At 36.8% G+C, this 72,089-nt stretch overlaps 3 pseudogenes; 1 reads left to right on the plus strand and 2 right to left on the minus strand.

Moving 5' to 3' along the window:
* The first annotated feature begins 3,546 nt into the window (after nucleotides 1-3,546).
* Nucleotides 3,547-24,514, plus strand: LOC149250136 (serine carboxypeptidase-like; annotated as a pseudogene).
* A 23,535-nt stretch (nucleotides 24,515-48,049) lies between these two features.
* LOC149250137 (UDP-glycosyltransferase 85A5-like) lies at nucleotides 48,050-49,675 on the minus strand (annotated as a pseudogene).
* Nucleotides 49,676-70,751: 21,076 nt separating this feature from the next.
* Nucleotides 70,752-72,089, minus strand: part of LOC149250138 (UDP-glycosyltransferase 85A4-like) — a 13,489-nt pseudogene continuing 12,151 nt past the window's right edge.

Below are 72,089 nucleotides of genomic sequence, written 5' to 3' on the forward strand. Positions count from 1 at the left end.
AGTGTAAACCAACTATATTAATGATGCTACTCCCGCAACAGTCATTTCTCGCTGAAACTACACAACTATGTCTCTCAGGGGCCATGAAGAATGATGACATGATAGATGACTCTCAAGGAGCTAAGGCTAAAAATAAGACCGAGAAACCGAAGGTATGAGAGAATATCAGTACCGCATGAAGAATCCATCTAATGCATAACCCTTTGGAGGCTATGTATGGAAAACAAAGAACATCTTTTGAAATACACCTCTTAGTGTAGCTTAAAATGTTTCTTATCATTGTCGAATCATTCTATCTTCAATGACATGCATGGTTGAAAGAATTGAAAGTCATTCCATGTGTTTCCTCTTAATGTCTTGCTCCCTTTCACTTGTTTATTACATAACTTAGAAGATGAAGAGTATTATTTTTTGGTCATGCACATCCTCACTAACTATCTTGGGAGGTCTGTAATAGTTCCTTGCATGCACATCCTCACTAAATATGTTTTGGGATGTCTGTACTAGTTCCTTGAAAATTCTTGTTTGTCAAGGCTTAACTACTTATGATCTTAGGTGCTCAGAACAGTTCGACAGTTTATGGCACTCTCCAAATCACCATTCTTGGAAGGATCCAACAAAATGACTTGAGAGGAAGATGAGAAGGGCACAGTCTTATTGGAACTAACCTAGAACTAGTGGAATTGGTTGGTCCCAATGGTTTTAGAGTTGTACTGGTCTAATTTGGTGGTTCAGATTGGCTAAGGTTGGTCTTGTATCGAACTGACCTTAAAACACCAAAGTGACTAGTTCTCTACTAAACTAACCGATTCTAAAGAATGTAGTGCAACATAAATTGTAGTTGTGCATATTAATCCAAAGTTCTTATGAACTTTACCATGTTCATAAAATGATTGTTGTTCTCAACCTATCAATTTATCAATTTAACTTTGAGGACCAATAAGATAATTGATGGTCTTATTTTGCCTCTTCCCAAGGTAGACAAACCATATCATTGATATTATTCATACAATATCTTTTTTCCATTCATTTATTTGATTCATATTTCCAAGATTTGAAACTAATGCTAGCATTAGTTTATAAACATTAAATGCTACCTATAACCATGAAAACACTGACCATAACCATGGAAACACTGAAGAGGGCCAGATGGTTGTGTGCATGTTGGTGTGGTGTATAAGGAACAAGACACTTGTTAGTCTTCTTATTCTTCTCCTGAGAAAACAGCGACTACCTTTAGATTTAGTTGCAACTTCAGACTTCTTTGCAGGGTGCACAACCTCTCGTCTACTTTAGCTTGACAACCCAACTTCAACCAAGTATGCTGAGAAAATGTCATATTTTGATTCTTGTAACACTTATCCATTAAGTAGAGCACTTACTGGAACAAAATACCATTATGGGGATATTCCATTCTAGTCCAACAAGTTATATGATGTGGAATTGTCCAAATAGAGAAAACAAAAGCTTTTTCACACTTATCAACTCTCCAGTTTTATTAACCCTTCAATCTTGTCTTCATGCAATCAAGCTTTAAAACAAATCTAGGCCTAATCCACTCCCATAAGCAATCATAACCTATATGTTAATCTCTAAACCCACCCCATTGAAGGTGTCAATCCTGATTTCATGCATCTATTGGACTCAAGACTAGCTCGCATATTGATTAGTCCACAGATATATCGAACTTATCCTCATGGAAGTGAATTGGAATAGACTAGAGCTCATGAAAATGTTGAAATGAAGGTGTCTTGGATGGTGGATTCCACACACCAATCCTATTTCATGTTGTTGTTTTTGGTACTTGCAGTATCATTTTAATGAAATGAAACACTAACCTTCAAATAATCAAAATAACCATTTTCGATGTCAACCTTGTCAATATTATAACTTCATTTGTACTCTTATCACATGCTTATGTCTTTTCTTCATTGTTGTAATGCAATCAATTTAATGTTTAGTTACAAGTCATCACCATAACAAAAACCATAGCAACTTTTAACCTTTAAGCCTAATTATTTCCAACACTAGGATAATGTTGTAATTTGCTCTAATATCGTCTATAACAAACCCAACACCTTGAGTGTTATCCAAGCGATGGGGTCAACTTCTTTGGAAACACACAAAGGGAGAGAGAGATATTATCACTTTGAAAGTTAACTTCCTTATGATAATGGCTATGGGTATCACTTGAGACGAACCCAACACCTTGAGTGTTATAGAAGCGATATGATCAACTTATCTCAAAACACACAAAGAGAGAGAGATATTATCACTTTAAAAGTTAACTTCCCTGCAATAATGGCTACAGGTATCACTTGAAGTGTCATTTATGTAGTGATGTAGGGTATAGTGTCACATAGACTAAGTGATGTAGGATAGGGTTGAAAGGCTAGGTTAACTCAAGGGTTGGGCGCCGAGACTAGTGGATTGGTTCCTGGGGGTCTTGTAGCACCTGAGGGAGGTCTATAAAGAGTTGGTTAGTCGGTTCCACTTCCTTAACTGCACTTAGGGAGTTTAATCATATCATAGTAACTCTTCATCACATGTTTACCCCGGTGGACCGATTATCTCGGCTAAATGTGGGAGGAGGGCGTTACATAATATAAATCGTTTATTCAAGTAGAAGCTTGTGTATTTATTTGTCTTATATTTGCATGCTTATAATTTCCTCTAACTAATAAGAACTTATCTCCACTTCGTCATGTAAGAAAATTGTGTCCTGATTTGTGTAATGACCCACTCAATCATGCTAGACATTGGGTTATGACTTGTCTTACGGATGCTTGTTTACAAAGGGAGACCCCTCTCGACTCCTTTAATGCAATTTCTACTCACAAGTCTATGAAATATATTGGATGACTATATGGATTAGTATCAAATTATCAGAATAGATTAACTTGATTGTGTGGATATTTGTCTTTACTGGACATATTATTTATATGCAAGATGGATATTTTATTTCCCCATGGTATGTTGGTTTCTCTTGGATATACTTTCAATGGTAGTTTTGGTGCCATTGACAAAAAGTGTGGTCCTTGGTGCTCCTCCAATTGACCAATGTATTTCACTGGTTCCTTCTTTCAGACTTCAGCCAAAAGCCCCAATTACCAAGTTGTCGAACGATGTTGGTATTGGTACTATATTGTTCGCTAAAATAACCTTTATTGCTACTATATCGTCATAATTTTTTTACTCTTGGCTAATTCAATTTCTTTATTTCCTCTTGCCCCAACTTAGATACATATGTGTCGCATTTTCTTGTGATATTTCAATTATGAGATGAAGTAATAAACATACATATTTGTGAACACTAGGAAATCTATTGCATCCTCACTTATTCAGAGTGTGATAACACAGCTCTCCTCTTCGATCTTTACCCCGACTGTCCCATGGGAATAATCCTCTTTGTGAAGTTGTTTAATGGACAATGCAGACGTGTCTGTCTTCCTCAGGATCCTCTCACTCATCGATGATGAGGAACCATGCCCTTCCATCGAACGGCTGGAGGCGCTCCTGGCGGGTTATCAATCTCCTAGGCAATGAATGAGGGCTCATTTGTCACCCCTTGACGTTGGAGCTCGGTTTGGGGTTCTTGTTCTGGATGTGGGTTACTCGGGTCGAAGCTTGGAGACCTACTGTTGTCTGCAAATACTGAGGAAGTCAGGTGCTGCCTCAACCTTGGATTTTGGTCTACTTTGCTCGCTTTCAGCTGGATAAACTTTACCCTGTCTATTTTCTGGCACTTCTTCTTTGAAGTTCGTTTTCCATTCTTGCTATCGAATTGGCCGCATAACTTCGGTAAATGGTTCACGCAGGTTTTGGAAGTGGTGAGACCGGAAAGCGCTATCGATTGTATAGGTGGGGCAGCATTCTAGTCGCATATGGAGCGAGCAGTCTCTCTGCGTTTGTTGTCCCCTGTATAGATTGAGCTGTGGAGAGATATTCGGGTTTGCTTATTAACAGTGCTTTTGCCTTGCCCTGCCTTTTAAGAGGGTTTCTTCAGTTTTGGACCTGGAGGGTTTCGTTTTTATTTATTTTTTTCTTCTTCCTGGTTAGCTTCTCCAAGCTTGCTCACTACCGGTGGGGGTTAACTTTAATTTTTGTAATACAGTTGTAAAAGAACATCAATTAGTTCTGTTTTACCTCTTGGGTTCTCTTGGCTCACTCATTTATATGGGCAGGCTCCTTGAACTACTAGATCCACCATCCTGTCCTTCGTTTTTATTGCCAAGAATTTATATATCAACAAAATACTCTTCATTCATATATTCATTAGCATCATCGTTCAAATGAGGTATATATGGAATATCTTTAACATTATAAGTCTTTGATGTTTTAAAATATACATAAAAAAAAATTAGTTGATTGACCCTTCCTTTTTGGAGGCATTTCTATTTAAATAATTTACCTACATGCAAAACAATTACAATAAATCGCAATAATCAAATAAAGAGTGAAGGATTGATAGTCATTACATAAGTAAAGATGTCAAGAAAATAAGGTGTAATTACTAAAGAATAGCACATTCGACCTTGAAGTGTTTATGAATGTGGAATGAATTTTTTTATCTATTTGTGATAGTAAAATTTTATTAGTCACGCAAATTACATTTTGGTAATTTATGATGATAAAATCCCTTCAATAAATATGATATTTATTATGGTTCATTAGATTTCTTTGTTTTGATGAATGCTCCTTAAAAAATTACTAGACACTACCTATAGTACAATGATTACTTACTATAAAATAGATACACTACCTATAGTATAACAATTAGTAGATCAATAATAAGTCAATTCAAAAAAGCAACTTCAAATGGAACCTTAACCTATGTAAAATAACATAACATTTTAAAATTCTTATGGAATTTAACATTCTTAAACCTATAAGAAATCAAATTAAGTTAAATATATGTTTGTTATTAATAAATTTAACATAAAAGATTTAAATTAAAATATATTAAGTATTAAGAGCCCTGACCGGTTATGCATGGTTCGACTACCAAGGAGCCTCCACTTGGTACCCTAGTTGTCGTGGTATGCCTAGGTTTATGCCTGGTTCGACTGCCTGCAAGGAGCCTCCAGTTGGAACCATTCGGTGGGAATATGGATCAGTTCTATGGTGCAGATGCCTCTTTCAATTGCAACGGTCGTGGCCGTGTTAGATCTTGGTACATTGTGTGTCTTGAGGTGATCTCCTAGGGTTGTCGAGACGGGAGGGTTAGTCTATCGAGTCCTCAAATGGTTCACTTCTGTCTTTCTCTATTATGGTTCTCTACCTGCTGCTTTACCTCACCATAGTTTGCATTTGATCAAGTTGCCCACTTCTGGCTGCCTTCGAAATTGGTTCCTTTCAATGGTACAACACGATGTGTGTTGAGACAAAGTCTCTGTTTTTAGAAAGGGTTTCCAGCTTGGATAGTCTCTTCAGGTAAGCGCATATTCGTTTTAGGTGTTAAACATAAATAGTTTCTGAGTTTTATAGCTTTTATATTGTTTTTTCATCACATACTCATCTTGTTTTCTACTTGAATGCGCAACCCTAGTTGGCTATGCTGTGGGTCTTCGGAGTCATGCCGAATTGCGGTTGGGTCTACCAGTTTCTTGGCGCCCACTACCAAGTATGTGTAATTTGTTTGTCGAACTAGGCTAGGGATATTAGTTAACATCCTTCATCTATGAACTGGACGGAACACTATCCCTGTAATGTATTTTTAAAAGGTTTCTCTGGCCTAAGGCTGAGGGTTTTGTTATAATAACTCAGAGGGACTGGGCCGAACTCAGAGGAATAATTCCTCGTTTTCAGACTTTTGGTTTTGGTTATGAAATTGTAGTCTTTTTGCCAAGAATGCACTTGTGTTAAGTTATTGATCTATTAAAGCCACGAGACTAGGGTTTCTGTGATGGGCATTAAGGGCACGAGGCCCAACGGCCACAGAGTACATACTCATTTATTCGTTCGTGGGAGGCGGGAGATAGATATTAAGACCCTCATTCTTATGAAAAGTGGGAGACATACGCAGGAAATAGCAGGAAATAGCGAGCAAGGCCATCTTAAAATGGAAACAAGACTGCTGAAACCACCGAAACTTGTTTGGTGTAGAGGCTGAAAATCTTTTTGGCGCTAAATTGTTTCAGTTTTTATATGCTGGGGCTTTCACTGTTATTTTGCAAAGGAACTCGAAGCTCATGAGCTAGAAGTTTCAAGGAAGACAACAAAGGGTTTATTTTCCATAGGTATTTTCCGTTCAATTTGATGTATTTCCCTTACAAAGATGTTGGCCTTAAGAAGTATTCTCTGCCACGAATTTAAAGAGTTTTTAGCTGCACTATCTCTAACTTCAAATAAAAAGCAGGATCTGTGATAATCTGATTTCTTCATATTGAAGAAATGTTCTGCAAAAGTTCTCTTTCCTACGCCACCTAACCCCACTATCCCCAATATCTGAGATTTCCCCCTTTGTTGTTGCTGCAACAAGACTGTCTCTTCAAAATCTTGAGGCTTAAAATTCAAGCCTGTTGGATAGTCAGCCACGGGCAACTCTGGCTTTTTCACTATTTCCGACAGACATTTAACCCTTTCGTCTTGAATTTGAGTGTAAATTTAGGGCAATAATGTTTATTAGGGCATAATGTTGTTTCTCTTTGTAAATTTATTAAATAACCTGGTGTTATATGGAATCTCATTACGTATAACATAGTTTTGAGCACTCATTGTTAGGTTGGACATGGAAGCCTGGTTCGATATGCTGAAAACCATCTACGAGGTTGAGATGACACTGAGTACATTGACTTTTAATCATTTAATGATGGCCCATTTTACGCTCAATAGGTATAAAGAGATCATGAGGATTTTCAGGTAAATGTTAGAGAAATTCCACGGCTTTGATCCACCTAATAAGTATGAGGAGGTCATGAAACGTTCAGGGAAATGTTAGAAAAATGTCACGAGGCTGATCCTCCTACATATGCTACTATAGACCAGTAGCACCCCCCAGAATCCCGTGTGTCCTCTCGAAATGATTCTATGGAGTTGGTTGTTTTTGGATGTGTTTTGTTCATCTTACCTTATTGTTGAGTCAACAAGTTCTTTCTCGTGTTTCCAATAGTACTCGATTTATTTCCATGGAAAAAACTTATAATTTGCTACAGTTGAATCGTGGATTATGAAACAAATTTGCGATAATCCAATTTACTATCTCAATCTAAATTTTTGGTGGCTTTTCTACATTATTATTGGCCCCTCGAAGGGTATTGAGGTTTCGTTTTGTTTATCAATGGGAACCTTGTATTCTGGGGACCTTTATACTTACATAACTACTCATTCTCAATCTGTTGTGGGTTTTTCTATAGTTTGCTCATAAACCCATTTTAAAAATCTAGGTTGCACCAATTTTGTGGCCTCTCAGTCTTCCATGAGTTCAACACAAAATGGGCAAAATTGAAGTTGGTAGTACATGGAAGGTCTATTCGCATCTTTATTGTCGTCTCTTAGGATGGTTATGTATAGATGGAAAAAATGGTTTATGAAGTTTTCTGGACAATGGAAAGGAGGAGAGCTTCAAAGATGCAACAATCTTCACGCAGTGGTTTCTGAGAAAAGAATTGTTTTAAATGATGCCATATTTCCCTCTTTCAAACCTCTTCCCACACTTCTCATGCAAGATATGCTTGTAAGTTCCTTTATATGTTCAAACTAAACAACATAGCATTTTATATTTAGGTATTGTAACCATGAGTTGGGTTTTCAATTTTATGTCATCAGCCCCTCTCTAGGCACTTGGGTTTTCTTTGAAGTACATTTCTATAAATTAACACATACATTAGCCAAATCTATTTAAATTTAGGTTGGATATTTAGAGTTACAATAATGCATACATCGCCCATTTGTGTGAACTCAAGATAGATATTCATCCCCGAGTTTCCTATGTCTAGGTGCATTCTAGATCTTGATTTACATGAGATTGTGTTGGTTTCCTTATTTAATGTGCCATGAAAGAGATGATGGTCATCTCATTTCCTTGAATGTTGTAGAAGGAACCTAGGCTCTTTTGGTGCAAACATCATACTGGTTAGATGTATCTGAGTTTACAAATTTTCTAACATGGATATGAAATTTCACTTGGGAATTGGAAAAATGTAAATTTATTTCAACCTGAAGATAGTGTTAATCCCCAAATACAAAGAAGGAATTGGAATGTCTTTTTTATTCTTAGGACTATTGGATTTTGTCTCTTGAAATTGATTTCTGAAACTAGTTCTGATCTCAAAACGTTTTATTAAATTGCTTGGAGTATTATGGAGGATATTTATAAAAACATTTGAGTACAATCGGAGCTAAATTTATTACTGACATTCATACTGGAAGATTACCAACACTAATTCTACTACAAGTTTCCTTATCTCATTTTTCTAACATATGGTTTCACAATGTTCTCCATACTTTTACCCATGTTATCATCTAGTTTTTTCTTAAAACATTTGGCCTCAAAGTACCTATTTCTCTATCTATCACTGGGTAGTGAATTTATGTCATCTAGTCTAGATTTGGGGGACATATATTTCAATAGTATGGAAATATTGATTTAGTTAGGTGCTTGTCTTTTCATTGTATCTATTTTCAATGTTTAGAACTTAGTGACATCAACATTATCATTTTGGTACTAGTTGTTTTGTATGTAATAGTCTTCATATATACTCTTTTCCATTCCTAGTAAAGTAGTGCAAAGGTTTCAACATGTTTACACCAAATATATTTTTCAATTTTAAAAGGTATGGGGCCACATGAACAACAGGGTTAAAATCTCATATTTTTTCAATGTTTTGCAAAAGTTGTCTTTCCTACGCCACCTAACCCCACTATTCCCAATATCTGAGATTTCCCCCTTTGTTGTTGCTGCAATAGGACTGTCTGTTCAAAATCTTGAAGATTAAAATTCAAGCCTGTTGGATAGTCGGCCACGGGCAACTCTGGCTTTTTCAGTATTTCTGACAGACATTTAACCACCTTATCTAGCAGCTCCATCTCCAGCTCCTTGCTAGTTATTCAGAAGAAAATAAATAGCCTCTCTGCCACCAGTGCTCTACATTATTTTATGTCTTTTCATTGTCCAAGCATATTTCAGGGTTCTTTATTGCATATTGGTGCTCTTCTAAGGCAACACACCATATCACTTCATCTACCATAATAATTCTTTGGATTCCGATTAGTAGTTTCCATGCATGCTTAATATGCTTCATATGCATTGCTTTTCAAATGTTGATTTCACAGATTGTTTGTGGCAACGAATCACCCCTAAGGTTTTTATGTGGCAGCAAATCATCTCGAGGTATGGTCTGGGGTTTTGAGGCAAGCAAGGTTTGGTTTGGAGTTGATTGTGGCTGCAATGAGATAGTGAAGTAATGTTTATAGGTAGCAAGGAGATATTCTACAGAGATTACTTTGCATTATGCGACAACAATTTAAGACAATGCATTACCCTTTGTAATATAATCCAGAGAACTCCTCAATGAAATTAGTATTACATGCATAGAAGTTTAAACCAACATATTTTAGAATAATTTCATGGTTTTACACGTTGTCATATATTTCAACATTTATTTATGTAATGATCCTAACGAGTGTCCACAAAATTTTCTTCGTAGATTTCTATTACATTATTCTATACAAAATGGCAGACCAGGTATTTATGTTGCTTATGTTGCTTTTGGTATTTGTATTATTTATGTTGTTGATTTAGTTAGAGGTTGGATTTGTTTTTAGAAATTAACTTTAAAATGATACGTCAAAAGTTTGTTTGTGACTAGTTAAATGCTTGTCAAAACACTCTGATAAGCTTGCCTCAAAGTGTTGGACAGATCTTCAATGCTCACTCAACACATATTGGTGTTACCAATTCTATTTTCTTATCGGTTTTTTGATCAAGTTTTTCTTATTTTTATGTTATTATGTGTTTTTTTAATAATGTACCCATGGGTGTTACTGATGCTACCATGGGGGGTTCAATGATATTCACTACTTTCATGGAAATGTTAACAAATGCACAGGGCAAGACACCGCTATGATGATGCATGAGGTAAGCTTGAATATTGTCTTTTATATTTTCAGTTATCTTATATTCCTTATTATATTATCCTAATTTATGTTTGTGGAATGTATGAAATTGATAAAGTGATTTGTAAAGTTATGGTATGTTCTATGCTTATAACAGTTTACTTCTTTTTCTTATTATATTCCACCGATTAGCAATCACATGTACATAAAGTAAAGTGCAGATAGAACATTAAACGATCGACAGAAAAAAAAGCCAAGACAAGAGACACAAGATGTGGCGGCTAGCCAGGGACAAACCCCACAATGTGTGGGGAAACCCTTTGATTAAATCTTCTTTTATGTTCAATAATTCAGCAGAGAGAAATAGTACAATAAATTTGATTCATATCAGCAGTAGCAAACCCTAGATCAGTAGCATCAGGATTAGCGGCTTCATTATCAAACTAGGGCAGACCGTATCTCACAAACCGTTCGTCGAATTGACTTCATTCCACCACCAAAAGTTGCGGCTTTCAAAGGAGGTTCAGATGAACATATAGCGCAGTTCAGATGAGGAGATATTCTAGGCCACACAAGTCAATCTTTACTTCTGCAGTTGCAACTTCAAATTCAACAGCTTCCGGCTTCACATGTGTGAGAGAGAGAGACCCATTTCAGCGCAGTAGAGAAGAGACTCATATCTGCGTAGTAGAAAGAGAGAGATGTGATGAGATGAGTGAGTCCAAATGAGGAAAAGTCCTATTATATTTATACACAATGTTGGTGGGTGAATAGATGCGACTGTTGGGCTTCTGAGCCTACATGAGTTGTAGGTCGGCTTGATAATAATTCCATAATCAAAATAAATTCATATCTTCATGAATACTTATCGGAATTGGATTATCTTTATATCAATCCTACACCTCTCGATGAGAGGAATCTAATAAAAATATTATTAGCCATGAATAATATGACCCACATGAATTTTTGCCCTGGTTTCCAATTTTAACAGTCCCTCTCAACCATGGAGAACTTCATCTGCAATCTGTCTATCAGTCGTTACTATTCATCCATCAAATGCACTTCCTTGTACAACCTAACCCTTGCCCTGCTCTACTCTATTTTTCCTCTTCTGCTTTGTCTTGTTCTGCCCTGCACTCATCTGTACTGTTTTGTTCTGTTCTGCTCTGCTCTTCCATTGTTCTATTCTACTCTGCTTTTGTCCGAATTATGAAGAAGAAGAAATGATCGAGGATGTATCATACTGACTCAAAGTCAGTCTCAGAGTATGTACCACTGGTCCCAGACCAGTCTCGACCAACCCAAAGTCAGCGTCATAGTGAGTACAACTCCAATGGTCTCAGACCAATATCATCCTCCACTGACTCAAAGTCAGTCTCAGAGTATGTACCACTGATCCCAGACCAGTCTCAACTGACCCGAAGTCAGCGTCATAGTATGGTACAACTCCTACCACTGGTCCCAGACCAATATCATTGATCCCAGATCAATGGAGGTCTTCCTACCGTAGGGAGTACGGTAGTTACAACGATGCGTCCATCGGTACTACTATGGTCCCTAACTTAATTTCCTTGCTCATTGATCAGATGAGAGGTACTTCCCATGAGTCCCAGACTGCATGGGTAGGATGCCTCGACAGGAGAACTAATCAATCCTGTCCTCACAGGAGAACAAATCAATCCTGCTACAATTGCCATGGAGAACACATCAATCCAGGCCTCATAGGAGAACACATCAATCCTGCTACAATTGCCATGGAGAACACATCAATCCAGGTTGCCATGGAGAACACATCAATCCAGGCCTCACAGGAGAACTAATCATCCTGCTACACAGGAGAGCGAATCATCCTGTTCCACAAGAGAGCGAATCATCTTGTCCCACAAGAGAGCGAATTATCTTGTTCCAGTGTGCACCACCGGGGGAGGGTGAGTCACCCTGTGGTCATATGTTACTCCAGTAGGAACCGCAAGCCCTCAGAGCTCCCAGAGCTTAATGTATGCAACATGCAGGACCCTTGTACAAGGGTTTCTTGCCGACTCCAAGTCGTTTGGGAAAATCACAGATTAGACCTTTCCTCGGGGCTTTGACAAGGTGTATCAACCTGTACATCATCTTAATGTGATGGAGCTTCCTTGCTCATCGACTTACCATATCCCAGATGATGTCTATCTACTGGAGCAATTGACGAATACGAGATTCCTCAATAACCGAATCCCACCTCTGGTCGTTACAGAGAATCATAGTGGTATCCAATGTAAATCCAAATAGCTCACTGAAGAGCTTTCGCAACTAGACTGCCTCACACGAGGTTATTCTAGCAACAATATATCCTGCTTCGGTGGTGCTCAAAGCCACCGACTTCTGCTTCCTGCTCATCAAGGATATCCAAGCAGATCCCAAGGTGACACAGTATTTGGAAGTGCTCTTACGGTCCACCACACTGCCTGCCCAATCAACATCAGTATATCCAAGTAGTCTCACATCTCCGGCAGTGTATCTTAATCCATGAGAGATTGTGTCCTGAAGACATCTCAGAAGATTCTTGGCATCAATCCAGTGAGGCTCAACCAAATATGAGCTCACAATGCTAACTGCAAAACATATGTTCGGACGGAGGTTCACCAAGAACATCAATGCGAATGAGTTTTTGAAACTCAGAGGCATTTTCCAAGTCTGGTCCGACATCACTACCATATAACTTCTAAAAGTTAAGATCCTCGAGGTAGTCATAGGCTTGCAGTCCATCATATCGAATCTTTCCAATATATTTATCACATATTTTCCTTGAGATAGGAAAATTTCCCTTGGCTTCTGCCACACTTCAAGTCCTTGGTCCTTCATTTCAAATTCAGAAGCCATCTCCCTCTTACATTTGTGAATGAGAGGGTTTGCACCTGTTAGAAAGAGGTCATCCACATACAACACCAGTATGAGAGGCTTGTCATCTTCAACCTTAAAGTGAAGGTTAGGATCAGCTTCACTCCTAGTGAATCCCAGCTTCATCAAGTAGCCATCGATCCTCTCATACAATGCTCGGGGTGCTTGCTTCAGCCCATAGATAGCCTTCTTCAACCTACATACATGAGATTTTCAATCATAAATCTCAAATCCTTCAGGTTGCTCCACATAGACCTCTTCTTTGATATAACCATGCAAGAACGCGGTCTTAACATCCATTTGATGTAGGTTCCATCCTTGTGAAGCCACAAGGGCTATGATCAGGCGGATGGTCATATATCTGGCAACAGGTGCAAATATCATAGTCTATACCTTCCTTCTGGGAGAAACCATGAGCAACAAAACGAGCCTTCTGCTTTTCTGTACTTCCATATGCTGCATGCTTTATCTTGTAAAGTCGTTTTGAAGTAACAATTGTCATGTCCTGGGGTCTGGGAACTACTTCCCAAACATCATTCTTTATGATAGAATCATATTCTTCGGTCATAGCATCCTTCCATACTTGATGCTTGACGGCATCTGAGAATGACGAAGGCTCATTTTGTATGATCGTGCTCATGATGGTCAGGTATCCTTGGTACCTCTTAGGTTTCTTACTTTCACGAAAGGTTCCTCGGGGTGCAGCATGTCCTTCAGCATCATCAAGTAACCCCTTAAGCTATGAAGGCCTCTTCCTAGAAGAGGAAGGCTCATATGGAGGGCGATCAATCAGATCCATGGGTTCTTCTACATCAGGCATTGATTCATCATCCTTTTCTTTCGGTTCCCTGGTGTCGGCTTCTTGAGAGCTCCTCAAATTCGGAAGATTGATCACCTTGCTGAGAGCCATATCTTCGTCAAAGGTGACATCATGACTGATTATGACTTCCCTTTGACCGGCTACATAGATTCTATAGCCTTTAGTATTTTCACCATAGCCCACGAAAATTCCCTTCTTTCCAGATGCTCCCAATTTATTTCTTTTCTCTTTCGGCACATGAAAGTATACAGGGCTTCCAAAATTTTTAAAATGAGAAACATCAGGTTTCTTACCAGTGAATTTTTCTTCAGGAGTCTTGGAACCCAATGCTTTATGAGGGCATCGATTTTGTACATATACGACAGTTTTTGCAGCTTCAGCCCATAGAAACTTAGGAAGACTTTGATCATGTAGCATGGCCCAGACAGCTTCCATAATTGTGCGGTTCTTCCTTTCTGCCACACCATTTTGTTCAGGAGTATATGGTGTAGTAGTCTCCCTCTTGATGCCAGCCTCTTTACAAAATTCATGGAACTCATTAGATTCATATTCAGTCCCATTGTCAGTTCTTAAGATCTTGATCTTCTTTTCGGTTTGATTCTCGATTAGGGCTTTGAAGTGTCGGAACCAAGGGAACACTTCATCCTTCTTTTTCAAGAAGTATATCCAGGTCTTTCGAGAATGGTCATTGTAAAAGTAAGATAATATGAGTATCCTCCCAAGGAGTTCATAGGCATCATACCTGATATGTCTGAGTGAACTAGTTGTAATATATCGGAGGTCTTGCTTTGACTTGAAGGGAATGGTCCCCTTTTGAGCTTTCCTTCGGCACATCCCGGACATACACCTTCTTTCTCTACTTTGAATTCAGGCATCCCTGTTACCATCTGTCTTACATCGGGTAGAGTTTTGTAATGAAGGTGGGCAAACCTCCGATGCCAAAGTTCGGACTGAAGAATTGTGTCACAAGACATGACACCTAGTGGACTTCCACCGACTTGATATAAAGAATCAACTTGAAACCCAAGAGTGAAAGCATCTTTAACATTATTTTTCCATATGCGTACCTTACCATCGCTAGAGGTTACCTTATAGCCTTTGTCTTCCATTACCGAGATGGATACCAGGTTCTTTTTGAGATCAGGTACATATAATACATCTTGTAAGTGAATCGTATTACCTTGATTCAGTTTAAGAGAAACATTGCCTACACCTTTCACTGGGTATTTCATGTCATCTCCAAGGACAATTTCCAGGTTAGTTTCTTTCTCTACCAGATTATAGAGTACTTCTTTGTAACCAGTGAAGTGTCTTGAGGCACCACTATCAATGAGCCAAATTTCCATTGAGTCCGAAGGAGCGGAGGTAGATAGAGCAGCTGGTAGATAATATTCAGCCTGCTTATCGTCAACAATGTTAGATTAATACCTGGAATTTCTAGCCTTCTTGAATGGTTGCCCTCTTCCTTCATTTCCCGCATTCCTTTTTCCTTTGTTGTTGAATTTTCCATTCCTTCAATTACCATGAGAGGGATTTTGATTATCGTCACAGTGAGAGTCCTTTCTATCAGGGCATTCCCTTGTATAGTGACCTGCTTTATTGCAAATGAAACATCGTCCTTTTCTTCCACCCTTAAATCCAGCCTTTCTTTTCGAGTTTAGATCCAGAATTATTTCTTTTCTTAGCATGAGAAGAAAAAGCAGTAGGAGGACCTTTAGGCAAGGGCATTTCCTGCTCTTCTACCCTTGTTTTTTCTTGAATGCATCTAGCCATTAATTCCTCGAAACTAGGAATTACATTATTGTTCAGAAGAGTAGTCCTGAACACATACCATTCAGATGGTAATCCTCCGAGAGTTGTGAGTGCCATTTCTCTGTCAGTAATGGTTTCCCCAATAGATAGGAGATCGTTCTTGACCTCGGTGATTCTTAAGAAGTATGCTTGCATACTTTCATCTTTACCCTTCTTGATTTCCCTCAACTTATTTCTAAGAAACAAAACTTGATTTGCATCATTAACTTTAAATAAACTCACCAGTCTGTCGTAGATTTCCTTGGAGGTGTCTAGATCAGAGATGTAGGCCACCAAGCGCTTGTCGATAGAGTCCCGGATGATCTTCTTTGTTTTGACTTCTCCATTTTTCCATTTGTTCCAGGCAGCAGCAGATGCATTTGATGAAGGCTCAACAATATTGCCTCTTACATGGTCCAACACTCCTTGATCTTCAAGGGTTAGATCGATAGACATCTTCCATCCGTGATAGTCAACTTTCTCACGGAGCTTGTCTTTGGCAGGAAAGAGTGTTGAGGACCCCATATTTCTTTTAGGATAGCCTTACCAATCTTCTCTTCAATGATTTCTCTTGCTCTTGCTCGGGATTTGTCTTCACCTAGGCTCCGATACCATGTTAAGTTATGGTATGTTCTATGCTTATAACAGTTTACTTCTTTTTCTTATTATATTCGACCGATTAGCAATCACATGTACATAAAGTAAAGTGCAGATAGAACATTAAACGATCAACAGAAAACAAGCCAAGACAAGAGAGACAAGATGTGGCAGCTAGCCAGGGACAAACCCCACAATGTGTGGGGAAACCCTTTGATCAAATCTTCTTTTATCTTCAATAATTCAGCAGAGAGAAATATTACAATAAATCTGGTTCATATCAGCAGTAGCAAACCCTAGATCAGTAGCATCAGCATTAGCGGCTTCATTATCAAACTAGGGCAGACCATATCTCACAAACCGTTCGTCGGATTGACTTCATTCCACCACAAAAAGCTGTGGCTTTCAAAGGAGGTTCAGATGAACCTATAGCGCAGTTCAGATGAGGAGATCTTCTAGGCCATGAAATTCAATCTTTACTTCTGCAGTTGCAGCTTCAAATTCAACAGCTTCCGGCTTCACATGTGTGAGAGAGAGAGACCCATTTCAGCGCAGTAGAGAAGAGACTCATATCTACGCAGTAGAGAGAGAGAGATATGATGAGATGAGTGAGTCGAAATGAGGAAAATTCCTCTTATATTTATACACAACGATGGTGGGTGAATAGATGTGACTGTTGGGCTTCTGAGCCTACATGAGTTGTAGGTCGGCTTGATAATAATTCCATAATCAAAATAAATTCATATCTCCATGAATACTTATCGGAATTGGATGATCTTTATATCAATCCTACACCTCTCAACGAGAGGAATCTAATAAAAATATTATTAGCCATGAATATGATTACCCACATGAATTTTTGCCCTGGTTGCCAATTTTAACATGATTCCAACCCCTATAACACCTTATAAAACATCTAAGGTAATGATAGTGGTAAAACTAATTCAATATTTTTGTGCATTTAGTTAACTTATTTTACTATATATATTTATTAATATTTGTGTTTTTACTAAGCGTGCATTTTGTTGGCATGCAAGATCCATTTATGCCCCTCAATACAACCAATGTTGGCATGCAGGGATCGTTAATGCCCCCATATACATCTAATGTTATGCAATATGTAAGATTCAACCATTTATCTATGTGAGTTTGATTATGTTATTTGTTGAGAAATCTAGGGCATATATTTAATGAAGTTTTTGCACAATGACTCCATGATTTATGAGGTGTTACGAAGAGCTACATCTTGCCTTCAAATGGATCACCCCATCTGTTTTTTTCTTCTTGTACATACAATACTATTTTAACAAGTAACCCAAGAAATATGTTATTCCAAAACATGATGCCAAGTTACTTTTTTAGGGTTTTTATGTAATCAAGATGCCTTTTTAGGGTTTCTTAAATTCAAACATTAGATCATACACTTTTCCCTTTATGTCATTCTAGAGTTTATCCCATGCCCTAGAAATCAAATCATAGGGAACAAATACCTTAAGATTAAGGTTTCTAAATACTAGGGTATTTCTTAAAATATAAACCCATAAATTCAACCATACTACATCTTATGATGGACCCTTTAAAAGAAAATTATTATACATACCTCATGGACACCTATCTGTACTGATTAGTATTTTGGTTGCCATGATTATTTGCAACTTTACACTACATTTCATTGATCATTTTCCACCTTCATGACCTTCTTTTAATGAGTCTTCCGAGATATTTCCATTCTATAATGGGACTTGCTTCTTCATGTGTTCATGAAACCCATGCCTCAGTCATAACAAAAATAATCTTCTTTTTCCTTTTTTTACATAAATTACATAGAATTGTGATTAGATATGTCATTATGAAGACTGAACCTAGTTACATATTTCAACATTATTCATCCGTTATCCCATCTTATTATTTATATTTGTGCCTTGCAGGATGTTTCTAGGGTGACTCCAACAAGTATACAATCTGTTGGTATAGAGGGTCATGTAATGCCATCTACACCTAGACCAGAACCCCATAACATGCCCTTTACACAATCTGTTGGTATAGAGGGTCATGTTATGCCATCTACACCTAGACCAGAACCCCATAACATGCCCTTTACACAATCTGTTGGTATAGAGGGTCATGTTATGCCATCTGCACCTAGACCAGAACCCCATAACATGCCCTTTACACAATCTGTTGGTATAGAGGGTCATGTTATGCCATCTACACCTAGATAAGAACCCGATAACATTCCCTCTACATCAAATGTGGGTCTAGTCAGCATTCCCCCACAAGGACCAGAACAAGTTTCTTTGAGGAGTCTTATAGACTCACAAACAAGAATGTTAAGGTTCCTACCAGATATTCCTGCAAATGTTGAAATCAGACAAGAAATAATTGAACAAATTCAGTTATGGGAAATGTCATTGTTGGAGAGTGTAGCTCCTGCAACAGATCAATAGGTAAAATTATTTTATTTTTTTTATAATTTCATTTGTTATGTTTAGGATCATTATTTTAGATATGAAAAATAGTTTCATATTTTGGTTGGGTTCTTAATAGTTCCACAATTTCACTACAAATGCAGGAAGTAAGTGACACAGTGACTAATGTATCTATAAGGGAACCTTCCTCAATCCCAAAGACTACAACAATATCATCGGTGAAAACAAAAGGAATGCAAGAAGTTACAATCTTGGTCACTTCAGAAGGAAATGTCTTGAAGGATGAAAAAGGGCTGAAATTTTATCACTTTATTTTTCGTCGTGCAGAAGAACTATTTGGAAATACCATCCAAATGGATTGGAGGAAACAAGCTAATGCCAAAAAGGAGGAACTATTTAAAGATGTAGTAATAGCATTTGGTAATCCTGGATTTGATAAGGAACTTATTTTACAGATTGCAAGTAAATACATGCACTCAAAGAGGTCCAATTTAAGGACAAAGTTGACAAAAAACTTGATGTATCCACGTCCAGCTTGGATCAGAGACCAAGTGACATGGGATGAACTTATGAAATATGCCATGTTTAAGAGGAAAGTCCTCAGAAATCAAAACTATACGCCATCTGCACCAGGAGGAGCTAAGAGACGCCTACGAGATAGAAGAGAAGCAACCCAAGCTAGGGTGTCAAAAATTGGATCTCACAAATTAGGCTCTGGTGGATATAATAGTATTCGTGGTGGTATGGAAAGTGATATTTCCATCTATTATATTTTCTATTTTAGGCAAAGTAACCATGGTCACGTTGAGTTAATTGTATCTTATTAGTTATTTTACCTTATAGATATGATTATCTTTGTTAATGTAGGTTCACCAGTTTCAAAAGGAAGCTTCAGAGGAAGACCTAAAATATGTTGTATTACATGGATCCCAAGGTCTTCGACAACACATGATAAATCGAGGGGAAAAAATAATTACTGGTTATGGATCCAAGGTTAGTTGTTTATAATATTATATGAATAATGCAATAAATCAATTGGAGGTTTTAATGATATTATAGCAAGTTAAAGTGTGTTGTGTATAGGAATCAGGTGAAACATCTGGGAGTGAGCATGGGGAGGAGATACAAGCACACGATGATTTGCTTGTTGCACAAAATCATCCAATAGTCATTCCTGAACCTTGGCAGATTTTTGAATTTCAACAAATGGGAGACAGAAATAATGAGGAGGGTGTTCAATGTGATGAGCATTCCAAACCCACAATTAATGTAGTGCCTCCCAAAAAGAGGACAAAAAGGATTGATATGTGTTAAATTTTAAGAGCATTCCACACCCACAATTAATGTAGCGCCTCCCAAAAAGAGGACAAGAAGGATTGCTATGTGTTAAATTTTAATAACTTGAATGTGCATTGCTCTAGCTTCTAAGGAGCGCACTAGGTTGTGAGGGTCCAAACATAAACTAATTTTGTGTGAAACAAAACAAATTTTGAAGATACTTTGTTTTTTGATGAGTACTTACATATTAAGGGCATCACTAAGACTGTTTCAGGTCCTAACTTGTAGTATTTGTTTGATTATGATCAATTTGATATGCTTATATTTGTGTTGTATGTAGATGACCTGGTCCTAAAAGTTAGTTAAAAAAATTATATCCCATGGTGCAAGAAGAAACTGGCAAGTGAAGTTGACATGAAGGATATACACCTCATGTGTTATTTCTTGGTCTTGGAGGTTTGGCTGAGTTGAGGTGAGGTGGTCCTCGAATAGGGGTAAGTAAGCAATTAAGATTCTGAAGAAGCTTTGGATAATGGACAATAAACCATAGGCTACTTTTATGATACATATTTTGAATTTATCAATAGATTAAGATTCAAATTTGGTTGATTCGTCAGCGTACAAAAAGTGTATAGGTTCCCTAACATATTTGGCAGAATTTAGCAGTCAAATTGCTGTGTGCATGAGATCCCTTGTCTCACAAACAAGGGGGGCGCAGACACCAATTTATTGTCTAGCTTGGCTGCTAATATATGGTTGAGCTGAGGTTGCTTCAAATATGCTCCATGGTCTGAGGTATGCGAGGTACTTAAAGGGCACACTGGCATAGTGCTTTGAGCTGCTGCATGCTTTAGTGGATTTTGACAGGGGTAGAGATGCAAGTGGCAGGAAGAGTGATTCATGGTTTTGTTTCAGCTTGGATTCAAATTTAATATCTTTGTTAGGATGGGATACCCATGTGTGCAAGTTGAAGAAGTCCCTTTCTGGGCTAAAGTAGCGTCTTGTGCTTGGTACTCATGGATTTATGAGTACTTACAGATTATGGGCATCACTAAGACCATTGCAGGTCCTAAATTTTATTATTTGTTTGATTATGATAAATTTGATATGCTTATATTTGTGTTGTATGTAGATTACCTAGTCCTAACAGTTAGTTTAAAAAACTCTATTCCATGGTGGAATACGAAACTGGCAAGTGAAGTTGACATGTATTATTTCTTTGTCTTGGAGGTTTGGTTGAGTTGAGGTGAGCTGGTCCTCGAACATAGGTAAGTAAGCAATTGAGATTCTGAAGAAGTTTCAGATAATGGACAATAAACCCTAGGCTACTTATATGATACATATTTTGAAGTTTTGAGTAGATTCAGATTCAGATTTGGTTGATTCGTTAATCTACAAAAAGTAGATAGGTTCCCTAACATGTATGGTAGACTTTAGCAGTCAAATTGCTATGTGGATGAGATCCCAATACACTGTCCTAGTCATCCCAGCTGTATAATGCACAGTTGTACCCTTGTAACACTAACGTAGGCACCAGAAGCTATGCTACTAGAAAGGATTAAAAGTAAAGTAGGATGCTAAGACCTTAATGTCTTTGCATGTCAAACACTATGCTGATACTTATTTCATTATTTACTTTTTAACCATCATATGCTGACCATTTTCGATGATGCTAAATTGAATGCTCTTTTTCCTGTTTCCTAGGGCATATTACCAGAGATCCTAGAAGAGTTACTGGCTGCCAGGAAAAGAGCCAAGGCAGACCTAAAGGTGGTGAAGTAAGTTCTTCCTATGTTCATGTTACATGCTTGTATTTTTTCCACTTAGCATCTCAGTTTTTAACTTCCTGTAATCTTGTTTAGGAGGCTAAATATTGGTTTGTTGGTGGAGGTACAACTTTGTTCCTATGCTAGTTCCAACTTCCATTTGCTGTCAAACATAGATCTAAAAGAGATTTATATGGTCTATCTCTTAGGCCTGACATCAAAATCTTAAAATTTTCAGGTGCATTTGGAATTGGAATTAATGCCAGAGACGTTGTATCTCACTGTGAACATCATTGACAGATACCTTTCTATTCATTGTATTGCAAGGAAGAATTTGCCATTACTTGCTATCGCTGCAATGTTTGTAGCTAGCAAATATGAAGAAGTCTGTCCTCCACAGGTAGGATGACTTGCTGATATCTGTAAGAAAGGATGTGTATATATCTAATTAAAAGAACACTTTGTTGGCTGTATAAAAGTACATACACCAGCAATATCTACTCCTAGAGAAGATTATGCTTTATGCTAGAATCAGCACAAAAATTATATTATAATAGGTAACACAATATTGATAAGAGCTGGTTTATACTTGGCTACAGGTCACTGACTTCATCCGTATCTTCCCAAATGAATGCACGTTAGAACAGATAGTGGCCATGGTAATTAGCTCTAACTGATAATTTTTTGTCATTGATTGCAACATAGTCTCCAAACATTTAGATTGACTGATCAATTGATAATAACTCTTCGCAGGAGTTTAAAGCAATTGAACTTCAAGCTTACAATTCCCACTCGGCCATATGTATTCCTCCTCAGGTTTCTAAAGGCAGCTGATTCCAACAAAGTGGTAAAGTTTTGAATGACACCACATTTTATATTGTTGAAAGTAGCCTGTGTGGCATTGACCAAATCTACTTTCGAAAATGCCTCATAAAATCTAGCATTCATGTTTTAAATTACTTTTCTTTATTGTATTCCTAATAATACCTTGTTGTACTGACAAGTCGTACTATCTATTATTCAGATGGAAAATCTAGCATTCTTCTTGGTTGAATTGTGTTTGCTTCAGTACATAATGAGCAAGTACAATCCATAAAATTTGTGTTAAGGGTTTTGAACACTTATTCGCTATGGAAGGCTTGTTTGTTGATGTTGTTTTTGAAATATTCAATGTATTTTTTAAGTTGTTTGTGCAAGCGTTTTCCATAACAATAGTGAAGGCTTATCTGGATCTCAAAATATTGTGCATAGGTGATTCTTTTCCCTCCTCTAGTTAGTTCATTCTTGTTTATTGTGTGTTTTTACAAGCATTTTTCAGTATGGTCCACTTTTTATCGTTTTTGATAATATATCTCATGTATTTGATACTTGTAGACGTTTAATCCATAAAAAAACATCCCAAAAATCTTAGAAATAGACACCTATAAATATAAAATAGTCGTCAAATTTCAAGGAATATTTTTTCATGGGGCTGAAATCCTATTAAAATTTGGAACAAAATGCATATTTTCATATTTATGAGATGTATACTTTGTTTGCTGAACTAGATTTGTATGTGTTCATATTGAAATCTTGTTACTATGTTTTAAATTGCGAGAAGCTTGATGGCTAAATGTTGTTTGCTTTATGATCCTTAGTTACCATTTGTGAAGTGTTTTAAGTAACTGGTTACGGCTGATGTTATGTTGGATCCTTTATCGAAGGTTATTAATGTAGGTTCTGATTATAGCCGGTGTGATAACTTGCCAGGTACTGAAGGGACTGTCACATGCTTTGCATCATACTTGGTGTGCACCTCAATTTTAAATTCCATTATGGCATTAGCTGGGAATATCAATGTAAGACTTAAATTCTAAATACTGGACAACCAGACATTATGTTTATTTTATCAGAATTTTGTATCTTAAAATGTAGTTTGTCATTGTTGTTTTATATATCTTACGTATTAGTTTTCATTATTTTGTTTTATATTTTGCAGTACTATGATGTTCAGAAGGAGTGCAATGGTGGCCTGTGCTATGATTTTTCAAATATGGAGAATTACTTAAACCAGGGTTCCGTTAGGGATGCCCTGGGGGTTGGCAGCTGAAAATTTGTCTCCTGTAGCCCGCTGGTTTATGAAGCTATGCTTACTGATTGGATGCGGAATATGGAAGTTGGCATTCCAACACTCTTGGAGGATGGTGTTAAGTTGCTAGTTTACGCAGGAGGATATGATCTCATTTGCAATTGGTTAGGTAATTATACTGTATACATATAACATATTGTTTTTGTTTTGGAGAATGACTTTATGATTTAGGTTTCAAGTCTGTTATTAACTTATTTGCAGTTGTGTTTTTCAGGCTTGTCAGTCTAATCTTCAAAATTGAAAAGTTAATTGTTCAAATTATGTGTCTTTCAGGCAATTCAAGATGGGTGAATTCCATGGATTGGTCTGGAAGTGAGAATTTCAAGAAGGCACCTACAAAATCCTTCCTTGTAGATGATAAGGAAGCAGGTTTAATAACGAGTTATGGACCACTCAGTTTTCTCAAGTAAAAGGCACTCGATGATCATCTTTGATTTCGTTGTACAAGTAGATAATTTCTTCCTTACGGAATCTTCTATTTTGTTGCACCAGGTTCATGATGTAGGTCATATGGTCCCAATGGATCAGCGAAAAGCAGCCTTGGAGATGTTAAAACGTTGGACACAAGGAAGTATTACTGACGACAATTCTCAAATTTTAAAGACAGTGACAGAGATGCCAGAGAAGAATTTCGAGAGTTAGTTATCTACTTAACTAGGAGAATTGCTCTCTTCACCTAGATTAATGTAAATATTTCTAGATTTGCAGTAGTGTGCATCCCCAAAGATGTGTATTTTTTGATTTGGCAAAATAATTGTGCATTGGGACCATCAGTCTTGCTAACTTGTGTCAAATCTTTTGATGGCCACTTTTTAACTGTATAGAAATAGTGCTTCTTATTGCTTACCAAGCCTTCTAGAATTATGATTATACATGGTGTTAAAGTTATATTCAAGAACATGAATAGTATGTCCTGTGTTCTTATTCCAGCATGTTCTGATGTCCTAATGGATGAAAGAAATTGTAGATTGGATGAATGAAATTGTAAATTCAACAAAATATTTGGTTAGAGTCTCGGGGAATTCAAAGCATGATGCTCTTAGCCTACATTCAATTTTATTGACAATGACATGAAAACATTTATGTTGTTTGCAATCATACAACGGATGCCATTATTGTCTACTTATATTTGAATTGGAGGCTATGTGGTTTGGCTGTGTTTCACTTCTCGTTCGTTCTATTATTTTATTGTTGAATATGCATGTTTCCTCTTTTTTCCTCTTATCCCTTTATAAGCCTCTTGGACATTAAGTGCTTGGCATGGCAAGATATGTCCATAAAGCGCATGGACTATCTACAGTCCATCAATACTTACTACTACTGCTCTCTACACTACTTGATGCACTTTGAGGAAGGATCCATGTTTGAACAAAACACTTACCCTTCATACAGGGTACTTTGAAGCAGACCTGAAGTAAGCCTTAAAATTTTTAAAGCATCATGCTTTTACTAATTTTACCCTTCTAATGAAATCCTACTCCTAGACATTTTAGATTTCTTCACCAATTACAGGCAGGCATTGTTGATCAGCTATAGCGAGAACATTGTGTCTTGATCAACTATATGTTGGAACTCAGCTACTAACACCCTGTCTGAATTGAATCTTTATCTAATACTAATGCGCATACTAAGCGTCTGGAGGCATACGCACATTTTGTTAACTCTATACATTGAGGTAATAACATTTATGTGCATTGTTCCAGGGAATGTGCATATTTCATGGTTGATTTTCACCTAAATACGGGAGGAAATAAGCTGAGAGTTGTTCATAAGAAGTATTCAAATCGTTGATTTTCACCTAAATATGGGAGGAAATAAGCTTAGAGTTGTTCATAAGAAGTATTCAGATCGTTGTAGCAAGTCTATCTGTTAGCAACTCTCAGAATTTCAGAATGAGATTGCATCACATGACATCGACTGACATAATACATTTTAAATGGTCTTTTTTGGATTATAGAACTGATGCTTATGGGATTCATCTCGTTTCTACTGACCATTGGAGAGAAGCCCATTTCTAATATTTGTATACCGAAAGGAATGGCTTATAGTATGCTTCCATGTCAAAAGGAATAATCAATGGCTCCTGCTATCGATCATTGTTCTGAGGTGGACACCAAACTCTATGTTGCGTATTCGAATTTCCCAATGCTATTAGATGTTACTTAGATCGTGTTAGTCCATTTGATATGATTCAAGATACTTATGATAGTTTGATAATTATTCATTGATTCAAGGGTAAGTATCCTGTAGTCTCCCTCACTGGCATGAACCAACTCCATGCGTTATATATTGTCCTAACAATCGTCCTAGCAAGGGCAAAAGTAAGTGCCATGGGAAATAACTGATCTTATCCCATGTCATTCAATTTAAATTTTTTTCTCGGTTTGAATTTGCTTTCATATCTTCATGCGTTCGAAACATCTTTAACTCAATAGTTTGAATTATGGACATTTATTTTTTTTTTAAATAATTTTTTATATTGTCTCTAGAGAGACAATAGTTTGAATTATGGACATTTATTTTTTTTTAAATAATTTTTTATATTGTCTCTAGAGAGACAATAGTTTGAATTATGGACATTTATTTTTTTTAAATAATTTTTTATATTGTCTCTAGAGAGACAATAGTTTGAATTATGGAATTGTCTCTAAAGAAACAAAAATGTAATTGTCTCTAAAGAGACACAAATGAAATTGTCTCTAGAGAGACAAATCAAATTGTCTTTATAGAGACAATAATAATATGTGTCCTATATTGTCTTTATAGAGAAATTTTTGAGACATTATATTTTGAGACACCCGCTTAGAGACAATATTTAAGACAATATTTGAGTTTCTTTTTGTCTTAAGTTAAGACAATTGACTCAAATATTGTCTTAAATATTGTCTTAAAACCCCCCTACATGTAGTAGTGACATAGCTTGGCAATGTCAGTGCAAGTATCATTGGAAGGAAAGCCATCGAGGACGACGGATCATCGTGTGGTTACTCAAATTGGTTTTGTTAGCCTCTGCTATGCGATAATGGTTGTAGTCTGTATTCACAAAACTGATAAAGAATCCCTTGTCCACAAGCTGCAAAGCCACCTGCATCATGGGATTTATGTGGCCTTGCGTAGGAAAAGGAACGCGAACCGCATGGTGTCGCTGCTTGCTGCAACTGATATCCATTATTGGTTCCTTTCTCAATGCCACGATGTTGCCTATGTCTTTAACACAACACTTTCTTTACCCTGAATTTTCACAAAACACTTTCTTTGCCCTGAATTTTCACAAAGTTTGAAGATGTGAAACCGTAGTCGTCCAGCTTTCTATTGTTAGAAAGAATAATAGAAATCATTTACCCGATTTGCCATAGTCATACTTCCTGTCTCTTACACATATATCCTCTCGAAACACGTTAGCAAACTATTTTCATTATTGGAATGAATGCCGCTGTTGTGATTAAGAAATTATTATACAGTTTACGGGATTCATGACTTTATTTTTTTAAGTTAATTATGCTACCCTTTGAAAACTTATACTTCTCTTTGAAAACTCATTTCAAAGCCGAAGGTCCCTGCCTCAGTATCTACCATTCCTCACTGCTCTTTGAATTTTCATTTCAAAGTAGAAGGGATCTGTCTAAGTATCTACCATCATCGTCACAAGCAGGGGAAATACCAAAAAATAATATAATGAGGGTTATATAATAGTTAATTTTTGCTTCTTAGTTGAAATATAGTTAAATTAATGTAAAAATCAATAAAAAAAAATTAAATGTTATAATTAAATTAATTTTAAATTGTAAATGTATTATTAAAATTCTGTAAATTAACAATATTTATATTGCAATATAGAAATAACTATTAATAGTTTTCTATTGGCTTTTCATAGTTTGCAAACATGGTCTTTTGAAAATCTTATTATTAGACATTGGTATAGAGGTCCTATCATAAATTTATATTATAACTTGGTTTGTGAATATGAAATTTTTTATATTTATTCTTATTACAGACATCTTATTATTTTGAGCATCACTCATTCAGTAATAGTCTAAGATCTACCGTATTTGGTTAAGTTTGCAAAGAAGCATAATTGATGCAATATAATATAAAATAAAAATTTATTTGTCACATACCATTAATAAATTGTTTTAAATTACATGTGTGATTTTAAATAATATATTTTTTATTTGATTATATTAATCATTAACTATTTTTATAGATAAAAATATACAATGATTATACTCATTATCTGAAATATTATTATTTTCCCTAAACAAATTGTAAAAAGAAAAAAATATAAAATTACTTATAACTTTTTCAAAAAATCATAAAAAATACATAATATAAAATTTTAGTGTTGCTAGATTATTTTGTAATAAAAATATAACATAAAATTTCAATAATATTATCACCTTTCTAAAAAAATTAAAACAAACATAATATACATTTTCAATACTACTAAATTATTTCAACCCACCATAATCCGCAAATTTGACAACTATTTTTCCACCTTCAACACCAATTGTATAGCATAAATATAATTTAAGATTCCACAGTACTAAATTATTTTGATACATAAAAATAAAAGTTCAACTCATAATTACACTCAAACCAATTGAAATTATAGAAAATTATTATTTGTTCGTTAATATAATGACCACATAAGCATTTCTTAACTCAGAACGTATAATCGGTCACATCGTATGGGGTCCATACACACACCATTAATTTTAGAGATAGCATGAGTATAACGAAAAAACTCCCGAGCGAATGAACATCAAAAGCCTAGTGTCTGTGATTTCAAGAAATTTTCACTGAAGTTGATGTGACTTTAAACGTTGTGATGGTGAGGAGGCATTATGCATTATAAATGCTCAACCTGAATGCTCAGTCTGTACATTGATGTGATTTCTGTATTTTTTGGTTAATTAATAGTGGTAATGGACACATTAATAGAGGCAATGCACAATAACATGTTTAATTTGATAGCCAATCAAACTCAGTATAAATAGATTAAATTATTTTGAAAAAATCATATATTTCAATGTGTAATGTTATACTATAGAATTTTTTGCAATCTTTTTGGTCAAACTCAAACTAATATGGTCTTGACCAATAACTGAATGCAATATCTGTTGCCTTGCGGCATGGATAATAATATCACGAACTTTTAATCCAAGAGACCTTGATTAGTGGTGTTACAAAACGTATGGTGATTATCCAAATTCATTGTATAAAGTATATCTAAGTGTTGTTGAGTGGTAGTCGTGTTATGCAATCATTTTTCAAGTCCAGTGGCACTGTTATTTTTTTTAAAGATTTGAACACTTGACTCAAAGCTTGCTAATTGCATTTAAGTCATTGAAATTTATACATCAATTTAGTCAAAGAATCTTGTCGACTCCCGCTGACTATAAATTCCTCGTTGTCTCACATCGACGACACCTTGTCATGTGAACATGGACGGATGAATTCTTGATTTTATAAGACCTCCCCTTAATCACGACCTATACCATAACCTGCTTGTTGGTCTCTGTCTTAGTTAGGCTTACAACAATACATAAAAAATTGATAACAAAGCTTTCATTTTTTCCTTCTTGCTAAAGGGTCCATGCTTGTTCATTTGTCGGTGTAGTTTCATCTTCACCTTTCTTTCTTTTCTTATGAGCTCCTTCAAATGATCTTTTCTTATATACTTAACTGTTATAAGATAACTAAAATAAAAACACGTTATTTATTCATGAAATTTGTAAAGAAGAATAATTATTAATCATAAATTTGATATTGACATTATCTTAATATAATGCATCCATATCATTTTTTATATATTAGTTAACAACTTGTAAAATGTAAAATGTGTATGAGACTTTCTTGTTTGTGGGACAAAGGATCCACCTCCATGCAACAGTTTTATTGATAAGTCTACAAAGGCATACATACTCAACCCTCCTCTAGTTTTGAACAAATGACCTCTTAGAAGGAAATACATTCTCTTAACCATTAGGCTCACTCAAGTTGTATTTATCCAATTTTAGGGTCACAACCAAGCCATACACCAAATTGGTGTATGAAACCCCCTTATCTGTGCGACAAGGGACCCACCTCCACACATCGATTTGACTGCTAAGTCTACTGAGGCATACATATTCTACACCCTTCGGTTTTGAACCATTAAACTCTTAACTATGCAATGTTAAAAAAACCTTCACATGATTAAGAATTTCAAGTAAAAACACAATGGAAAGAGATTTAGCGATAATTTTTTTGGTTTGTTCTTTTTGGGTTTTCTATTTAATTTTTTTGTTTTTTTGTTTTAAATTGATTTTTTTAATTCAAATTTTCCAATACTTTCCACCAATAAAATAATAAAAAATAACTTTAATTATTTTTCTAATGTTTTTAGATAATATATATATATATATATATATATATATATATATATATATATACAAAATCTACTCGAATAATATTTACATTTTCTAAAAACTAATAATATAAAGAAATCATTATCAAACAAAACCGTCACAAATATAAATTATAAAATCTATATATGGCAATTTTAAACAATACTACATCCATATTTAAAAAAAAAAAACATGCCAATTTTTAGTACATTGGTGTTCGTTTCAACTATATATTTTAAAGAAAAAGAAACATACTAATTGCTAGTACATTTGTGATGGTTTCAAATAGACATTATTTCTATTTTTTGTTGGGTACATTAGTACAGAGCGGGTAACATTGATGGCAAGAGCTAACGAGCCTGCCATAGGGCATTAAATTCTCGCTTAGCTGCAAGCTCGATAGCTATATCACTTTCGGTGGGGACGGAGTCTTCGGAAAGTCACCGCATGCGTGTGTTTTATATGGCTATCAAGCTTGCAGCTAAGCAGGTATTTAATGCCCTATGGCAGGCTCGTTAGCCCTTGCCAACATTGATGTATATTTTCTTCACGAGTTTGGACTCTGTTTAATACACTCCCAGCTATAGTGACAAAAAGCTCAGTAACTCTAAAAATTGGTGGAGTCTTATGAAGATAAAATTTACAACAGTTGGGCTACTATACATGTTGCATAAGAAATAAGTTAATTAATGGTCTATCCAATGCATTTTATAGACATCATACATCAAACATTCACTGGATGATGTGGATGATGTTTAACGAATCCGTTAAACAATGATCTACATCTTGCATTTATTCATTAATAATCAACAAATTTGGGTAAAATAAAAATAAAATTCTGCATTTAAAAAATACCAAGTACATTCTGGAATGATGAATATTCCTTAATAATGTTGAACAATTTCAAGCCTCATTTAATAAGTTGCTTAGAGTCATACATGTTAGGATATTCCGACACATAGGATATAGTTAAGTTCAACTTGGTCTAGTGTAGAGTTAGGTATAGAGTTAGGTAAATTGTGTTTCTTTACCGTTGTACATTTTGTAACTTACAATCCGAAGGTCACGATATGTAGTGATCCGACGGTTCACTCTCTCCTCGGTATTATCGACACTTGATCCGTGGCTTGACACCCGATTGGTCCATGAGTTCTATTTAAAGCGCATGGAGGTTCATTGTTCGTGTAATCCGTGCATGAGAGAAGCTTATGTAAATTTTTCATTCTTTGATTAATAAATTGCTTGTAGTAGCCATGTTGGCGCAGGCCGTGGACTGTTTCCCTCTTTGAGGGTTTTAACCACGTCAAAAATACTAGTGTATTGATCTGTGATCTGGTTGTGAGCGGTGTCCTTTTGGTGTTCTTTCTGAGGAACTTACCCTGTAAATTCCTACATGGTATCAGAGCTATTTGAGGGCCGCGTCCATTGGTGATCCAAATCTGAAGCCGGTAGAACTCTATGCGGCTGTCGTTTCCTAGATATGTTGTTTCTGACTGCTTTCGGGCCGAGAGGACTGCTCTGTTTCGTTTGGAGCATCTGTTCCAGTGAGGAACCCCTTTCGTTTCACGCGAAAAGGTTTCTGGTAGCCCTAGCTGCGTCATTTTTCAGATCGGGAGGTATACAGTGTTTTTGCAGTTTACTGTTATTTTCTCTCTGCTTATTTCGGTTTCGGTTTATTTAGCCCTTTTTTTTAACCGGATCTATATCTTTCATCTCTGCATATGCTCTTTGCCCTGCGACTCTGTGTGATCTGGGCAAATCAGAAACAGAAAGGAAGGATTTTTCTCATGCGTATGCTCTTTTCCCTGCACCTTAGTGTGATCTCGGAAAATCAGAAACATTGAGAAAAATATTTAGTTTTTCGGCTAAAGCTAACTTTGAGATTTTTTTTAAAAATATCTAGTTTTTTGGCTAAAGCTAACTTCGAGCCGCAAGGTTCGTTTTTCTTTGCATATTCGTGTTGGGTTTTGTGTTTTGTGTTTTGTAGGGAAAAATAGCTTTCTCAAGGCAAGCACGCAAACCAAGGCCCCCCCCCCTCTCTCTATCTCTCTCTCTCTCTCAAATTTTTTGTAAAGATCAATTGGTTCAAAGCTATTTTAAGAGAGTAGAGGTCTTGGGTTCAAGTCTCTATTTTGTGGGGGCAGATTTTTTCATTCCCGCACATTCGCGCATTTTGCCGGCAACTTCAACAAATGTTTTTTCAAAAAGCCATAACTTCTTCATCCGGAAGCCTTTTTCAGAGCCGTTTTTTTTAAAACAGCCTAATTTTTCGATATCTATCCATTGGAACACTTACTTTCAGCATCTTCAGCTTCAGGTTTTTTTTAAAAAGAATGGAAAGTCCATGCCAAGTCATTCTTGACAGCACTAACTACTTCCAATGGATAGCCTACATGGAAGATTTACTTAGAAGTAAAGGTCTCTACAGAATAGCCACAGACCAAGAGAAGAAACCAAAAGATGAAGACAAGGCTGCAAAATGGGAAAATAGACAAGATCAAGCACGTGGTTTGATAGGGATGTCTATTTCTCCTGATCTTAGATTCCATATTGCAGAACTTGAGACTCCTCATGAAGCATTGGAAAAACTCACTAAAGTTTTCAGGATTAAAAATGAAATTAGAGCCCATCAACTTGAAAATGAGTTGCTTACATTGGATCCTAATAATTTTTCTTGCATTGAAGATTTCTTGTCCAAATTCAAGACCCTTAGATATCTTTTGGAAGGTGTTAAGGTTAAGAAAGAATATAGTAACCTTATTTATTCCATTCTTACTAAGTTGGGACCAGCCTACTCTGTATTTGTTTCCACCTTCCATTCTACAAGGGAAGCTTTCATTTGTCAAGGAAAAGACTACAAGGTCCCTTCCTTTGACTCTTTTTGTGATTCTTTAATAAGAGAACAAGAAAAACTCTTACACCTTGGTCTTCTTAATCTTGGAAACTCTTCCACGAAAGCGTTAGCCGCCCAGCAGCAACCAAATTCAAAGAATCCTAAGAAGTCATATCCTCAAAAGAATGGTCCTAAACCAACTCAGCCTCAAAATGAAAGATCATTTCAGCAAAATGATAAGACCAATAAAAACAAATGGAAGAAGACTGATAGACATTGTAACTTTTGTAATCGAGATGGCCACTTAGAATCTAAATGCTTTAAGAAGATGGAAGCCTTGGAAGCCGCAATGAAGAAACATAACATCCATGTGGAGCATACTTCAACTTCAACTTCTGAAATGGCACTTTCTGCATGTCGTTGTCAATCATCTCAGTCTGGTTATGCATTAAATGTATCTTCTTCCTCTCCTTCTCATGAGTGGCTCATTGATTCTGGAGCCTCTTATCACATGGCCAAAAACCAAGCCATGTTTTCTTCTTTAAATGATTGTAACACCAAAAATATATATGTTGGTGATGATAGATCTCTTAATGTTGTCGGGACTGGAACTGTTCATCTAGACAATGGTCAGTTTAATGATGTATTATGTGTTCCAACCTTATCCTGCAACCTTCTATCTGTATATCAGATAACTCATTCAGGTGAAGGTAAAATTGTTGAATTTTCACCTCATGATGTTGTAATCAAGGATCTAAGAGATCCTAAACAGATTCTAGCTACTGGTATTGCTGATGATTCCACAAGGTTGTATAAGTTTCACAACTTTGGGTCATCAAATCTTCCCTCAGTATTTGTTGCTCATAATGATGAAGTGAGAAAACTTTGGCATGAGCGATTTGGTCACTTAAACTATCGCTCCCTTCAGCATCTATGTAAAGAAAAGATGGTGACAGGTCTTCCTATGGTATCTTGCAGAGATGGTGTTTGTTCCGGATGTGTACTCGGAAAACATCATTGGGACAGTTTTGACAAATGTGCCTCTTGGCACGCCTCAGCCCCTTTACAGCTTGTGCACAGTGATTTATGTGGTCCACTTCCTGTTGCTTCATTCTCTGGCTGCAAGTATTTCTTAACTTTCATTGATGATTTCTCCAGATGCACTTGGGTATACTTCTTAAAACTCAAGAGCGAAGTATTTAACACTTTTTTGGCCTTCAAAGCCTTTGTTGAAAAACAATTTGGACATCAAATTCTTAAGCTAAGAACTGATAATGGTGGAGAATATGTTAAAAACACATTCCTCAACTTTTGCACCGAAAATGGAATTCAAATGCAACATATTGTTCCATACACTCCACAACAAAATGGTGTAGCTGAAAGAAAAAATCGCACCTTAAAGGAAATGGCTAATTGTATGCTGCAATCTAAAGGACTCAGTCTTAGTTTTTGGGCCAAAGCAATTAATTGTGCAAATTATATAATCAATCGCACTCCTACTAAGGTTCTAGAGAATATCACTCCAGAAGAAGCTTGGAGTTCCATTAAACCAGATGTAAGTCACTTTCGTGTTTTTGAAAGTGAAGCATGGGCCCATATTCCAGATGAAAAGCATAAAGCTTTAGAACCTAAGAGTGAGAAATGTACTTTTGTTGGATATTTTGAAGATGTAAAAGGTTATAGACTTATTCCATTTAAGTCCAAAAATGTTATCATTAGAAGAGATGTAAAATTTGATGAAAATAAATCGGCCTGCGAGCCTAGTCCGGCGGATGTGCCACCTCTTCCTATCTCTTCTACTTTTGAAAACATTTCTTCTTCAGATGATGAAAGTGAGGATGATAATCCTCCCCCACCTTCTCAGGATCCTCAACTTCCAAGATGGGTCTGTGCTACTCGGGATGCAGCAGGTGATCTTGCCGGTGATCCTACAGATCAGCGACGTACACGTTCTCAGTTTGAAATAGCCTCTTCTTTACTGGCTCAAGCTCCAGTAAACCATGATCCTGACACTTTTGTAGAAGCTTCAGGCCATCCACATTGGGAAGCAGCTATGAATGAAGAATAACATTCATTGTTGGCAAATGATACATGGGATCTTGTTCCTCTACCAAAGGGACGCAAACTTGTTAGATGTAAATGGGTTTACAGAACCAAGTATGGTCCAGATGGGAAAGTTGATAAACATAAAGCTCGTCTTGTTGCTAAGGGCTTTTCGCAGGTTGAAGGCATTGACTACACTGAAACCTTCTCCCCTGTTGCCAAAATGAACTCTATCCGCCGTGTTCTTTCCCTTGCTGCCTCTTTAAAATGGGAAGTCCATCAGATGGATGTTAAATCTGCCTTCTTGCATGGGGACTTGCAGGAAGAAATCTATATGGAACAACCCATTGGCTTCATACAAATAGACTCCAGGCTTGTTTGTCGACTTAAGAAATCCCTTTATGGTCTCAAGCAAGCTCCTCGGGCTTGGTATGCCAAAATGGATAGCTTTCTTTTAGAATCTGGCTTTTTTAGGTGTTATTCTGACAATACTGTCTACACCAAGAAAGTGGGCAACTCTCTTATCATCCTTGTTCTTTATGTTGATGATCTTATTCTTACTGGTAGTGATCCCAACCTTATAAACCATGTGAAGTCCAGCCTTAAAAAGAAATTTGAAATGACAGACTTAGGACACTTACACTATTTTCTCGGTCTTCAAGTCTTGCAATCCAAGGAGGGTATTTTCCTTTCCCAGTCCAAGTATGCTTGTGATATTCTTCGTCATTTTCACATGGAAGACTATAAGCCAGCCCCTTCTCCCTTTCAGTCTGGAGTCAAACTTTCAGTCTCTTGTACTTCTCCTGAAGTTGATGCTACCTTATACCGTCAACTTGTAGGAAAACTCTTGTATTTAACCCATACTCGTCCTGACCTTTCCTTTGTTGTTGGCCTTGTTGCTCGTTTTATGCAAAACCCCCGTGAAAGTCATTGGAAAGCAGCCAAAAGAATACTTCGTTATGTTCGAGGTACAGTACAGTTTGGGATTCATTACAGTGCCAAAGCAGCTCCTCTATTAGTTGGTTTCACTGATTCTGATTGGGCTGGTGACCCTGATGATCGGAAGTCTACTGCCGGTTATGTATTCACTCTTGGTTCAGGACCTATTACATGGGCTTGTAAGAAACAGGCTGCCATTTCTCTTTCGTCAGCAGAAGCAGAGTATCGTGGTGTCGTGGAAGCTAGTAAGGAAGCTTTGTGGCTTCGTCAGATCCTATCAGAGTTTGGCTTTGAGCAGCAGCATCCGACTACACTTTGGTGTGATAATCAAAGTGTCATTCAGCTATCCAAAGATCCAGTCCAGCATCAGCGCAGCAAACACATTGAACTACACATGCACTTCATCAAGAAAGCTCATTCATGACCATGTTCTTGAAGTGCAATATTGTCCAACAGATGATCAGGTTGCAGACATCTTCACAAAGGCTCTCACAGAGGCGAAGTTCACTAAACTTCGATATATGCTTGGAGTTCAGGAAGTTGTCACTAAGGGGGGATAGGTTCTAGTGCCTCCTTCCTTCTCCTATTGTGTCATATTTGTAAATCCTTCAATCCTATCCCAAGTTGTTCTTAAGGGGGGATGTTAGGATATTCCGACACATAGGATATAGTTAAGTTCAACTTGGTCTAGTGTAGAGTTAGGTATAGAGTTAGGTAAGGTGTGTTTCTTTACCGTTGTACATTTTTTAACTTACAATCCGACGGTCACGATATGTAGTGATTCGACGGTTCACTCTCTCCTCGGTATTACCGACACTTGATCCATGGCTTGACACCCGATTGGTCCATGAGTTCTATTTAAAGCGCATGGAGGGTCATTGTTCGTGTAATCCATGCATGAGAGAAGCTTATGTAAATTTTTCATTCTTTGATTAATAAATTGCCTGTAGTAGCCACGTTGGCGCAGGCCGTGGACTGTTTCCCTCTTTGAGGGTTTTAACCACGTCAAAAATACTGGTGTATTGATCTGTGATCTGGTTGTGAGCGGTGTCCTTTTGGTGTTCTTTCTGAGGAGCTTACCCTGTAAATTCCTACAATACAATCATACCAGAATGTTATTATTTATCTGTTAAAATGGGGGCTGAATGTCTAGGTAGATTACAATTAATACCTATCAAATCACTTTTTCTTGAAAACATATATATATACATACACATTCGTTGACAAGTGAATATAATGCTATTTATTTATCCTAATTATATGACGTTATTTATACTTTATTTGTTTACGTTATTTTCTCTCTTCAGTGTACCTTACATATAATTGACTACCCTACTCGAAGGAGACCTCCTCTCACAATGAACTATTAGAAAAATTAGGGAGATGAGCAGAGAGAATAATTAGACGCACAAATCACACACATTGTTTTATTGATCACATGAGATATAAATATAAAGGTCATATCGCAATCATTTCAACACATCTAGATTATAAGTCCAACTCATCTCTAATTCATAACATGGAAATCAACAACTTCAAGACTGATGCTTGGGAACTCACAATGACAACTCACAACAACACATGGAATCATTACTTCCAACACCCTCCCTTAATGCTTACATGAAAAACACATATTACAACAACAAAGATAATTTGTCTCACAGGCCTTCATCAACACTCACATCCACTTCGGAATCTCGCAAACATTGCTCTTTCACTACCGCATCTTCTTGTTGTCATTTGGCCTCCATTTAAAATGTAACTGCCTCTCATAAATGTTGATGAACATTGCAAGATAAAAACTATTGGAAACTCAGCTTGTCGGGGATTCCACTATAAGAGTCATCAAGTAATGAACCATCCTATGGACCAACCACCATCTATCAGATATTTCACTTTCAGCTATTTTTCAGCTGCTAAGGTGGAGGTATGGATTTCGAATGTGTTCAAAACTTGATCAAACAACTTGACCTTTCTAACACACAATAATTGATGTTTCAGACATCGGGGCTTCTAGTTTAAGAACCAAGAACCCTTTTTATAACCAATAAAAACACAAACACCAACACGAACTCTCATATTTTTTTTTCTTACACAATACCCAAACCCAAGAAAAAGAAACTCAAGTATACCAATCAAACTTCAACAAGATGACGATGCCAATAATTTTGCTAGCAACGTCTTTCCATAATAGCCTAATTTCAGATCTCATGGTCCACGATCACACCTTTACCACCAAACCTATAGAACATATTGCAATGATTCTTATGTGGAGACCTTTTTTCTTTTCATTGTCCACAAATATTGCTACAATGATCGCAAGTCTTTGAAAACTCTATAGATTCATCGATCTGGTAGGGTTTTTACCCCTAGCCTCAACCCCAATTGAACTTGGATTTCTTACACCCTGGGACAAAGCTAACAATGCACTTCCCGGTCTTGAACCTCTCGCAGAGAAAGTGTTTGATATTACAAAAGTAGAATATTAACTAAGTGGCCACTGCATGCATTTACTGTATTGGGGTTCTGATGGGATCATAAGATTACATGGATCCAATAATAATAATGTGCAGAGAATGGGAATTGATACTTAGATTGGATTGGTAAAGAGATAAAGAAACCTAAGCCCCGAATATCAAAGCTTCTATGAGGAGAATAGGAAACAGAGTTGGAGAAGAGCCAAATATCACAATTGGAAAGATATTATTTTTTATGCATGCTCTATACGTGTGCGTATATAATTGAATCAATTTTACACATCTCCACTACCATACTTTCTTATACTCAATATGCACACGCAGATTTGATTGGAGCTCTCGATTAAAGTAATACTGACTGTGAAGATTCCAGCGGCAACATCATATTGTTTATGACAGATCTTGATAATGCATCACACAACAATTTTAAAACAAACAAATCTCACAAAACCATATTACAGGGGTTTAACAATCCAGATCTGACCTCTCAGATTTAAGCTTTATGGCTCTGATACCATGTTAGAAAAATTGAGATAGTGAGATCAGAGAGAGATTCATACACAACACAAATCACACTCATTGTTTTATTGATCACAACATATACAAATGAAAAGCACAAAACACACTAACTTCAAAACATCTAGATTATGACTCCAACTCATCTCCAACTCATAACATAGAGATCAACAGCTTCTAGACTGATGCCTGGGAACTCACAATGACAACTCAAAACAACACATGGAAGCATTACTTCCAACATTGACATTTCCATAATCTTTTTATCTTATGCGAGTCCATGTTTGAATATATCCTATGTAAGTTCACATTTTATCTTTATTATAGATTGTTTTTAGGAAAATATATTCGCTTTGTTTGTAATATTAATATTAATGTGGTGAATTTATAATGTTTGATTAATATGGAAGATGTTTAGGGTTAATATATTTAATAGCAGGTAAACTAGATATATTAATAATATATGACTTAGTGAAAATCAAGATGTTGTGTGGGTGGGGGCCTTACTCTTCCAGTGTTATCACAACGAGTTAAACATGCTCCGTAGAATTGAACTCACATCAATTTGTAATTTTTTCCAAACTAATTACTAAATTGATATATGACACATGTTTTTTATAAGACAACCTACAAGCATCTCTACAATGAATTGACTATTTAAATTTGTGAGAGATATCCATATCCCACCCACTTTAAATTTGAATGTATGGCATCTTGAAAAGGAGTACATATTCTTAATCATTATAAACCATTCATAGAAAATCATTTTCATAATTTCTCTATCTTATGGACATTCACATTTCTAGTATACTCTATATATTAAAGCAAGAGCCAAGGTGTCATGTGAGTGGGGCGCCTACTCTTCGAGCCTTATCATGACAAGACGAACATATTCCTTGAAGTTAAAGCCTTATAAAGTTTTAAGTTGTCAAACTAAATAAAAAATTGATACATAAAGCCCTTTGTTTATGAGACAATGAATATGACTTTACAGAATAATTTGACTATTTAAATTTGTAAAAAATATACATAACTACCTACTATAAATATAAAACCTATGACAAAAAAACACATATTCTTAATCATTATAAACTATTCATATACAACATTTTCGTAATTCATTTATCTTATACACATTCACATTTCAAACATGCATTTCTATACTCTCGTTATCTTATATACGTTCACATTTTTACTATAATGTATTTGTAACAGAACATTTCCACACTCTTGTCTTACTAAGATTCACATTTCTAACCCGGATGCGAGTGTTCGCACAGGAGTGAATGCTAGGCCACATGGCCAGCATGTGATGACACGAGCCAGCTCGTGGAGGAATTTCAGGGACGCCGCCGAAGACTTAAATGGGGAGGCTCCCGCTCAGAATCCTTAATGGCATTAATGAAGGTTCGCTGTGAGGGCAGGGCACATTCATGGCGCTCAAGGTTCAAGGGCCAGTTAATGGACTTAAGTCGGGTGAAAGTATGGAGTCACGCCATTCTCAGCACGATAAGCTCGCTGTGCAGACGAGTCGGGACATTCTCTGCCCTCTGGCAAACGTTGAGGACTTTAAATTCCCTGCATCTCAAGGGAGGGGCATCAAAGCACAATCTTCAGGTGCTGAGAAGAGGAATCTTGCATTGGAAGCTATGTCTCAGGCAGCCAGTCCCATTGCCAACATGGCTAGAACAAGAAAACGACAGCCATGCAGACGCGGAACTGGTCGTGGGGGCTCCTCTCGCCCTCCAGCAGCGGATGCCCACCACCATTGTTGCTGCTGCTACTGCTATAGACGGGCTGGAACTCCCCACCTGCAAGCATCACAGTTCTTGGATGCGGGCAACCCATTTGAAGGACCACCAGCACTTCCAGCGTTCGGCACCGCAGTGTTTAATCTGGGACGCCTCAGTGCCCACATTTCAGTCCTCTTCGTCAAGGAAGCAGAGGAGGACAACGCCGGGTCGAGCAGCAGAGAATTGCCCTCCGAAGACCAAGCGGGAAGGGCTGAGGAACAGGCAAAAGGAGCACCTGAGAAGGCACCCGCCCAAACTCAAACGCAGGAGGCGTCCATGTCCAAAGCGGGAGAAGAACAGGCTGGACTCCAGGAAGAATATGGTTGGGTCCCGATCGTTGAGGAGGAACCAGAGGAGTAGCAGACACCGGCTCCGCCATCCATCTTTTTGCCTAGGTCCTGTTTTGAGGTCTTCTGTCTCGGTCGCTTTCCATGCTTGGGATAAATCAAATGCTTTTGTATGGGTCTTTTAGTTTGTCTGCAGGTCTTTCTTTGATTTTGTTTCAGTTAGTAAGTTTGTTCTGGGCGTTTGCACATATCCACGGTCGCCCCTGCGAGGGTGTTTTTTTGGGTCATAGCTCCTGCGAGGGCAATGTCAATGTTAAAAGGAGAATTTTGATGAGTTTTGAGGCAGCTGGGTCAAATCTCTATGCTAAAGCCAGCTGCCAACCCACAGTGCCACAGATGGCCATGGGAAACCAGTTTCACTATCTGTAATGTTTCTTCTGTACATAATATAAATACTTAGCATAGTTTTACTGAGAAAAAAAAAAGATTCACATTTCTAGCATAAATGAATTGTTTATAGCTAATAACTTTTATTATTTTTTGGGTTTTATATTCACATTCATATTTTTTTAATAAATTGTCTATTAAGAAAATGATATATATATTAATAATTTTAATAAAATAATTAATATAATAGAAATATTTTTATTATATTTTTTTATAGTAAATAATAATATATATTAATAAGCATATTTAATATTATATTAATTAGTAGAAATAGTAATTTGTTAATATTCATGTGACATAAGGTTAATTAATTAATATATTAACGATATATTAAGATGTTTGAATTTCATATTTATGTGACGATTAATTTTTAAAAAATCGATATATTTGAATACATTATTATTAATTTCATTATAGTATTTATCGAAATTGAAACTAGATAAAGAAAACAATAATAACTCTTCTCAATTGCCCACAATAAATCGTACGTGTATATATATCTATATATATATATTTTTTGGGTAACTTATAATAGTTATATAAATTTATGTAGATTATTAAAATATTATTAAATATGACATAATATTATAAAATTCTATTTTTATAACTTACAATAATAGATTTTATATTTATATTACTTATTTTTTATAAAATGATACATATTTTTAATATTAATCAAAGTATACATACTTCAATAAAAATAAAGGTGTGTGTCAATTTGGCATTATCCTAATTGGTTGGGAGGAAGAAATAGAAACTTTCCCCACACAGGCTCAATTACAACAAGTGACATGGAATATGCTGATACTGTTGATAATATACATATGTTTCTCATATGGAATATACAATATTGTACTTGTGAAAATCTCTGTGTGTATGTGTGTGTGCGTGTTAGTTATTGTTCTTTTAATAATTATATGTTCATCAAGGGTTTTGTTGGATTGTAACATTTCTTAATGGTTATCTCAAAATGTGGCATTCATCTTGTAGTGTTAATGTTTATGTTGCAATGCAATATTCATTAATGTGATCTCACATTATGATATTCATTAAAGTTTTTATTGGATTGGGGCATTCATTACATGTGATGTCATATTGTGGCATTTGTAGAAATTAATGTGTAGATTCAATACTGCCCATGAAATTTGCTAAATCACAAGACTTGAAGCTACTCTACTCATCTACAAAAATTAATTCACCATCAAAAGAAAGAATCATAGACGTGCAAAAGGAAATATCACACATGCACAAAGATTTATCTAGGGAAAATAAACCGCTCAAATCCCCTTACTATCTATATTGCATTAATCATAGAATACAGAAGAAATGCAATGCTTGCTCAATCCTGAGCACATTCTACAAGTGTATAGTCTATCCCTCTTCTTGGATGACTAAACTTGGCCCAACACCTAGCTAATTTCAAGCCTTCCCAAGCTCCTATATCCTTCTATTGTCCCCTTGGGAAATTGCCCCAATTTTAGGAATTTCACACCAAAGAATTGCACAATAGACTTAGCTCAATCTCTGACTGCATGCACCATTTGTACACATGGGAATATGCTACAACTAATAGTACATTGCCTTGGAATCTCCATCTTAAATGGGTAACTCGAATTCTACGCATGCAACAATTATTTTGGGTTGGTTGATCTGTTAACTGGTTGATCAATGAGTTTGGTTCAAGTTCCACTTCCACAAATTGACTTCCACAAGTTCTTCTCACGGTTAGAACTAGTTAAATGGACAATAACTCAAATTAACTGAAATAGATTGCTAAAAATTAGCAATCAGTCATGTAGAACTGAACTCAAGCTTCTCCAACTCGAATTTACTAAGTTAACTGAGTGAGAATAGCCATGTCACCTCAGTTAACTACCTCCAAGTATTCTATTGAAATAGAAATTCAAATTTTAATCTAGTTTGACCAAGGAAAAGTCAAACTAAAAATTGTGTGACCAAAGAATTACAATCAAATTTCTAATTGAGAGGCTAAACAACAAAATTTTTGGGTGTGAGTGAGCACATAATAAATACCTTGATAACACTTCAATGGAATATTCTCCTTATGTCCTTGAGCGCCTTGCTATGTACCTCCAAATCCTCTATGTGTCCGCTCTATGTGAATCGGCCTATGCGAGTCGAGTATGCGATCTAGTATGTCGCTTGGAAACGACTATAACAAAATGAAACAATAAATTGATCTATAGTTTAATTGTTGTTTACTAAAACTACAAATGAAAACTCATTAATATACAAACTAAACTTATTAAATTTACGTGCCATTTAAAAATGGGATCAATTGGAGACGCGGGAGAAATGAGCTCCTTTAAGGAAGAACGAAATCACGTTTCTCAAAAAATTTGTTTCAAGAAACCATTCGTTTCTGGAGAAACTAGTTTCACAGATTGAGAAATGAAAATGATCGAAGAAAACACAGTTTTCCATGTTGTTCCATTTTCCATATGTTTTCTTTTGGAAACAAAGGATCTCGATTTGTTTCTGGTAACATAGACTAGGTATATGCTCATCTCTATATAAAAAGGCTTGCATAACCACCATAGGAATATCCTCACCTCTCTCACTATATAGTAGGATTTTGTAGCCTAAAATTAATCCACTCCCTCTCTATATAATAGGCCTCCATAGCCTAACAAAAATCCACTCCCTCACTATAAGCTATGATTCCATATCCTTTTAGAGGGGATCCTCTCCCATTATATTAAATTTCCATAACCTAGACAAATAAGAGGGATCATGTCCTTTAAGACTCTTTCAATCAATAGACACATACAACAACACCTTTTTAACTACAAAATTGATTTTTGGGGCTTGAACTTAAGTCGATTACAAATTTCGAGAATATTCCAGAATTTGACAAATAGGAGTGAGGTCAATTGTTTGACATTGTTTTGTATGCCATATTCGAAGACATTATCAAAATTTACAATTTAGGTACTCACATATTACTTTGTTTATATTTTTCTCACTCATATTTCCACTATTGTTCCTTGTATAGTTTCCATGGTTATCTTGCTCCATTTGGACCATTTTTCTTTACCTTTAAAATCAATACTCCTTCGCCATACAATGTGCCATACAAACAATCCTTCTTCTTACCTCTCGTCTATTTCTACCTTCTTTAAGAATTGGCTTTGTTAAATTTTCCCCATCATCCACACCCAAAGATTCAAAAGTTCCTAATACAATTTTCAGTAATCTTTGAGATTCATGGATAGGATCCCCTTTTCATATATACTTGGTCTTGATGAGATTATTAAAATTTCTCGATAATGATGCATGGCTTCCCTAATTTGGTCTCCTAATTAAGACCCCATACCGTTATTGGATTTTGGTAGGCTTCTCTTGGTTATGATAGAGTCAACTATTTTGTATCCTAAAATTAATCCACTCCCTCTCTATATCATAGGCTTTGATAGCCTAAGATAAATCCACTCCCTCACTATAAGATATGGAATGATTCCATAGCCTTTTAGAGGGGATCCTCTCTCATTATATTAAATTTCCATAACCTAGACAAATAAGAGGGATCATCTCCTTTAAGATGGTTTCATTCAATAGACACATACAACTACACCTTTTTAACTACAAAATTGATTTTTGGGGCTTGAACTTAAGTCGATTACAAATTTTGAGAATATTTCAGAATTTGACAAATAGGAGTGAGGTCGATTACTTGACATTGCTTTGTTTGCTAGAATCCAAGATATTATAAAAATTGGCAATCGAGATAATGATGGCCATTTTTAGGTACTCACATATTACTCTCTTTATATTTTTCTATGTCATATTTCCACTATTTTTCCTTCTGTAGTGTTCATGGTTACATTGCTCCATTTGGCCCATTTTTCTTTACCGTTAAGGTTGGTACTCCTTCGCCATACAATGTGCCATACAAACAATCTTTCTTCTCACCTCTCGTCCTTTGCTACCTTCTTTGAGAATTGACTTTGTTAAATTTTCCCCTTCATTCACACCCAAAGATTCAAAAGTTCCTAATACAATTTTCAGTAGTCTCTGATTCTTGGATAGGATCCCCTTTTCATATCTACCTGGTCTTGATGAGATTACTAACCTTTCTCAATAATGATGCATGGCTTCCCTAATTTGGTCTCCTAATTAATACCCCATACCTTTATTAGATTTTGGTATGCTTCACTTGGTTATGATAGAGTCAACTATTTTAAGGCCATTAACTCCTTAAGCCCTCCTTTATGAGAATCATTCTATGTATAGGGTTGTTAAATGTAGTTAGGTTGGCTCCAAACTCATGGCTTATTGCATCCAAGTATATCCTTTCCCACCATCAATCTCAGTAGTCCAACCAATGGTTCCCCTTGGTCAAACACTACAATCTCATCCTCTCTAGCCTTTATCTATATTCCCTATGTTAGCTATTTCCATGCCACTAAAACACACTTACCCTCCTCACAGTCCAATAAACAATATCACATACCTATTTCTTCCAAAAAAACAAAAAAAAAAGAGTACATTGGGAACATGAACCTTTAGTTTCTATAGATTTACTCAATTATAGACCATATAATCCCATAATGACTCAATGCATCATGCATTTTGTCTCCATTTTACAAACCCATTGTATGTCGATATTGTGGACTAAGGAGCATCTTTTTCTACTTTTCATTCTTCTTTCTTGATTATATTCTAACTATTCAACAATCATAGCGATGCAAATCCTCTGAAGGTTCTGCATGAGTTGGATGTGGATGATATTGCAATGACTTATATGGTTTGCAACTTAGCATCTAGGACATAGATTGACATATTTGTCATTGGTGGATGTCACATGATGTGATCTGATGGTGTGTACCGAACCATTTGTTGAGTAACCAATTCATTCAAATACAAATGAGTTAAATAACATGTCTTACATGATCCCTGATCTCGCTGATTAAGCAGACATCACTAAGGATGACCATAGTCACAGTGTGGCACATTTCATCTGGTTGACATGATTATTGTGAGTATGCCGCTCTGCACACATACCACCTTGACTGTAGCCGTTTCTCATCGGGATGTAGCATCCTCTTAACATTCTCTTAATTTGCTAATGATGTCCACTCAAATTCAGTTTCGACCATAGTGAGCACCATAACATGTGCATCCATTTCTTGATGATGATTTTTTTTTATAGGAAAGCACCTTGCTCATTCCTTTTGTTCACTAGTCATGGTTTTTACCACGGGTTCCAACTCCTAAAAACATTGAATATCATCTCCGCTTTTCCCAAAAGTAGTAAACTTGAATTTTCCCAAAAGTGGCTGTTGTAGCTCACTTGTGCGCATATTTGACCAAACATTTACTACATAATGGAGACAACTAGGGTTTCTTTGATCCACACGGATAACCAAAGTGCATTCAATGGTATTCAATGAAGGATAACATCTCCATATAATTCCTTCATGTCATCAAGATTTAGCTGTGTGAGAAGTTACCATACCGAAAGAGCTTTTTCCTACCATAGAACATCATGTGTGGAGCAAGCAATGTTATGTCCACAATGAGGCCATCTATGGTGCAATTGTTCTGCAAGTCAGTTTGATAGTGTCTGAAGATCTGCTTGAATGTATGAAAAGGGAACATGGCAAATGTTTTGACGCTCTCTTCTTTGACTTGATCAAAATATCTACACATAAAGGTAGCAATCATGATCAAGCACTTAGAATACTCTTTGGGATGCATGCTTTCCAATATTGGCCCGCAATGTTGAGTTTTCACTTTGATTTTGAAATGGCTGATATGTTGTATTTCATGGCTCCTAAGATCTCCATATTTCTGGTCTTTGATTGCTCTTAATCAAGTTCATTGTCAATGGGGCATTGGGCAAGGTGGATGTTGTATATTCACTATGGTTTAAGATGAACAAACAAAGATGTTCCACCAATTAAATCACAAATGGAACGCAGATGGAGCATCTTTGTAGCTAAAGGGGGGAGGACTTAGATCTCTTTGAGAACATGATTAAAGATGTTTTCCATCTAGACATTGTGCCTTTTAGCATACTAATTTCTGGTCTTAACAAGGACACTATTGAAACATTAATTCCAATTGTTAGAAGCAAAAATATGATGTAACAAAGCTATTCAACATATTATTACACTAACATCGTAGTTGCAGTTATAGATTCTATATTTTGATTTCAGATCCGATACCAATTTATTGGTAAGACAATGTTGATACCAATTTGTTGGTAAGACAGAGGAGACAAAACAAATAATTCACACACAAATCACAGAGTTGCTGCTCTTCTATTGATCACACAAAACTTGATTATTACAATAAACCCCGTGAAGGGTATTTAAGCTTTACCAACTAGCGACTGGCCTAAAATATCTTAACATACACATACACTTAACTTAGTTAAGTCACACTCTAAATATAAACTGCACTTAACTCTTTATCCATCACTCAACTTGACTCAATGCTCAACACTCAACACTCAGTTAAAATTGACTCTCTAAATTTAGCTAACCCCACATGAGTAATTACAATTTCTAACATATTATTAGACTAGGATCGTAGTTGTTCCCAGAAGCGAATGCTACCAGCACTCAGCAGCGTCAATCAATTACTTTTCTACGGTTTTCATTGCAGTAGCGAAGTTGCGGAAATTTGTGTCAGATGAACCACCTTCCTTAACTGCAGCAATCGCACTGTCCCTCAAGTTCATCACTCTTCTCTTCATCTCTGCACCTTCCTCGCCCGTCACTGCTCTCTCCACAGCCCTCTTAATCTCAGTCATGTCGATTATTGATGTTCCACTCTCAGTGGATGCAGTGTTTTCCTTAAGCAAAGACAAGCCAATTTTCCAGACATGGACTATATAACTTTGGTTCAGAAACTGATCTCCAAAACAAGGCCAGCATAACATGGGCACCCCCATGGTTATGCTCTCCAATGCTGAATTCCATCCACAATGTGTCAGAAAACAAGCAATGGAAGGATGAGAAAGTACCCTCAACTGCGGACACCACGACACCAAACACCCCTGCTGGCTCCCTTGGATGCGCTCCACGAACCCTGGAGGGAAGGCGGCCTCGCCACCTTGTAGCAGATCAGGGCGCACAACCCAAAGAAATGGTCTTTCCGTGGCCTCCAACCCAAGTGCAAGTTGTTGGAACTGCGTCTCGTTTAACACACTCAAGCTACCAAATGAGACGTAGATCACAGACTGCCTGGACTGCTTATCCAACCAATCCAAGCATTCGCCATCTTCGGCCCAAAATCCCGTTGTGATTTCCAATCGGAGTCCTGAGTTGGAATTGAGAAGGGAAGAAGGAACCAAGGGACCTATTGGACAGACTGAACCTCCGTTCTCGACCACACTGCTGATGGCGGGGTCTTCAAGATGATGGAAGGAATTGCAGATGACCCAATCTATTTCCCGCACTCTCTCCATGCATCGATTTGTGTATTGGAAAAATAATTCATGTTGAGAGTCATTGAAACCGGCAGCCCATGGAAGATGTGCAGAGCAGAGAGGTGGCATGGAGGGAAGGTATTTCACCATTTTAAAGTCATTTGGAACTCCTGCAGAGGCCTCAGTTAATAAATACAATTTTGACAATCAATTCATACACTATAATTACAAGATTCATGAAATTAACATAATAATTAACTGTAAGCATACCATTTGAGGGAATAATTTGGGATGAAACAAGGGATGGAATATGAAAGAACAGTGCATCGGTAGCAGTAAGAGATGTCCAGAGAGCGGCCCTTGGAATGTGGTGGCGTTGAGCAATCTCTAGTGCCTGTGACGCTATAACGTCTACTACCAGGCAGACACTTGAATCATTATCCCCCTCTTTGATTTGGTGAATGAGGTTGTCAAGAAACGGGACAATCACGTTTTCTGTGACATCACATAGCTTGGCAAAGTCGGTGCGAGTATCATTGGAAGGAAGGCCATCGGGGACGACCACAGAGCAGATCATCGTGTAGTTACTCAAACTCGTTTTGTTAGCCTCTGCTATGCGAGAATGGTTGTAATCTGTATTCACAAAACTGATAAAGAATCCCTCTTCCACAAGCTTCAGGGCCACCTGCATCATGGGATTTATGTGGCCTTGCGCAGGAAAAGGAACCAGAACCGCATGGTGTCGCTGCCTGCTGCAACTGATATCCATTATTGCTTCCTTTCTCAATGCCACGATGCTGCCTCTGTTTCTAACACAACACTTTCTTTGCCCTGAATTTTCACAAAGTTTGAAGAAGTGAAGCCGTAGTCGTTTTATTATTGTTAGAAAGAATAATAAAAATCATTTACCCTATTTGCCATAGTCATAACCCTCCCGCAACGCACTCAAAACACGTTAGCAAACTTTTGTCATTACTGAATGAACCTGGTTGATGTGATTAAGAAATTATTATACAGTCTACGGGCTTCATGGCTTAGTTAAAATATAATTAAATTAGAGTAGAAATGAATAAAAATATAAAAATTAAAATTTTTAAATGTTATAATTAGATTAATTTTAAATTGTAATTAAATGTATGGTTAAGTTTTGTAAATTAATTTTATTTGTATTGCAATATAGAAATAATTATTAATATTAATAGTTTACTTTTGGTTTTTTATAGTTTGTGAATATTTTTCTATGAAAATCTTAGTATTAGATCTTTTTATAGAAGTCTTATCATAAATTTATATTATACCTTAATTTGTGAATATGAGAAATTTTATATTTATTCTTATTACAAACATCTTATTATTTTGAGCATCATTCATTTATTAATAGTCTAAGATCTACCATATGTGGTTAAGTTTGCACAGAAGCCTAAGTGATGCCTGTCTACCCCTTAAAAATATAATATAAAATAAAATTTTATCTCTCACATACCATTAATAAATTGTTTCAAATTACATATATGATTTTAAATAATATATTTTTTATTAGATTATATTAATCATTATCCTTTTTTATAAATAGAAATATATAATGATTATACTCATTAGTAATAATATTATCACTTTCCCTAAAAAAAAAAATTGTAATAGGAAAAAATATAAAATTACAATAATTTTATATCTTTTTCAAAAATTAGTAAAACAAACATGATATAAAATTTTAGTATTGCTAAATTTTTAGGTAATAAGAATATAACATAAAACAAACATAATATACATTTTGTAAAACAAACATAATATACATTCTCAATACTACTAAACTAGCAATTGCAACAGATGTTGCAAAGGAAACTCCGTAAGACATAAATTTGAGAAGAATCGTGACAATTAAAAGTATTATTTTATTCCACATGATATTTTGGGAAATGGACTAAGTATTATTTTATTCCACATGATATTTTGGGAAATGGACTATGTATTTGACACGGCAAGGACTTATAATTAAATGCAAAAGACTTTTAATGCTTAAAAAAACATTATTTGGAAAAATGGAAAAATGTTGTTAAATAGAGTGGCTATGAATTTAACTAGACACGAACCTGTAAATATATGCAAAATACTTTTAATACCTCACAAAGAAGAATTTCTTCAAGAAACATGAAAAACATTGCTAAGTGTAAACTCTAAATAAAGCCACATAAAAAAAACTAACTTGCTTGGAAATTTGAAGGTCACACAATTCATTTTATGTAGTTAGAAAATATCTGGTGATTGTTCCCACCACGAGAATCAAGAATTATGGCTCGAATTTTAATTTTGGTCATAGTTACTGCAAGATAGAGAAATAAGTTTCTTATAATTTATATCAAATCATTCAATGTGCAATAAAATTACCCAACTGTAAGATAATTTTTTATATTGTTGAATCTCATTCATAATTATAGATGGAATCACATTCATTGTTAAAGATGGAATTTCTATAAAAGTTAATATTTCTTCAAAAATAGCAATAAATATCTTCTAATTTTCGAGTGGCAAAAGAAATAAGTTTTTTATAATTTTTATTAAATCATTCAGTGTGAAAAAAATTGCCCAATTGCAAGATAATTTTTACTGTATGTTGAATCTCATTCAGAATGATAGATGTAATGGAATTTAATAGGAACCATAATTATAGATGGAATGACATTCATTGTTAGAAATAGATAGGAGTTTCTTTGACATCCGTTTCAGCATTTGACTAGAATGATTTATACATTTTAGTTGACCAACCTATAGATTTAAAAAGCCATTTTTCAAGAGTTCTCTTTTCCACCATACAACAAAATATTAACTAACATAGACAAAATAATGATTTTTCATTTAGCAATGTAAAAAAATTTATATTAAATTTTGATCAAAAGTATTATCGCATTGGAGCATCTTGAGGAAATCGATCACTCTAGAGACACAGGTGTGTGGATGTCCTCCTCGCACGAACAAAAATAATACAACAAACAACTTCTCGTTCAATGATCTTATCACAGACAAACTTGTTTAAATAAAAGAAAAATCCTGAGTATAAGATTGTGATCTTCTTATACTCAAATTATGATATTCTTTCTCTACTATCGAGTTGGACTATCGACTGCTACTGAGGTTTTGCTGCTGGATTCATTCATAGTTTCTATACCCCAGGGATATCGGCCCCGATTTGCAAGATATTCAATTGACTGCAAAGTTTTTAATCGCTGTAACCAACCCCGCAATCCTTTCAAACGATGGCGGAAAGCCATCCTAAGTGAATTGTAACCAATTGTAGTGTATAAAATTAAAACTCAAATATTTTTTCCCTCGTGCTCTACTACGTCTGCTGGCTGCTCTAGCGCGCTCCTGGCCTCTGCACCCTTCCAATCATCCAGCTTCAGACAATGGAGGCCAACGGGGACCCTGATCCCCCTCCCTCGCCACCTCCGGAGGTGCTTGCATTCAGATCCATGGTAGTAGCTGGACAAAAGCGCCCTCGCTCAGCTATTCAGGAGAAGTTTGTTAAGAAACTGGACACGATTCCATCTGTGGCCCTTACAGAAGAAGAAACCTGCAAAGCAGCTTTGACCCTTGTGGATAGAGGCCTCATAGGTCAGTTCACAGGCCTCTGGCCTTCTCCCAAGTTGGTCGATGAATGGACTAAAAGGAACTAGAAGCCTTTGATCAAAGAGGAAGTCAAAAGTTATTTTGTAGGTAAGGGTTTCTTTGTGTTTGTCTTTGAAAACCCGGATGATAGAGGCTTAATTTCTAGAAATGGACCGTATTTCATGGGACCCCAAGGTCTTTATCTAAAAAATAGTCTCCTGATTTCTTTCCCACCCAGAACATCCCCTCTGCTGTCCCAGTTTGGGTTAGGCTCCCCCATTTGCCTCTTCATTGCTGGAATAGAAAATCCCTCCAGATCATAGGTAATGCATTGGGAAAATACATAGATCAAGCTGGGAGAAAAGACCAATATTCATGCGCCCGCATCTGCGTAGAAGTGGATCTAGAAGAGGGGTTACCAGAAGCCATCAAACTCACTGTTGCTGGGTGGATGCATGTCCAGGAGTTGGATTATGAACAACTACCCTTTAAATGTAGACATTGCCATGATCATTGACACTTTGCAAAGGACTGTAAAAAGAAAGCTGAGGAACAAGTAGACGAACAAAATGGGGAACAATGGACCCTAGTCCAGAAAAATGCAACCTCAAAAAAAGGCACAGGCAAAGGCAATATGGACGGAGGCCCTAACAATGCCAAATCCACCAAGAAACAGAAGCAACTCCAAATGGGTCAGAAAGTGCTCAGACCAATCAAGTAACTCTACTCCAGGAGAATGTAGAACTGGCAGACACTCCACCTTCAAACAAAGAGGTAGGGGAAGCAATACAAAACGAGGCCAACCAAGGCAGTCCCTCCAATCCCTCATATGCAGAAATAGCAAGGAAAAAACCAGTGGAAATCTCTGGTTCTTCGGAGGATGAAACCTACGAGTGACTAACGAAAAAAGCAGGAAGGAAATCCTGCAAAATTAAAGAGGGAGGAGGAGGCAGAAAGACTCAAAATACAAGGAAGTCAAGCTACAATAGAAATGTCTATTGGGTGAAATATCAGACCAGGGCCTTCTAAGGGAGGCCTCAACCCCCCATTAAGTAAATAATGAACCTCGTCTCTTAGAACTGGAGAGGACTGGGGAATCCCTCCAAAATTGAAGCATTTAAGGAACTTATTAAAGCAGAACCCTCAGATATCCTCATGCTTCTGTAGACAAAAATAGAAGGCCAAGCCTGTCTAGAGATTCGCTGTTCAAAGTGGAATAAATGAATAGGCAAGGCAGTCAGCTCAAGGGGAACTTCTGGAGGGTTGGCAACTCTCTGGAATGAAGACCTATTCCATCTAAAATATCATCATGAAACTCAGCACTGGATCTTCATGGAACTGATGCACAAAGCAAGTAAGTTGTCTATCTCCCTCTTTAATCTTTACGTCCCAGTTTCTTACCTCGAAAAAAGAGAATGCCGGAATTCTTTCTCTGCCTTTTTAGAGCAGTCTTCTCCCAGAAATATCATCATAGCTAGGGATCTTAATATCATTATGAAAGCAAAAGAGAAGAGGGGGGGGGGGGGGGGGGGTCAAGCATCAGGGACCCCATGATAGACGTGGTGGAGGAGCTCTCTCAGCGCGGGGACCTTTTGGAATTCAATCCTGTCCATGGAATTTACACTTGGTCCAATAACAGGGTTGGAACAGACCACATTTCAGCACGTTTAGACAGATTCCTGGTGCAAAGCTCCATAATGATGAACAAAAAGATAATCATCACAAAAATTCTGCCTAAACTTGCCTTTGACCATAAGCCTATTCAGCTCCTCTTGGAAGATGAAGAAGACCTGGGACCTATTCCATTTCAGTTCAGCCCTCTTTGGATCAAGAGAGAAGGTTTTTTAGAGACAGTGAAGGAAACATGGGACAAAACCTTCTCGGGATCGCCAAGCTATGTCTGGGAGAAAAATTTGAAATCCAGAATACAGGCTCTAAAGACTGGATAAAGAGACCAACCCCTTCTCCTACCGATCAAAGAAAGGAGTTAGTCTAGTCATTGCAGACCCTGCAAATAGATATGGAAAGCAAAGATGTCACAGTAGAGTTGCTGGAAAAAGAACTAAAAGCCCAACGATCCACATATCAATCTTTCAGAAAGGAAGAAGAATACTGGAGACTCAAATCCAGAATTCTGTGGCTGAAGGCTGGAGATCGGAACACCTACTTCTTCCACCGGAAATATAGAGCGAGATTGTCCAGGAATCATATTGCAGAATTCAAAACAGCTGAGGGCAATGTCTGCAAAGGGTTTAATCAAGTTAAAGCTGTCGTCGAAACCCATTTCAGTAATCTATACAGAGAAGGAACTCAAAGCAACAATGAGGAAGCTGTTGACTTCCTCTCTAACATCCATTCTCTCATCAGCCCTGAAGATAACACAACTCTCTGTAGGCTAATCACTGAGGAGGAAACCATAAACGTTATCTAGTCCATGGATGCAGACAAGGCTCCTCGGCCTGATGGATTCTCAATCCATTTCTACAAAGCTTGTTGGCACCTTATCAAGGCTGATCTCCACAAAATGATAAGTTGGTTTATGAAAAAAGCCAAGATAGGTGGAGGAACCAACTCCACTTACCTCACTTTAATCCCCAAACACACCAACCCTAAGTCATTTGCAAGATTCAGGCCCATTTTGTTGTGTAATGCTTCATATAAAATTTTGGCTAAACTGTTAGAAAATCGGATCAAGCCATTGTTAAAAAGACTGATCTCCTCTTCTCAAGGTGGTTTCGTGCAAGGCAGGCATATTCTGCACAATGTAATCCAAGTTTAGGAGACTATGCATTCAAGCAAGCCGTGGAATGAGAAAGGTATGTTGATTAAATTAGTTATGGCAAATGCCTTCGATAGAGTTGATCGCACTTTCCTTAGAAAAGTCCTTCTCTCCTTTGGCTTTTCGACCCACTTTGTTCATCTTATTAAAGCCTGCATTGACAAACCATGGATTGCCCCTTTAGTCAATGGCTACCCTACAAATTTTTTCCAAGCTCAGAGAGGTATCAGGCAGGGATGCCCTCTCTCCCCATTCATGTACATCACAATGGCAGACTCCCTTAGTCGTAAGCTCACTGCTGAAAGACTTAATGGCAACATTCCGGGTCTCAAACCTTCCCATGGAGCAGATGCCCTGAACCACGATCTCTTTGCTGACGATTCCCTTCTCCTTGGTGGAGCTTTCACCAGAATAGCCAAAACTATTGACACTGTACTCATAAGTTATTACAGAGCCTCTGGGGCTTTAATCAACAAGAGCAAAGCGAAGTCTTCAGTTGGAACATAGATCAGCGGGAACTCACTAGCATAACCACTCTCCTTAGATTCAAAGGTCAAGAAACATGGGACAGATTTAAGTACCTGGGTCTACCCATCATATCTGGAGCCAATAAAAGATCTCTATGGAGCGAAATCATCTCTAAAATCAAAACAAAAATTGTAGCATGGGAAGGCTACTGGCTGACTAAGGGAGGCAAAGTAATTTTAATTAAATCCATGCTATCGGTGCTTCCAATTTTTCAGGCAACGTTTCTCCTAGCACCAAGAAATGTGATGGAGCAGATCTCCAAACTTCTCAGAATCTTCTTGTGGCAGGGAGGTAAGGGCAACGAAAAAAAATACATTTGGTGAACTGGGAAGTGGTAAAAAACAATGGCAGAAGGCGGGTTGCAAATTAGAGACCCCACTCTTGTCAATCTAGCGCTGGGAAGAAAGATTTTGTGGAAGCTGATCCATGAGCCCTCTCACCTAGTTAGCGTCACGTTGCGTTCAAAGCATGGACCCAACAAATCCCTCAACAACCTGCATAACACTAATACAACAAACTGCACGCCAGTGTGGAAATTATGTTGCAGAAGCAACAACTTCTTCAACAAACAACTCTACAGGATTCCTGGTAATGGCAAACGCACCCACCTGTAGCTCAACAGTATTATGGGGAAAGAACTTATGAACAACAATGAGGACATAACAGATCTCAGGGACTGGCTGGAGCAAGCAGGAGTCAATAGCATTTTTGAGCTTTCAAATTGGGATCAGTGTGGAGATTGGGCAGGATGGGATTTTCATGGAGTCCCTACCCGATTATCCCCTCAACAAACCCTGCTCGAATATCTACTGGAGGACGCTGCCCCTATCAACAGATCGATGAAAATAGCTGGGGTTGGGGCCAGTCCGAAGTCTACACCACAGCTGCAGGTTACAGAACATTACAGGCCTCAAGAAATGGCAGTCAAACTCCGGCCTTCTGGAAGAATGTCTGGGATTCCCTAGCCTTACCAAAAGTGAATTTCTGCTTCTGGACTCTGGTCCTTAATAAACTCCGAAATGGGGTTAACATGGAAAAAAGGAACATAGTAGGGCCACATAGATGTGTGTTATGCAGCAACAATTTCGAAACAGCCCATCACCTTTTCCTGGAGTGCATTTTTGCTAAAGAGGTCTGGGGAATCATTTTACAGGAATTCCAGATTTCATTGCCTTCCCAGATCTCTGTCTCAAACCTCTTTGCCTCATGGAATCTCTTCTATTCCCATCGCATCCCTCCCAAATCATTCTGGCGCAAAATCTGGACAGCGCTCCCCAAATATGTTTGTTGGCAGCTTTGGTTGGCCCGCAATCAGCTGATTTTCAGAGAGATGAGGCACTCACCATTGCAAGTAGCTGCAACAGCTAAATCTTTTCTCCTGGAAGCGACCCAGAAGTAGTTTTTTAAAGTTGATCCTTTGTTACTGCCCGAAGAAGAGAGGTGGCTAGGCCTGCCAGTGCCTTATCCACGTAAGAATCTACTCTCTCCTCAAAAGGTCAATCTGGATTGGCGCATAAGAGACGATGATGACAATTTTCAATCTTGGTGGCAGACTAAAAAATTATCCACAATTTTCTTTGACGGAGCATCTAAAGGTAATCCCGGCGCTGCTGGTGCTGGGGGCGTCATCTACTCTCCGGATGGGTTTTCAAAAGACTGTTTCAGCTGGGGATTAGGTTAGAAATCCAACAAACAAGCAGAGATTCTTGGGCTCCTCAAATCCTGTCTTATTGAAAGAGACAAAGGAGTCAAAGGCCTTGAATGTTTCAGAGATTCAGAGATAATAATAAAAAATCTAAATTTGGGGACATTGTTTAGCAATTCCAGCCTCAACAAAATTTTGGACAGATTGAAGAGAGTTCTACTAGACTTTGACACGTGCAAGTTTTACCATATTCTTAGAAAGTCAAATAGCGAAGCTGATCAGATGGCAAACAAAGGCAACTGTCTTATGAAAGGACTGCTAATTGTAAACAATGAAAGTTTTGTACAAATGCCCTGAAAATCTAGTAGATCAAAATCAGCAGCAGTTAGAACTTTGCAATGTAATAGGGGTCGCTCCAGCAAAGACCCAAGATCTTTTCAAATAAATAAATTTTATAACCGTTACAGTTAAAAAAAGAAGAAGTAAAACTCAAATATATATAAAAAAATAAATATAGATATTAAAGTGATGATGATGATGATGATGATGATGATGGTGGTGGTGGTGGTGGTGGTGGTTAACATCCAGTGAGACCAAAATTTGGTTTATCGGACCTAAAGAAATGAATTATTTAGTTTGATTTAAAATTTTATTCCTATGCTCAAAAAGCTTGGAGAGAAGCCTCCCGAACTCACTATAATTTTCACAACGTAAAAGGCTAGGAAGGTTAGTACTGCAACAAAGATTTTGAAACTGAGATCTAATGTGGTTGTACATGGGGCACTATAAGAGGATGTGATTTTCATCCTTGATGTTCGTATTCTCACAGAGATGGGAAAACCTTTCCATCCATGGAGTTTTAGGAACTGCCCAACGACCCATTTCACTATGGAGTTCATGAGAGTTCGTTCTAATCTTGGCTATGTGAATTTTCTTCTTTGAGCTAGTTAAAACAGAGAGATAGTTTTGATCTTCTAGGGTGGGGTTGATGATCTCCTTATAATATCTTAATTTTATTTTAGCTGTTAAATCCTTCTCACACCGCATTTTTTCTTGGAACTTAGAAGTAACAATATTTTTAATGTTATTAATGTTTTGCAATGCAACATACTTGTCGATCTCTCAATGGTTTAACTAGGCACTAGTGTCTTTATACCAAGATGATTTGAACCTTAGGTGGTTTTTGCTAGAATTTAAAGCTAGCTTAGGAAGTCTATGGTCTCCTATGTTATTGAGTTTGTGCTTATACAATAGAAGCCTAGTCATAGCTAGGCTCTTGATAGGGGAAAAACCAACTTCTATAAGGAGAATAGGATAGGATGTGTTGCTTTTAATTTTGAGCTTATACATTATAAAACGCTTATGGATTTTCTCAATATTTCTCCAGGATTCTCTAGAGATGCTACAACCCCAAACCTCACATCCATATAAGATAACCGGAGTGACTAAAGTTTCAAAGAGGAACTTCTTTCTATCGCACATTACGAGGTTTGCCGTTTTACAATTATTTTCAAGACCAAAATAAGCTTTCCATCCCCCATTAATCCTTTTCTCAATGATATAGTTCCAGTTGAGCTTGTGATGAATATCAATTCTTAGGTACTTGTACGAAGACACTTCCTCCAAGTTATTATTGTCATACATAAAATTAGCGTAAGTGTCCTTCTTGGATTTGATAATCATAACTTTTGTTTTGTCAATGTTAACAATCGTACCCATGGTAGAGCAAAAATCCTTAAGAAGTATAAGTTGCTTATATGTTCGTATAAATACTATTAGTTAATTAAATTTATTAATTTTTTGCTATGGCATTCAATAATACGATACTTATCCCTGGATGCGGGTGCTATGATGCATCACAAGGACGCGCCACTTGCCACGGATGAGAGGACACGCGCCGGACGAAGCCCTTTAAGGCCTCTCGCCGCCACCTCCTCAAGCCGGGCAATGCAGCATACCAGCCTTAATGAAGGCGCAGGGACCATAGCTGGAGTTGATGGCCGCATTCAATGCGGGAGAACTTCGAAAGAATGAGGAGGGCGATAAGAATGGCAGCTTGGGGGCAGTCGCGGCTCAAAGCGATGGTGTTCATGCTCAGAATTCTGAGAATTGCGGGGTTACTGTTGACTTGGGGGAGGCTGGCCGACTGCTGGTCCTCCCTGGTTCTTGCCTGCGTGCATTTGTGTGTCACACGGAGCCGAATTGGAAGGGAATACTGTCTGAGAAGGAAGCTGCTGGAAGTATGGTGCGAGAAAGAATGCCATGTCGAAGAGGCAGAGGTTCAGGGCGTGCCAGACCCTCTCGCGGTCCCGCAGCAGACACTCATCACCACTGCTGCTGCTGTTACTACCATCGACGAGTGGGAGCTGCCCCTATGCAGGCTAGCCAATTCGTGGAGGCTGGAGGGTCCAACAATGGTGAGCCAAGGCTACCTGTGTTTGGCTCGGTTATTTTCACATTGGGCAATTCCAGAGATAATGCGGGTATCAATGCCCACATATCTGTGTTATTCACCAGAGTCCCTGAGGAAAATGAGGAAGGTATGCCGCGGCCACCTGCAGTGGAAAACCCCGTGGAAAACGAGGGAGGAATTCCCCTGGAGCATGAAGGAAGCCTGCCACAGTCTCTGGCGGAAGTACGTAGGGTGGTTGACAAAGGAAAGCGCCCACAGGGTGAGGCTTCAAGCTCGGGGGGCACATCAATGCGGGAGCACCACCACTCTTCCAGCCATGCGCGTGAACCTGAATTGCCAGCCTTCATGGATGGCTTACCCGAGGGACATGGATGGGCGTGGATTCGGGAGGCGGAGCCAGAGGATGAGCCTGAGGAAGCTGCGACCGAGGACTAGGCCCAGGTGGCACTCCCGCGTTCTTCCAGGACGCGTGTGGGATCGAGGACGGTTCAGTTTTCTTTCTTGTTGTCTCGTGTCTTACTTGGCTGGTTTCCTGTTCAATGTTGTCACTTGGTTTCATGTGTCTACTGCTGTTACTTGTTTTCTTTTCTGTTATGGATAGTAGCGTCTTTGCTTTGGGCCTTATGCGCATGCCCTGTAGAAGTCTGAGTAATGGAATTTTTTAACTCTGCCCCTGCGTGGGTTTCACAGAGATGTTTAGTTGCTTTTTGTTAATGGATGCACTGGTTAAAACTGGGAACATTACCAGGTGCAATTGGTTTTGGAATCTGTCACAGCTGCCCATGGAGCCACCAATGGACATGGGCAGCCAGATATCCCGAATGTAAGTTTCAGTTGTACATATTAATACAAAAGTAGGTAGTGTTGCTTAGAAAAAAAAAATAATACGATACTTACTAATTATCTGATTTTTGTAATGAAAACTTTATGTATTTATTGTTCTTATTTTTCTAATTTAAACTAAGCATGGCATTCAATAGTAAAATATTTTATTAATTATCTAATTTTTGTGTTGAAAACTTTATTTATTTATTGTTCTTATTTTTTCTAATTTAAACTAAGATGCAGGTACTATCTACTATATAGCCCTTCTTACATAATAGCAAGATCGTAGTTATTTCTATAAAAGAATCCTACCAAACCTACACAGTGTCAATATATTGCCTCTCTACCTTTTCAGCGGATTGGCGAAGGAGATTTGTATAAGATGAACCATTTATGGTTTTAAAATTAAATTATTATCATTAAAATTATAATATTTTATCTTTTATTATGTTAAAAAAATTATTTTTTTTAAATTTATTATCATATTTAATGAATTATTGCCTTGTGCTCTCCAACTTAGTGCAGAAGAGATCTAATGTTTTGTCATATCCTATACTTTTAAACATTTTAATTCCATCAAATTAAATAAAATTAAGAAAAAATAAATAAAATTATAATTATAATTATTAGTAAAACATTTTGAATCTATCAAATTATATAAAAATAACATAAAATAAAAAATAAAATTAATTGTTGAGTTGAGGCTTTTTTGATCCATATCAAGTTTGAAAAGAACCTTTTGGCGCAAATCACATAAATATACATTTGTTGACGCTTTTCGAACCAACGAGTGTGGTTCATGGTCAGGACAAGTTGAAGAATCAGATCATGGCTACAGGTTAAATAGGGATAGCAGATCTTCCAATGGCTAGGTTTGACTAGAGAATAGCTATATTAGATAAGACAAGACAAATGGTTATAATGGACCAGAAAAAAAGCTAGTTTTGACCATTTAAATTGTTTGATAATAATATAATTAGAAAATAAATAAATAAATAAAATCATTCTGAGGTGGATATCATTATATTTTATAATGATTTTTTATTTTTAATAAGGGATATTATTTTAATATTTTCTAGTTTGAACCGAACGTTATCCAATATAGAGTTTAAATTAATCTAGGGATATAATGATTAAAGTAATAATTATAAATGAATTTTTGATAGTTATAGTTATTATTTTAATTATTATATCTCTAGATTAATTTTAACTCTATATTGAATAAAGCTCAATTCAAACTAGAAAATATTAAAATAATATTTCTTTGTTACACTAAAGCTTTTGTGATCCATATGAAGTTATAAGAAATAATATAAAGTTATGACGGTTCCAGCACACGGTGTTACGCTCCTTTCCAGTCAGCCGGATAAAGTAGACGGTTTTCGTTGCAGCCCTTCTTCTTTCCGCGGCTTACAATGCAACCCTTATTCTTCTGGCGAAGGTAATATACCAGCTGGGCTTTCACAATCACCGTTGAGCATCCCAGTTTAGCGTAGATCTAGGGCCGATTTTCGTTTTCAAACCTTGGATTCCTCCCACAACAATTCATCTCCGGAGCATTCGATCGACATGTTTTCTTTCTCGTCCGAGCCCGCTGCTTCCTTGATTCCAGTCGCGGAGGTGGTTAGCCATATATTCCTTGGCAATGAAGGCACAATCCTTCCCCATTCACGATTATTATTATTATTATTATTATTATTATTATTATTATTATTATTATTATTATTATTATTATTATTATAGTAGTAATAATAACAACATTAATAATAATAATATAGTAGAGTTTAGGTTTCTGTGATCCATATCAAGTTTACAAAAGATTATTCGGCGAAGATCACATGAAACATCATTTGTAGACGCGTTTCGAACCAACGAGTGTGGTTGATCGTCCGGACAAGTTGAAGAAACAGATCTAGCTTAGCAAGTTAAATAGACAGAGCAGAGCCTCAATCGGCTAAGGAGACCAACAGCTACTTTTGACTAGGTACGTGGTCAAAACCCTTTTTAATAATTAAAGGGGAAAAAGAACCCTAAGGAAACCAAAAAATATCATATTATGATAAAAATATTAATAAATAATTAAAATATTAAGTAAAAAATTTTATTTCATGATTAGTTAGTTAAAATAAATAATTAAAAAAATTTATATTTAAGGAAAAGAAATTTCCTAGGGGGAACAATCCCTTAAACTAAATTAAAAATAATTCAAATATTAATAATCCAGATAAGAGTTAGCTAAAAAAATAAAAATAAATAAATAAATAAATTATATTTAAGGAAAATACCCTATGGGGACCAAAAATAAATTAATAGAAATAATTTAATAATAGTTAGCTAAAAATAGAAAATTAGTAACTAAAATCATTTAATAATAATAAAAATATTAATAAATAATTAAAATATTAAGTAAAAAATTAATTCATGATACTAGTTAGTTAAAAAAAAAAAATTATATTTAAGGAAAAGAAATTTCCTAGGGGACCAATCCCATAAACTAAATAAAATAATTTAAAGATAATAGTTTGTTAAAAAAAAAAAATAATAATAATAATAAATAAATAAAAAAATAAAAAAAATAAAAAAAAAAAAAAATAAAAAATAAAAAATAAAAATAATAAAAAATAAAAATAATAAAAAATAAAAATAAAAATAAAAATAAAAATAAAAAATAAAAATAATAAATAATAAATAAATAAAAATTATATTTAAGGAAAATACCCTAGGGGGACCAACAAATAGAAATAATTTAATAATAATAGTTAGCTAAAAATATTAATAAATAATTGAAATGGTAGTTAAAATAAAATATAGATAATAAGTTAAAAATAAAATAATTTTTTTTTTTAAATAAATAATTCAAATGGTAATATGGTAAGTTAAATTAGAGAAACAGGAATATTCTTATGAAAAAAATAAATAAATAAATAAAATAAAATAAAATAAAAATAAAACATAAATAAATAATAATAATAATAAAATAAATAAAAATAAAAAAAAGGACGACTAGGACGACAGTGTTGGGACCCAACACTAACTGATCTTCCAGCCATCATCTCTGTTGACAATCTCAACAGGGATGATGGCTGGAAGATCAGTCGGTGATGGGTCCCAACACTCTCATCCTAGTCGTCCTTTTTATTATTATTATTATTATTTATTTATTTATGTTTTATTTTTATTTTATTTATTTATTTATTTATTTTTATTTTTATTTTTTTCATAAGAATATTCCTGTTTCTCTAATTTAACTTACCATATTACCATTTGAATTATTTATTTTTTTTAAAAAAATTATTTTATTTTTAACTTATTATTTATATTTTATTTTAACTACCATTTCAATTATTTATTAATATTTTTATTATCATTAAATGATTTTTATGAATTATTTTAGTTACTAATTTTTCTATTATTTATTAATATTTTTAGCTAACTATTATTATTAAATTATTTCTATTTGTTGGTTGGTATTTTCCTTAAATATAATTTTTATTTATTTATTTATTTATTTTTATTTTATTTTATTTTATTTATTATTTATTTATTTATTTTTTAATTTTTTAATTTTTTTTTAACAAACTATTATCTTTAAATTATTTATTTTAGTTTATGGGATTGGTCCCCCTAGGAAATTTCTTTTTCTTTTATATATATATATATATATATATATATATATATATATATATATATTAACTAACTAGTATCATGAATTAATTTTTTACTTAATATTTTAATTAGTTATTAATATTTTTATTATCATTAAATGATTTTAGTTACTAATTTTCTATTTTTAGCTAACTATTATTAAATTATTTCTATTAATTTATTTTTGGTCCCCATAGGGTATTTTCCTTAAATATAATTTATTTATTTATTTATTTTTATTTTTTTAGCTAACTCTTATCCTGGATTATTAATATTTTAACAAACTATTATCTTTAAATTATTTTTAATTTAGTTTAAGGGCTTGTTCCCCCTAGGAAATTTCTCATCCTTAAATATAAAAAATTTTAATTATTTATTTTAACTAACTAGTATCATGAAATAAAAATTTTTACTTGATATTTTAATTATTTATTAATATTTTTATCATAATTTTATATTTTTCGGTTCCCCTAGGGTTCTTTTTCCCCTTTAATTATTAAAAAGGGTTTTGACCCAGGTACCTAGTCAAAATTAGCTGTTGGTCTCCTTAGCCGGTTGAGGCTTTGCTCTGTCTATTTAACTTGCTAAGCTGGATCTGTTTCTTCAACTTGTCCGGACGATGAACCACACTGGTTGGTTTGAAACTCATCGACAAATGATGTTTCATGTGATCTTCGCCGAATAATCTTTTGTAAAAATAATAATATACTTATTAATAATAGTAAAAACAGTAGCATTAATAATACCAATATTAAAAATTTATCACTTAATAAGGTTAATTATAATACACTTAATAATAATAATAATAATAATAATAATAATAATAATAATAATAATAATAATACACATATTAATAATAGTGAGAACAATAGTATTAATAATACCAATATTAAAATTTATCACTTAATAAGATTAATTATAATAATAATAATAATACGCTTATTAATAATAGTAAGAACAGTAGCATTAATAATACCAATATTAAAAATTTATTACTTAATAAGATTAATGATAATAATAAGTTATTGATTCTTTTTTTTTTTTTTTTTTTTTTTTACTGAAACGGTTGTATATTTTATTGATATGTTAGAAAAAGATAGGGACTTTGCCTAGACAGCCCTGCTTACATGATTGAAGTCCTGCTTTTGCTTCCTTTAGAAAGGAGCTGTTCACAAGTGATGATATAGAATTTCCCCATTTACATTTAAGATTCCTTTGTTGAGAGTGCTGCCCAAGTTCGCCATACAATCTGCTTCCTTGTTGGAGTTTCTGAGTATATGATAAAATTTGCATGAGTCAAAACTCTGTAGAACCGTCTTCAGTCTGTCCAAAATTTTGTTGAGCCCTACATTGTTAAAGTATTCTTCTCTGATTAGTTTTTTGATTAAAATTTCTAAGTCTCCGAAGACTTGAATATCTTTGGCACTTTTCTCTCTTGCAATGTGACATGCCTTTAGCAACCCCAAAATCTCCGCTTGGTTGTTTGTTTTCTCTCCGAGACCCCATGCAAAGGAAACAGTGGGGAGTCCTTCCACAAAGTAGATAATCCCGCCTGCACCTGCTGCTCCAGGATTCCCTTTAGACGCTCCATCGAAGAATATGGTAGTTACATTTTGCGCCCTCCACCAACTTTGAAAGATGTCATCAGTCTCTCTTTTTCTCCATTCCAGGTTTGCTTTCAGTGGTGAGGTTCTATAATTTCGGGGCAGCGGATCTATAGCAAGCCACCTTTTTTCTTCTGGCCTGAGAAGGGGGTCTTCTTTGTTATATTGCTGCTGAGCCGCTTCCAACAGAAGGGCCTTAGCTTTTGCTGCAACCTGATGTGGGGAGTACTGCGTTTCTTTAAAGATCTGCTGATTTCTGGTTAACCACAGTTGCCAGCAAACAAACTTTGACAACGCTATCCATATCCTGCGCCAAAATGATTTGGGGAAGATACCTTTGGGGTAGCTAGCACACGAAGTCGCGAACAGCTCAGGGACTGAGGTTTGCTATGGGAGATTGATCTGGAACTCGTCGAGAAGGAGTCCGCACACCTTCTTGGCAAAGGTGCATTCAAGAAACAAATGTTGTGCAGTTTCTGACTGACATCTACAGAGAGCGCATCTATGGGGCCCTTCATACTTTCTTTTTATCAGATTGTCCCCTGTCAATAACTTGTTGTGTACCAAGGTCCAGAAGAAAAAATTAATTTTTGGTAGCGCTAATGGCTCCCAAATCTGCTTCCAAAAGGCTGGAGTATGTTGGCTGTTCCTTTTTCCCTGAAGAGACTTATATCCCTCTGCTGAGGTGTATTTTCCAGACTTTCCCCAACCCCATCGATCCTTTTTGAATCTGCTGTCTGGGGTGGCGTCTTCTAACAGGTTCTCAAGCTGAATCTGTTGATCCTTTAGGCGCTCAGGGACTCCGTGGAAGTCCCATTTTAGCCATTCTCCCCGTTCATCCCAACTTGCCAGATCATATACTCTGTTGACTCCTGCTCTTTCCAGCCAATTTCTTAGCTCTGCAATATCCTCTCTTTCCGCCAGCGGATCTTTCCCCATAATTCGATCCTTCCATAGCTGTGTGGACTTACCATTTCCGGGTATTCTGTACATGTGGTTTTTGAAGAATTCGCTACTCTTGCAACATAGCCTCCATACCTGCGAGCTGGCCGCTGTGGACTGTATTTTCATTTTCCTTATCGCCTCTTTGTCTGAGTATTTAGACTGTAATATTATGCTGATAGGATGTGAGGGTTCACTTATAATTTTCCACAGCAGTTTGCCGCCCAGCGATTTGTTGATGAAGGAGGGGTCCCTTATTTGAAGACCACCCTCATCTATTGGCCTCTTGACCGTTTCCCATTTAACTAAGTGCAACTTTCTTTCGTTTCCTTTCTCGCCTTGCCATAGGAAGTTCCTGATCAGGGTTGCTATCTGGTCAGTGACAAATCTGGGCACGAAGAGAAATGCTGATTGATATATGGGAAGAGCTGACAGCTGCGTTTTTATAAGAATAGATTTTCCTCCTTTTGTTAACCAATAACCGCCCCAGTTTGTGATTTTGGATTTAATTTTGCTGATTATATGAGTCCAAAAACATCTCTTGTTTGCTCCAGAGGAAATGGGAAGGCCAAGATATCTGAAGCTGTCCCACTTGGCCTGGCCTTTGAACCCGAGTATCCTCGAAATGTTGGAGATCTCTTGCTGTTCCGCATTCCAGCTGTATATTTCACTTTTGCTCTCATTGATAAGAGCTCCAGTAACCATGCAGTAAATTTTCAGTACATTGTCAAATGCTTTCGCTATTCTGGTGGAAACACCTCCGAGGAGCAGAGAATCATCCGCGAAGAGAGCATGATTTAAGGGTGTTGATGCCTTGGAAGGTTTGAGACCCGGTAGGGAGCCAGTGGATTTTTCAACTGCTAACTTCCTGCTTAAAGAGTCTGCCATGAGAATATACAGGAAGGGGGAGAGAGGGCAACCCTGCCTAATGCCCCTTTGAGCTTGGAAGAAGTTGGTGGGACGTCCATTGACAAGAGGGGCAATCCACGGGGTTTCTATGCATGCTTTGATAAGCTGGACAAAGTGCTGAGAGAAACCAAAAGAGAGCAGGACTTTACATAGAAACAAACGATTTACTCTATCGAATGCATTTGCCATATCGAGTTTGATCAACATACCTTTTTCGCCCCGTTGTTTGCTTGAGTGAATAGTTTCCTGGACCTGAATGACGTTGTCCATAATATATCTGCCTTCCACAAATCCGCCTTGGTTGCTGGAGATCAGTTTTTTGAGCAAAGGCTTGAGTCGATTTGCTAGGAGCTTGGCTATGATTTTGTAAGAAGCGTTACACAACGATATTGGCCTGAATCTTGCAAAGGTTTCTGGATTGGATTCCTTTGGGATTAAAGCTAGGAAGGTGGATTTGATACCTCCTCCTATTTTAGCTTTTATCATAAATCCTTTGATCATTTTGAGGAGGTCAGTTTTGATAACTTCCCAGCAAGATTGATAAAAATGGATAGAGAATCCATCGGGCCCAGGGGCCTTATCGGCTTCCATTGACCAGATCACTTGGATGACCTCCTCGGTTGTAATAGGTCTGCATAGGACTGTATTTTCTTCATCATTGACAAGCTGGGGAATATTAGAAAGAAAGTCATTGATTTCCCCCTCTTCAGCTTGAGTTCCAATATTATATAAATTCCTAAAATGTGCCTCAGCTGCGGCTTTCACCTGGTCAAACCCTTTGCAGACCTGTCCCTCCATGGTTTTAATTTCCGCTATATGGTTCCGAGATAGTCTAGCTCTGTATTGTTTGTGGAAATAAGACGTGTTCCGGTCCCCTGCCTTTAGCCATAAGCTCCTAGACTTTAATCTCCAATACTCTTCTTCAACTCGGAAGGCTTGATAGGTAGAGCGTTGTGTTTTGACTTCCTCCTCCAGTAGTTCAGCTGTTATATCTTTATTCTCCATTTCCATTTGCATTGTGTGCAGCCTCTGAGTTGCTTCTTTCCTTTGGTTGGTTGGATTGGGTGCAGGCTTTTTAATCCACTCCTTCAACGCCTGTTTTGTTGCCTTCATCTTCTGCTCCCATATGTAGCTGGGGGAACCTATAATGGCCTTGTCCCATGCATATTTCACTGTTTCGAAAAAACCCGGCTTCTCAATCCACAGAGGGCTGAATCGGAAGGGAATGGGTCCCAAATCTTCCTCATCCTCTAAAATCAGCTGTATTGGCTTATGGTCCGAGGTCAATTTGGGCAAAATTTTGGAGCTGGAAATCTTTTTGTTCATCAAGAGTCCGCTTTGGATCATAAATCTGTCCAGCCAGGTAGAGATTTGTTCCGACCCGACCCGATTATTCGTCCATGTATAGAGCCCATGTACTGGAGGGAAGTCTAAGAGATCCCAGTTCTGTACGATCTCCTCCACCGTGGCCAGCATGGGATCTCTTGAACTGGAGCCTCCCCTCTTCTCCTTAGGCTTCAGAACTATATTTAAGTCTCCCGCAATGATAATATTGTTTGGGGACTGTTGTTCTAGGTAAGTTGTTAAAGAATACCAGCATTCTCTTTTTTCTGCATAATTTACCGGAACATATAAATTGAAGAGAGAGACATTCAACTTACTTACTTTGTGCGTCAAATCTGTGTAGATCAAGTGTTGAGTTTCATGGTATTTATTGAGCTGAAATGTGCTATCTGACCAAAGAGTGGCCAATCCTCCGGAGGTTCCCCTTGCGCTTACTGCCTTGCCTGTATTTTTGTTCCATTTTAGTCTACTGGTTTCTAGAAGGGAATGCCCTTCAATTTTGGTCTCTTGGAGCATGAGGATGTCTGTGGGTTCCGCTTTAAGAAGGTCCTTTACTGCTTCTAGTTTTGCAGGGCTCCCCAACCCTCTACAGTTCCAAGAGATAAATTTCATTATTTACCTATTGAGGGGGTGGCACCTCCCTTGGAATGTCTCGGCCTGTTGTTCCGCCCAATGGACATTTCTATGGTTGCTTGGATCCCTTGGGTTTTAAGTCTCTCGACCTCTTCTTCTCTCTTTTCTTTCCGGGATTTCCTGCCAGCTCTTTTGGTAGGACGCTCGTAGGCTTCATCTTCTGATGTTTCTGAACTTTCCATTGCTTTTTTCCTTGTTATATCTGCATATGAAGGGTTGGGCGAACTGCCCTGAGTAGCTTCGACCTGCTTTTCCTTCTCACTTTCTTTGCTTGGAGGGGGGCTTTCTACATGCACCAGGTCTTCATGCTCTAGATCTGTTGGGTTGATCTGTGTGCTTGATATCCCTTGTACGTTTGCTTCCTCTTCTTGGATGATTTTGGAGCTGCTTGGCATCCTTGTTTCCTCTTCCTGGATGGGTTTTGAGCTGCTTGTCGTCCCTGTTGTCCTTCCTTTGCTAGGGCCTTTTTTTGGATTTTTTGTTTTCTGAACTAGGGTCCATTGTTCCTCTTTTTGTCTGTCTGTTTGCTCTTCTGCCTTCTTCTTACAGTGCTTCGCGAAGTGTCCATGTTCATGGCAGTGTCTACATTTGAACGGAAGTTGTTCATAGTCCAGTTCTTGAATGTGCTCCCAGCCTGCTACTGTAAGTTTGATTGCTTCCGGTAGCCCCTCCTCCAGATCGACTTCAACACATATTCGAGCACATGAATACTGATCTTTTCTTACAGCTCTGTCTATGTATTTACCCAAAGCATTGCCAATGTTTTCAAGGGATTTTTGGTTCCAGCAGTGGAGAGGCAAGTGGGGAAGTCTCACCCATACCGGAACTGCTGAGGGGACATCCTGGGTAGGGTCGAATTCAGGGGACCATTTATTCAGGTACAGGCCTTGCGGTCCCATAAAATATGGCCCATTTCTAAATATTAGGCTTCTGTCTTCCGGATTGTCAAACACAAAGACGAAGTATCCTTTCCCGACGAAGTAGCTTTTCACACCCTCCTTGATCAGGGGGCTCTAGTTTCTCTGAGCCCAATCTTTTACTGACTTTGGTGAAGGCCAGAGGCCTGTGAACTGTCCAGTAAGACCTCTCTCTGCCAGGTTTAGAGCTGCTTTACACGTTTCTTCCTCTGAAAGGGCGACTGTAGGGATCTTATCCATCCTCTTGATGAATTTTTGTTGGGCCACCGATGGGGTTCTCTTCGAACATGTTTTGATCATTGCTTTGAATGCTAGGACCTCCGCAGGGGGGAAAGCGCCCCCATTGGAGTCCATATTCTCCGTTAAAGAGCTCCTCAATCTGAACGCAGGGTCGCAGCAGCCTCTGGGGCGCAGATCTGCGGAATAGCCGGAGGGAGAAGGCCCTCTGCAGCAGCCAGGGGCCGAACGGCCAACAGCTTTGCGCAGCGCCGGCTAGGTCAGGGCCGCAGCGAGCGAAAAAACCTTCTCTTGTTTTATAGTTATTGATTCTTAATAGACATAATAATTCAAATTATTTAAACATATTTGATAGAAACAATAATTTTTTGTTTAATAAGAATTGTGATAATAATAATGTTATTCTTCCCTCTCGTAATAATAAAGTTATTAATTTATCTAGTTTCTCTTTTCCTTTTTCTGTTTTCAAGCTTCTCAAAAAAGGTTTAAATTTTTCCCTAGCCCCAAAAAGATCTCGATAGATGACATTATTTGTAACATAGAATTTGGTATTAGAGGTTTACCCGATAATATTAAGGACACTATTAGACAAGATCGCGCTATGACCCTTAGGAAGGCTAAGCCTCCCCAGAGTAACCTTAGCAAGGATGAATTCATGTCCCTCAGATCCTTAAACCAAAACAAAGATATCGTTGTTCTGAAAGCTAAAAAAGGAGGGGCTGCTGTCATCCTTGACAAAGAGGATTACCAAAGAAAGATGTTAGATCATCTTTATAATAGTCGAAGCTATAAAAAGCTTCCCAAAAACCCACTTAAAAAGATTTCTATGTCTGTAGCTCTTGCCATCAAGTCTAGTAGCTCAGTGAGTTCCCTGTGCCATAAACTCATTGAGAGCAGTCCCATTACTCCAAGGATCTATGGGCTTCCTAGGATTCACAAATATGGGGCTCCTCTTAGACCCGTTGTCAATACCATTGGTGGTCCTACCTACCTTTTAGCTAAATTCCTTTCCTTAAAGCTTAAACACTTAGTTGGCCGTACAGAGTCCTTCGTCAAAGACTCTACTTGCTTTGTTGAATAGCTCGGGAACATAAAGCTTGACCCTAAGGATATTCTTGTTATTTTTTATGTAGCTTCCCTGTACACTTGCATCCCTATAAATGAGGCCGTAGAAGTGATTAACCACCTAACAGATCC

Source organism: Pinus tabuliformis, chromosome 7 (genome assembly GCF_031772625.1).
Source record: "Pinus tabuliformis cultivar Carrire ecotype Pingquan chromosome 7, CPIR1, whole genome shotgun sequence".
In the NCBI taxonomy this organism is placed as follows: domain Eukaryota; kingdom Viridiplantae; phylum Streptophyta; class Pinopsida; order Pinales; family Pinaceae; genus Pinus; species Pinus tabuliformis.